General features: G+C 49.6%; 2 protein-coding genes across 3 annotated transcripts; both read left to right on the plus strand.

The window, feature by feature from the left end:
• The first annotated feature begins 18,032 nt into the window (after window positions 1-18,032).
• On the plus strand, window positions 18,033-57,914 carry LOC100620900 (elongation factor 1-alpha, somatic form-like). 2 transcript variants are annotated; one of them, XM_084963310.1, is made up of 9 exons: window positions 18,033-18,723; window positions 20,099-20,301; window positions 48,203-48,354; window positions 50,984-51,163; window positions 51,260-51,556; window positions 53,866-54,016; window positions 54,103-54,359; window positions 55,625-55,859; window positions 57,597-57,914. In XM_084963310.1, the coding sequence occupies exons 3-9, from the start codon at window positions 48,211-48,213 to the stop codon at window positions 57,716-57,718; spliced, it is 1,386 nt and encodes a 461-aa protein (XP_084819436.1). In that variant the 5' UTR covers window positions 18,033-18,723; window positions 20,099-20,301; window positions 48,203-48,210; the 3' UTR covers window positions 57,719-57,914. The 2 variants fall into 2 exon arrangements, with proteins under 2 accessions (XP_084819436.1, XP_084819437.1); XM_084963311.1 differs by lacking the exons at window positions 18,033-18,723; window positions 20,099-20,301 and adding an exon at window positions 47,307-47,488.
• A 4,250-nt stretch (window positions 57,915-62,164) lies between these two features.
• On the plus strand, window positions 62,165-65,575 carry RPL11 (ribosomal protein L11; the record flags this gene model as incomplete). The annotated part of the gene is given in 5 exon segments (NM_001001638.1): window positions 62,165-62,315; window positions 63,166-63,272; window positions 63,571-63,702; window positions 64,965-65,075; window positions 65,501-65,575. Coding segments are annotated over 5 exon segments (531 nt in total), but the record flags the coding sequence as incomplete, so codon positions are not given.
• Between the last annotated feature and the right edge of the window lie 5,151 nt (window positions 65,576-70,726).

A 70,726-nucleotide genomic window follows, 5' to 3' on the forward strand; every position in this document is an offset into this window, starting at 1 on the left:
AAAATAGATACCTATTAACTGGGAAGATTTCTTTTTGTTTGTTTGTTTTTTTAGTTTTTTTTGCTATTTCTTGGGCCACTCCTGTGGCATATGGAGGTTCCCAGGCTAGGGGTCGAATCGGACCTGTAGCCACCGGCCTATGCCAGAGCCACAGCAACGCGGGATCCGAGCTGCGTCTGCAACCTACACCACAGCTCACGGCAACGCCGGATCCTTAACCCACTGAGCAAGTGCAGGGACCGAACCCGCAACCTCATGGTTCCTAGTCGGATTCGTTAACTACACGACGGAAACTCCTAACTGGGAAGATTTCTAATCACAGTAAGTGCCATGAAGGAAATCTTTGAGGGTGCTGGGCCAAAGAGGGCCAGGGAACGGGGACTACCTTGGGAGGTGTCAAAGTTGGTCCCAAAGCTTCATTGAAGGACTTCTTTGAACTGCGACTAGAGGATGCGAAGGCGCTGTCCTTGCGAAAAGCAGAGGGAAGAGCACACTGCGCAGAAGGAACAGTATAGGCAAAAGCTCCAAAGAGAGAAGGGATAATTGTGGATCTTTTTAATTTTCTTAAAAAAGAAAATAAATATAAAACTGTATTTCTTGGGAGTTCCCTGGTGGCTCAGCAGGTTAAGGATCCAGCATGGTCACTGCTGTGGCTCGGGTTCAATCCCTGGCCCCAAAACTTTGTCGGGTGTGGCCCAAAAAAAAAACCTATCAGTCTTTAGTTATTAGTAGTGCCAGATTAATTTCTTCATTCAACAAACGAGCCCCTGCTGTGATAGCTGGCCCTGTGCTAGGCCCCGGGGGACAAAGAGCTATGCTTGAAAGCGACATTCTTGTCACACACATCCTGGACCTGGCACCCCGTGGAGCTGAGCTGGTCTGATGTTTGCGAAGGGCTCCCAGCTTGGATCCTTGGGGAATCCAAATAAACCCCGCAGGTTCTGGCATCCCAGGCCTCCGGCCAGCCAGCCAGCCAGCCGCTCAGGCCTCCATAGGAGGGAGGCTTCTGTTTCCTGCCTCTCCCTCCCCCACCCACCTGGGCACAGAGGGTCTTTCATCCATTGTTACTGCTTCCTGCCCATCCATCTCCAGCTGCTGGTCTGCACCCTGCAGATTTACACTGACAAGCGGATGCTTTTACCAGGACCCTCGAGGGGGATAGGGAGGGGTGTGGCCTGGGGTGGGAGCAGTGGGGGAAGGAGGGCTAGAGCTTTGTGACAAGGAAGAGTTTCCTGCTCTGAGGAGGTGTCAGACCCTGACGGCTGGGAGGCCGGGGAGCAGGCCTCTGTCCCCCAAGCCTCCCCCATGCTAGGGGAGGGAGTGATTAATGACCCCTGACTCACCAGGTACTCCATGCCCCTTGGACTGGGTTTGGGTTCAGTAACATCTTCCCCAGCCCCATTTCCAATGTGCAGAATGAGCACTGGGCTTGGAGTCGGGAGCCTGGGGTTGACGGACCATCTCCACCAACTCTTAGCTGGGCGACTTAGGCAAATTCTGTAACCTCTCGGGGCCTCAGTGTCCTCATTTGACAAGCGATTCTCATAATCCATGCCCAGCAGTGTTGTGAAAATGAACGCAATCAATGCCGTAAAATGAGAAGCATTATCTCCCCTTGGGCTCTCCTATCCAAAGTAGGAAGCTTACAAACTGGCTTCCTTGAAGGAAGGCTTGGCTGAGCACCTACTGTGTGCCAGCATTGACAATAAGGAGCACCAAGACTCAGTTCTAAGTGAGAGGGACAAGCGGACAGACATGCATCACGCAGTTGGTGGAAGCATTTGAACAAACCGGTTGAGGGTGTGGCTCCAGAGCCAGCCTGCCTGGTTCTGCCCTTTACTGGCTGTGTGGCTATATGCAAGTCACTTAACCTCTCTTGGCCTCGTTTCCTAAATTTGAAAACGAGGGGAATAATTACCCCCCTCATAAAATTGTCATAAGGGTTAAATTATGTACTATTTATAAAATACTTAGTACAGTGCCTGGCACATAGTAAATCTCAATGAATAAATGTTGTTTTTATTATAGGGACTGTATTTCACTCAGAACGTCAGGAGCCCTGTCTCTAAGCAGAACTGCTGTAGCCAAAGCAGAAGGGACTACCACGCTGAGTGAGCAGCTGGTCAGGCATCCGTTCTCCACAGTGGCTCTGTCTGTCCATCCAGGACAGCATAGATTCAGTGACCATCAGTCCCACCAAGGCCATTAGCACGAGGTTGGAGCCGACACTGAACCCCAAGGTGTTGGATGGAGCTTGAGGAGAGCAATGGCCATGAGGTCCCCCCGGGCAGTGGAGCTTCTTTTCCACAAGCTGGTGATGGGCTCGCGCTTCCAGGGCCTGAGCTCCCCACAAGAGCACTGGCCGGTCCACAATGTGATGATGTCTGAGGGACTGGCAGGGCACAGACCCCTGTCCAGTGGAGCGAGAGCCCTCCCTTAGACATGAGGGTTCAGTCCCCACCCCTTGCAGCCTGCCTGGGTGGGAGGAAGAAAACTCAAGGAAGCCCCTGAACCCCAAGGGAGAGAGAGGACCAGGATGGGAAAGCACTGGGGTGGGGGGAAATACTGGGGCTCTGGGATTGGTAAGGGTGAGGACCCCGGGACCCCTTTCTGCTGGTACATACATATTCTCCAGACATAGCAACTCATTTCCATCAAAGCCAACCCAGGGGAAGGCTACTGCTACTTGCCCTATCAGGAAAACTGCCCAGCTGTCCCATGTTCAATTGTGACTAAGGAACCACGAGACCAGAGGAGTTGGAAATAATCCTGTACATTCAAAGCAAAATTATCATGTGTTATTCATAATTATTCATAATTAAATTATTATGAAAAAATTTCTTATGGAGTTCCTATTGTGGCTCAACAGAAACAAACCCGACTAGTATCCATGAGGGTGAAGGTTCGATTCCTGGCCCCCCTCAGTGGGTTAAGGATCCGGTGTGGCCGAGAGCTGTGGTGCAGCTCACAGACATGGCTTGGATCCTGCATTGCTGTGGCTATGGCATAGGCCGGCTCCACTTTGATCCCTAGCCTGGGAAATTCCATATGCCACACTTGCAGGCCCCCCCCTCCAAAAAAAAAGAAAGAAAAAAAAAGAAAAAGAAAAAAGTTCTTATGATGTGCAGGTGCTGATGAAGTCACCACGGAGTGGAGAGGAGCTGGTACTGGAGCAGGGGACCGTATGAGGAGCTGAGCCTTCGTGGTGAGTGTGGATGAACAAGGGCACAATGTGAGCAAAAGCATGGAGCTGAGAAACAGCCTTGGATGCTCCAGGGAACAGCAAGTGGAGATTCCGACGAGGCTCAGTAAGAAGAGAGACAGAGCTGGGACTCAGGGTACCATAAGCCTCGTGAAGGGATTGGATCATGGTCTGTAGATGATGAGGTTTTAAGTGGAGGAGGACAGGTTAGATTTTGATTCTTCTCAAACCACCCCGGTTGCAGGATGGAGGATGGATTGGAGGATGGAGCCTGGAGGCAGCGGGATCACATAGGAGGTTAGTGAGTAGTGCTCTGGGAAGTCAAAGGGGGGTAAGTTTCTTGCCCCTTTGTGTTGTTTTGAAGGTTAGATGAGAACAATATACTCATAAAGGGTCTAGCCCAGTGCCCGGCACACAGTAGGTACCCAGTGAAAGGTCATCGTAAATGTAGTGAAGTGCTGAGGGTCTGAACTGGGACTGGTTTGAGAAACACTGACACAGTCAAATCTGCAGGAATCTTTGACTGAATGGATGTGGGGGTGAAAGGAGAGGAGTCAAAGAAGTCCTTAAAGATTTTTTAAGCACGCACCCTGTTGTGAGCCAATTCACCTAGCAGATGGTCCAGCTCTGTTCATACGCCACTTCTCCTTGAGCACCTACTATGGGCAAGGTACTTTCCTAGGTGCTAAAGCTATGACACCAGGCAGAGCAGTCCCTAGTCCCCTGGTGCTCTTTGTTCAGACTTTGTCAATGAGGGAAGGACCTCATGCCTGCTTTCATCAGATGGCCTGAGATTGCTACGGCTTCTGGAGCCGCCTCCTGGCAATCTGCAGACATCTCGAACCCAGCATGCCCCAAACTCAATTCCCACCACTGCCGCTCCTGCCTGCATGTTTCCCCTCCTCAGAAAATGGCACTGCCACCCACCAGGCACTCAGGCCAGATACATGGGTGTCCCCTTCAGTGTCCCCTTCCTCTCTTCCCTCTACCCCACCCCGACCCAATCCATCTGTAGCTTCAGAGTTTGTTTCCAAAATGTATTTTGGACCCATGCTATTACCCACACAACAGGCAAGAACAAGCTTCTTCTGTTTTTGGAGGGGTTTTTGGGCTGTGCCTACATCATGCAGAAGTTCCTGGGACAGAGATTGAACCTACACCATAGCAGTGACAACTCCGGATCCTAACCTACTGTGCCACGAGGGAAATCCAAGAGCAAGCGTCTGAAAAGGCAAACCACACCCTGTGGGTCCACTGATGAAAACCTTGTTTCAGGAGCTTTCCAATGATATGGCGTCTAATCCATAAGCCCAAGTGGGTCCTTAAAGCTGGCACAGGTCTGGCCCTGCCCGCTTCGGAGCTCTTCCTACAAGGCTAGAGTCCTCCCCTCTCCCCACCCCCCGTACTGGCCTTCTGGTTTCTTAAATCACTGAGATCTTTCCCACCTTCGGGCAATTGTGCATGCTGCTGTCTATCCTGAGATGCCCTTCCCTCCATTCTTTGCTGGGCTGGCTTCTTCTCACTGCCCGTGTCCCAGCTTAAGTGCCCCCTCCTTCCAGAGGCCTCCCAGCTCATCTCAGTCTCCCCCATTAGCTCTACCTCAGCACTGCTCAGGTCCCTCATAGCACTTAGCTCAATATGCAATAATTTTATTTGTCCATTTGTATCATCTGTCTCCCCCCACATTTGACTAGATTTCTGGAAAGCAGCATCCATGTCTGCCTCCCTCCCATGGGGTTCCTACAGCCCAGCACAGCATCTGCCCTGCAGCCTGCCCCGTACTGACACTGCCTGTGCGCTAAGTTCCACCGGTCCAGCCAGCGCATCAACACTCTCGCAGCATCTCTGAACTCCCCTTTTGTTTAAAGAGCATCACACTCTCTCCTCTCCCCCGCCTCAGTGGAAGAACTTGTGGGTTATCTTGTCATCTATCAATCTCTAATAAACCGGGTTATTTTTAGAACAGGTGAAAGCAACGATCTAACATCTCTGAGAGGATTTTCCACTCCCATCTGCCTTTCTACTGCATTTTGGTTTCCTGTGGTGGTTGCGGAGGCTGCCAAGCCAGCAGGCTTTGTTTTTCTGGGGTGCAGAGAAGGGCCTAAAAAGCAACCCAAGCCCCCCCTTACACCCTCTCCCACCCACTCCCATCGTGAGAAATTTGAGGTGCCTAGGACAATCCTCTGGCACACAGTGGGAAGCCTGGGAGAAAGCCTGGTGCTCCTTACTTGCTGTGTGACCTTGGGCTTGTCACTTTCCCTTTCTGAGCCTCCGTTACTCATCTGTAGAAGGAGGAGGTTGGAGGGTTAATTACTAAAGACTCTGACAGCTAAGATTTGGATGAAACCATGAGCCAGTGAGTCTTTTCCATCCCTGGCCATCAGATTAGATGATGGTCTCAATTCTTTCTATGAACGAAATGTGGCCGGTGCTTCTTATAGCACTTATGCAAATGTATGCAAATTATTGTAAAAATAAAGGACCCCAGAAGCTCTAGTTCACTGGACCAAGGTCTGGCCAGATCTGGGGTGGAGGGGAAACTTAGCTCAAGCTTTCACCCTGCTTGACTGTCTTTCCCCACATCCCACTCGAACAGAGAAGAAACCGAGGCCCATAGAGGGAAAGTGACTTGCCCAGGGTCACAAAGCAAGAAGCTGGCAAAGGGTATTTGTAGTCAGGTCAACATTCTGGCCCTTTTCTCCCTTGCTCTTCCTGCCATTCAGCTGCAGGCCTGGAGCTCACACCAGCTCTAAGGTAGGGGAGGTGCATCCCCTGGTCGACACAAGGTGGCCTGGAAGAAGCTTTGGAAGGGAGTGCAGTCAAAATGCTTGATATGTGGAGCAGGCAGAGGCCCTTTTGCTTCTGCGATCAGGGTGAAGGTGTTCTTTGAGTCACATGCTGAAAAATGGCGATGCAGAGAGACATTCCGGGCAGAATGAACAGCACGCGCCGAGGAGGAGATGCAGAAAGAGGACGGCACTCCATGCCCACGCCTCCTTATAAAGATGACTTCAGGGAGTTCCCTCTGTGGCTCAGTGGGTTAAGAACCTGGCTAGTATCCATGAGGATGCAGGTTCCATCCCTGGCCTCACTCAATGGGTTAAGGATCCAGCGTTGCCGCAAGCTGCGGCATGGGTCACAGATATGGCTCGGATCCAGTGTTTCTGTGGGCATGGCATAGGCCAGCAGCTTCAGTTCTGATTCGACCCCTATCCTGGGAATTCCATATGCTGCAGGTGCGGCCCTAAAACAAAAACAAAAACTTCAAAACAAGCCCCCCGATGTGTCCCCTTCAAACCAGAAGGCTCCCCTCCCACCCCCCATCCTGGTTCTTTTATATAGAAACTCCCCTGCCTGAGGATAGAGCACATGTAGGGAAAGAGTGAAAAGCAAGTTGGAGAGCAGCATGGGGATCAACTCGTACAAGGCCTGAAATGGTAGGCTAAAGGATCTGAGAGCAATAGGGAGCCATGGAAGGTTTTAGGGCAGTGAGAGAAGTCATCAAAGTTTAGGATGACCCGATGGGCTGCCGGTGGCAGGGAAATCAGTTTGAAGACTGGACGATAGTCCCAATGTTAAAGCAAAGGCCTGAACCAAATTGAGGAGGCAGGGCTAGAACATGGACATTTGTCTGAATGAAGCCGTCTGAGCCTGCTGGGCTGGGGAAGCAAGGGAGAGAACTGAGAAGAGGGGATTCTGCTTAATCCAGGGAGGAAGGAGGCTCAGGCCTCTCTCTCTACCCTTCTTAGGGCTGGCGATTCCCCAAGCTGATGACCGGGCAGGACAGAAAGGAGGTGCCCAGGTCAGTGGAGCAGCTGCCCACCAGGAATCCAGGACAGAGGGCAGCTCGACTTGGTTCTCTGGGGACTTTTACTCTATTTCTCTAACTTGTTAAGGAAAGACCTGAGGGCCTTAGGGGACCACGAGGCAATTATTTCTCAAACATTTATTTAGTACTCACTAGGGCAAAGTATTAGTATAGAGGACAGATATGCTGAGACCCTATTTTCTGAATCTCAAACTAAGACATGCAATCTATAGAGGATTTTTTTTTTCAAATTTGAGATTTATCTATAGTACAAGTGCTTTAATCGCATCTGTTAGGAGTTGTGTCCCCCAAAAAAACAGATATGTTGAAGTACTAACCTCCAGTGCCTTAGAATGTGACCTTTTTCGGAAATAACGTTGTTGTAAATGTAAGATGAGATCCTGCAGGAAAAGGGTTGGCCTTAATTCAATATCTTTACGAGAAGAGGAGAAGGCTGCAGAGGAAGAGGGCCGGGGTGGCAGAGGCTGAGGTTGGAGTGATGCAGCTGAAAACCATGGAAAACCAGGGACTGAAGCCCACCACCAGAAGCCAGGAACAGGAGAGAAAGGATCTAACGAGAGTCTCTGACAGCATGGCCTTGATGACACCTTGATTTCAATCCTTATATCTGCAGAACAGTGAGATAATAAATTTCTCTTCTCTTAAGCCACCTCATTTGTGGTACTGTGTCACACTAGCCCTAGGAAACTCATACACTGCAACAAATCACTTTTCACTTTGTCCATTTTGGCCCTGATCACCACTTTAAAGGAGGCTATCTTCTGGCTTGTCTCTGTGGAGGTGTGGGTTCGAACCTTGGCCTGACTCAGTGGGTTAAGGATCCAACATTGCTGCCGCTGTGGAATGGGTCACAGCTCCAGCTCAGATGCTATTCCTGGCCCCGGAACTTCTATATACCATGGGGGCAACTGCAAGATTAAAAAAAAAAAAAAAGAAAAAAGAAAAGAAAAGAAGGTATCTTTCCAGAACAAACATGCCTAATGTTACTTCTTTGCTCAAAACTTGTCCATAGCTCCCCAGTGCCTAGGGCAATGCTTTAAGGGACTTCTTGCCTAGGTCCTGGCTGCTCCTCAGCCTCACGGCTCAGCACCTTCCCCTCCCCTCTCAGCACCAACACCTCTTTGGGCCTTTCCTCTTGTTACTCCCTCCATACTTCCCCTTCTGGCCCCAACACCTGTTCCCTCTTCCCTTTCTTTGGTGGAGCAGTTAAGAAGAGAACACTTTGTTTTGAATCCTGGCTAGTGTCACCTTGCCCAAGTTCTTACCTCAATGCCTCAGTTTCCTCCCCTGTAAAATGGGACTGCTAGCACTTCCAATCTCATGGGTTTGTTTGAGGATGGAAAGGTATAAAAGCCTCTAAAGGCTTAGTCCTTGAGCCTGGCTTGTAGGAAGCCCCCCAAAGCATGGTTCATATCACCTCCCTTATGCTGGGCGTGCTGTCCCCCAGAAAGCCTCCCTGCCAGGTTCTGTCACCCAGGTCTCATGTCTGTCTCATCACTTTGGTGTCTCCATCAGATTGTGCACTTCTCAGGGTACAGAGTAGGTGCTGGATAAAGGCTTGCTGAATGAGCTATTGAGCCAAGAATTAGCAGTGGCCAAGGAGATCTGGGAATTAGAGCTAGGGGACAGCTTTCATAGAATAGTCTGTCCATCCTTTGGGAAGTATAAATACCCTTAGTTCTGAGAGCATGAGAAAGAGAAAACCGGAGAGAACAAGGCAGCAGGCAGGGTACAAGGGGCAGAACTCGAACCTCCCTCTAGCACCCCTGACCTTGCCCCCCAGCCCCGGCACACCCTGCCCCCTGTGGTGCACCTCCACAGGCTGTCACCCACGCGCACCTACCCCGTCCCCAGCCAGCAGCTTCCTCTGACACACATTTTCCATTGCTGGGTGGGGCAGAGCAGGTTACAGGTGAAAACAATCTCCGAGGTTTCCTCTTTAGTCCTTCCCCCACCTCCCAGCCCCTCACCTGGCTTTGGTTTCTATCTCGGCTGAACCTACCTATCCACAGCCCCTCACTTCCATGGCACAGGGTCAGTCAGGGATGAGAACATTCAAGATGATGAGGTGTCACCTGGTGTCCCAGATCAGGTACAGGCCGAGGAGTCAGGAGGCTGGCTCTGCTGTGTTTGAGCTGCGTGCCTCTGGCAAGCCCCCTGCCCTCTCTGAGCTGTCCTTGCCTACGCCTGTAAAAAGGAGGCATAATTCTAGTCCCCTGGGACTGTTGTGAGACTTAAATGGAAAGACTTTGAATGAGCTCTAGCAATCTGGTTATTTGTGGGGACAGAGCAGGAACCCAGCGCCACAGGGAAGCTCCTTTTCTCTGGGCCCAACACTGTGCCAGGCACAGAGGGGCTGTAAATGTTTGGACTCTAGTGCTTGTTGGGTGTGGGGGGTTGGGGCCTAGATTCTGTGGAAAGAACCCCAGAATGCACAGGAGTTAGAGACCTGGGCTCGGCACCCCCGCACTTGCTACTTGACTTCAGCAGGTCAGTTTCCCCCATACAATCAGGGGGGTCACTTGGAGGTTCTCTAGGTCTTCCAGGTCTGGCCTCTCAGACCCTGTGCCAAGAGAAGACCAGTCCAGGTCAGGCTGTGCGGACCTCTGAATTGTCACCATTTTTTAAGCCACTCGTGAGAACCTGAGGTGAAACCTTGGCTCGAGGCCAGTCCTCCTTCATTTCCTCCCACCGGCTTCTGTGGCAGGTTCTCTTGTGTCACTGGCCAGCCCGCATCACTGCCCATCTCATCAGCCAGGCTTCCTTCTTCTGGCTTCACAAGCCCCTGTTCCTCTTTCAAGACCAGCTTGGGTGTTCCTTCCTCGGGCAGCCTCCTGGCTCTTGGTCACAGGTGGTATTTCTTCCTCGGAGCTCCTAGAAGCCTCCGACACCACACTCGGTCCCTTGCTAAATGACGTCTACTCCCCAGGCCTGACAGAAGACCTGAGTCTTACTCACTGTTGCATGTCGAGCATTCAGCCGGGGATTGGGTGCAGACGGTATCTGATAAATGGGTAGATGACAGGATGGGGGCAGAATGAATGAATGGTGGATGAAGGAATGAAGGAATTGAGAGATAGATGCATGGACAGGGGTACTGGATGGTGAATGGATGGTTGGATGGATGATTCTGTGGATGGATGGATATTCGATGAATAATAAATAGGTCTGGAATACTCAGCTACTGATCATTATTCTTTTTTTTCGTTATGGCTGCACCCACCACATATGGAAGTTCCTTGGCAAGGGATTGAATCCAAGCCACAGCTGGGACCTACGCTGCAGGTGCAGCCACAGTGGATCATTTAACCCACTGCACTGGGCCAGGGATCAAACCCGCACCTCTGCAGTTGGATTCTTAACCCGTGGCACCACAGTGGGAGCTCCTACTGATCATTATTCTCAGCATCACACAGCGTCTCTGGAGTCACCAAACACACACCCTGGATGTGCTAGGAACTCCCTTTGCTTCCACCCATTCTTCCATGGCTCTGGTTTCTCCTTCAAAGCATGAATGTAAGTTTAAGAATTTTCCCACGAGACCCTGGGGTAAACTGCCCATCAGAATGTCTTACCGGAGTTCCCGTCGTGGCGCAGTGGTTAACGAATCCGACTAGGAACCATGAGGTTGCGGGTTCGGTCCCTGCCCTTGCTCAGTGGGTTAACGATCCGGCGTTGCCGTGAGCTGTGGTGTAGGTTGCAGACGAGGCTCGGATCCCGCGTTGCTGTGGCTCTGGCATAGGCCGGTGGCTACAGGTCCGATTCGACCCCTAGCCTGGGAAACTCCATATGCCGTGGAAGCGGCCCAAGAGATAGCAACAAAAAAAAAGAATGTCTTACCTTTATCATTCCATTAGAATTCCCCAAGGGTCAGTGTGAAAATGATGGTGATGCATTCACTGAGAACTCTGCCGACACCTCTAGGCTCAGGAAGAGGGTGTTTCTGGATGATCCAGTGTTTGGGCTCAGAAGGAATTGCTGCCCATGGTGTTGGCAAAGAGGCAAAGATGAGCTGCAGCCACTTTCCAGCCTGGTCTGACTGGCACTGTCGCCCTCCCTGTCCCTATGCAGCCCTTGCCTTCCACCCATTAACAGCCTCCTCCCCGCAAAAAGGGAATTTAACAACTTCCTGGAAGTCCTCAGTCCTCTTCTGCCACCCTAGGACCTGGAAGAAGCGGGGTCAGAACCCATTTTGGAGGCTTATTCCCTTTCACCAACCTGTCCCAGAGAATCAACTGATGTAGAAACATGGCAGAGGACTTTAGTTAAATTTTGGCTTCAGCCCTTGTCAGCTACTTCACTCTGGGAAGAAGGGATTAGTCCAGAGACAGAACAAGGCAGCAGGAAGAGACAGGCTTTGGAGCTACACAGATGTAGGTTCAAATCCTGCCCTACCCGGGAGTCACTGTGACCACAGGCAAAATACTCCTCTGTGTCCCTGCTTCCTCATCTGCAAAGGGGGAGAAACAGCACCACTTAGCCCCCAGGGCTATTGTGAGGACCTAATGATTTGCTGTTCCAAACTAGCCACTCAGTGTTCCAGCCACTGAGCCCTGAAGCATGGCCAAGAGTAACAGACGAGCCGGGAGTGTGTCAAGTACACACTGGATTTTGAAGACTTAGAAAAAGATGTAAAATTCTCAAGAATTTTTTGGAGTTCCTGTCATGGCTCTGTGGAAACGAATCTGACCGGGAACCATGAGGTTGTGGGTTCGATCCCTGGCCTCGCTCGGTGGGTTAAGGATCCGGCATTGCCGTGAGCTGTGGTGTAGGTCACAGACACAGCTCGGATCTAGTGTTGCTGTGGTTGTGTCATAGGCCAGCAGCTACAGCTCCAATTCGACCCCTAGCCTGGGAACTTCCATATGCCGCAAGTGCAGCCCTAAAAGACAAAAAAAAAAAAAAAGGAATTTTTCTATCAATTTTAATTGATAATATGATATGTGGATGCTATTTTGTAATATTGGATTAAATAAAATACGTTCTGAAATTTTTTACAAAGACACTGCTTGAAAATCCTTCCGCTGTGCAGCCTTCCCAGCCTCTCCCGGAATGTGATGGTTTCTCTTCTCCTTGCCACAGGGTTTGCACATGCCTCTATTATGGCTTTTAGCAAATACTGCAGTCATCTCTTTAGGTGTCTGTCTCCCCAACTAGCCCTTGCGCTCCTTGAGGTCAGGGGCTCTGTCTCCATCAGAGCCTGGGACACAGCAGATGCTCAGCAAAAAGTAACTGAATGGATAAACACCTGTATCTGGAAGCTGTGTGAGCTTTGATGATTCCACCATACCTGGAGTCCTAGATGAACACGTCAGGGTGCACGTCACACTAAAACCATGATCGAGGCCCTGGCAGGAAACAGATGGTGTGCTCAAACTGAGCAATTTGAAGAGAGTTGAATCAAAGGTCTGTTAACAAAGACCAGGGGCAGAATTTGGGAAAACCAGGAGAGATGGTGCAGCATTCCAGGGCTGGTAACAACGGGGAGCTGTTACCACCCATGGCCTTCAGGGAGATGGGTGGGAGAGGGAGGGGTCCCCTGAACCCAGGGCCAGAGCCCTAGGCACAGGGCTGCCAGACAGGAGCTGTAGTTTTTGGGTCAGGGACTCAGGCAGCCTGTGGCAACCCTTCAAGATGGGGCCAGGGGAATAAACTGACTGTGCCCACTCTCCATCTTCCTCTGCCCTCCTGCCCTACCCAACCGGAGGCCAGAGGGCAAAGGAGGCCATTGATGTCACCCACAAAGGTCACCTACCAGGTCAAGAACAGATGGAGATGGGCAAAGGACAGTTTCTGGAGGGACCAACAGAGAAATCTGGCCCTAGAGAGAACATTATACCCCCTTCGAGGGCCTCTGGACATCCTTAGAAAGTACAAGAAATAGAGCCAACCACTGTGTGGCTGTGTGTTGGGGGCTGTGCTAATCCATTTTCCAGGCTCAGAGAGTCCAAGTAACTTCCCTAAGATTACGCAGCAGGAAATGGCACAGCCAGAACTAGAACATAGGTCAGCTTCAAGATTCTGGCTCCCATGCCTCTTCGGGATTTCATGTCAGGCACTATGCTATGCATTTTGTTTGCATTATTTCTAATGGACAAAAGTTTGCGAGGTTGTGTCCTTTTCCTGTCTCAGAGAGGTCGAGTGAGTTCTCTGGAGCCACAGAGCTCATGGGAATTACGGGTAGGGAAGGGAAGGAGGGTGAGAGAGTTTGCCATTAACCGGGGCAGGTGACTGGCAGATTGCACGGTGGCAGACTCAGGGATTTTTTTAGCCCCATGCGCCCCAACGGGTGGAGCCACCTCTCACCAGGTGCCTCCTGGAGTCACTCCCCAGCTGCAACCACAGGATTTAGATGTTCAGAGCTGGGCAGGGCCCTCAGCATCCTCTAGGCTGGCTCATGACTGTGACTCTAAAACAAATAATAATTATGGCTGTGACAGCCACAGCTTCCTGAGCCCTTGGTATATTCATTCATTATCTTTCTCTCCATGGTCACTGTATCTGGCCACAACTCTCCCTTAGGATTGTCTGATACCTGCAGGCAGGTATCATGGGCTGCTCACTTTGCAGATCAAGAACTGAAGCTGAGAAGGCAAACGACTTGTCCACAGTCAGGCAGCAAATCAGACCAGACAGAGCCAGACCTGCTCCCAGGGCACTGACTCTGAATCCAGACAGGCTGAGTTCATCCTGGCTCTGTCCCTAACAGATGTGCTGATCTTGAGCAAGTCATTTTTCTGTAGCGAAGTTCCCTCATCTGTAAAATAGGGATGACATAGGATCTGCTGCACTTGTGGTAAGGATGCAATGACTTATTCTACATAAAGCACTTAAAACTTTGGCTGCAACATATGGAGGGCTTTAGGATTATTTTACCTCTGCGTCCACTGAGTTTCCAGCCACATCTGCAGAGGCTCTTAAATTGTGTTCCTGGCGATCCTGGCTTTCATAGCAACCGACTGAGTAGCTGCCAGCCACTGGGGCGGACACTGTGCCTTCCCTGCTCAGGGCAACCTCGCGTAGCCCCCACCCCCACTTTGCAGACCGGGAGATGGAGACCCCAGAGAGTAAGAATGACCTGGCCAGGCCTTTGCACCTCACAAATCGCAGAGCTAGGAGGGCCACTCCCAAATCCAAGCTGGTAATACCCCGCCCCCCAACTGCAGGAAACCCAGCCAGTTAGGATTATTGGTATTGTCGTCGGAGACAATACTGAAGACAACAACAATACCACAATCACGGAGGGTGCTTATTTCCATTGGCTCCACAATCCTCCCTCCCGCCACCCGTGGGGAGGGGGCCTGGGGCTTTAAGAAGAGGCTCCTCGAGGCAGGATGAACAAACAAGCAGTGAAAACCCTGCAGCTGGGCCCCAGGTGCTGGGAGAGAGAGTGGGGCAGGAAGCGGGCAGGCCATTTCTTTCTTTCCTCTTCTTTCTTATTTGTTTGAGAGGCAACTTTACTTTCTAAATCGGTCATTGTCACCCGTTGGCCCCCGCCCCACCTGGGCCAGGGCCTCTGGTGACAGGGGCTTAAGAGGAAGCTCTAGGGGGCAGGCAGGACGAGGGTGCTAGGTGTGGCAGGGCCCAGGCCCAGCTGGACTTGGGGGGCCTCTTCCCCCCACCTTCGGGTGACCTGAGCCTGGCAGACAATGCTTGCCTGCGGTGTGGCCTGGGTCACCCAGGTTCAGCTGCCAGGGGGCAGGGGCAGAGGCCGGGGCCCATCCTGAACAGGGGGGTAGTGGGGCAGTGGCCAGGATCATGGCTCTCGAGTCAGATCCGTTTGGCTTCCAAACTCTGTGACCTCATTTCTCTGAGTTAAATGGGAAGAGTTGTTGTGAAGATTAAACATAATTAAATCACACGATCAGGGTAAAGCATCAAGCACATTTATTAGCACTTGGAATGTTCACTAGCCGAGAGTCACTTGAGACCAGTAGTTACTGGGTAGTCACTATGCGCCAGGTGCTTTTATAGCATTCTACACATATTAATTCATTTAATCAGCATTCGAAGACACTCTCCATCTAAGAGATGGAGCTGCATGGAGAAGCCAAATGCATGGCACGCACAGGGCAGATCCATGTTTTACAGGCTGTCTGCAGAGTTTACACAATATTGAGGGATCCCTTTAAGAAAAAGAATATAGGAGTTCCCCTGTAGTGCAGTGGGTTAAGGATCCAGTGTTGTCACTGCATGGGCTGCTGTGAGGCGGCTTCAAACCCTAGCACGAGAACGTCCACATGCCAGGGTCGTGGCCAAAAAAATAGAATATAAATTATGACTATAAAATGAAGTACAAGGCCATGCAAGGGAGACACCGGAAGCCCAGGCTGTTATAAAAGCAGTACTACTGGCGGATGAGGCAGTCCCTGCTAAATGCCATAGACGATGCCAACAAATAAAAAAGGCAACTCTGGGAGTTCCCGTCATGGCACAGCGCAAAGGAATCTGACTAGGAACCATGAGGTTGCGTGTTCGATCTCTGGCCTCGCTCAAGTAGGTTAAGGATCTGGCATTGCCCTGAGCTGCGGTGTAGGTCACAGGAGCAGCTCGGATCCCACATTGCCGTGGCTGTGGTGTAGGCTGGCAGCTGGAGCTCCGATTGGACCCCCAGCCTGGGAACCTCCATACGCCACAGGTGTGGCCCTAAAAAGCAAAAAAAAAAAGCAACCCTTCCATTGTGCTTGTCATGTGCCACACACTCTTCTCATCTAACCCTCCCAATAACCCAATGAGACGAGCACATTATTACCACCCCCATTATACAGATGTGGAAATTGAGGCTCAAGGAGGCCCAGTGACTTGCTTGAAGGCCCAGAGCTAAGAAATAGCAGAGCAGGATTCAAAGCCAGGCAGCCTGACTTTAGCCACTGCCATAACTGTCATCTCCCTCATCCCTGAGGCTCAGAGGCTGTCATCACTCCTCAACTCCCTTTACCAGTCCTACATCTCTAACCCAGCAGCAGCTCGGGGAGGGGGCAAGACCACCGGGTTTTGGAGTCAGAGATGCTTGGATCCTAATCCTTATGCTGTCACTTCCTAGCTGTGAATCCCTGAAGCAGACTTTGCACATCTCTGAACCTCAGTTTTCTCATCTGTAAAACAGGATTGCATAATTTATAGGGTGGCTATAAAGTCTAGATGCCTTGATGATGATGATTATTTTGTAATATACTATCAACAAACCATAAATTATGTATATATATTTGCCTCGGTTTCTAGGACCAGAGATAAAGAAAGAAGTGAGTGCCTGGTCCATACTGATTGTTCAGGACCTGTAGAGACTGCTCTTGTGGAGGTGAGGTGAGAGGTCATCTGCGAGAAGTGGGTTTTGGAAAGAAGAAAGAACAAACAACCTGGCATCAGGGGACCTGACCTCTGGATGGAGCTCCACCAGGGCTCATTGTGACCTTGAACAAGATGTTCCCCTCTTCCTGGGCTCAGTTTCTGCATTTGCAAGTTGCATGTGTTGTCCCTCCCAGTGCATGAATGAAACTGTCTCTAAGGTCCTTGAGAGAGTAAATACGAGCACAGACTGATTCTTGGGACACCCCTCTCCCCATCCCAGGGGCTGCACCCATGGAGGCTCTGGATTCTTCTGGGGTGCTCTTTGTGGCCACCACCCTTGAAACAGAGAGGAGGGTTTGCAGAGAGCTCTTGCATCTCATAGCGACATGACACAGCCCTGTGAGCTCTGCAACCAGAAGCCTTTGATCTAATCTCTGTTTCCTCATCTGTAAAATGGGGATGGAGATAACAGACTTCCTCAGCCCCATTGTACAGATAAGGAGACTGAGTTTCCAGGAGGCACAGGACTCGATGGAGGTCGTGGCTCCCATCTTGTCTTTCTCCCACCCCCCACAGGTGTGGGTCTTCTTGGTGTGGGAGTCCTGATTCCCTCTCCCCATCCTGGGAGGCTGTGTTACATGGTCCTTATCTCTCAGTCTGGCATCCTGTCTCTCCTCTCTTCTCCACCTGGCAAACCTGTTTGGTGGAGTCAGGCTCCTAGGCCAGCCCTGGTGCCCCACTTACAAACATGGACTCCAAGCAAGCCACCTACCCCTCTGGGCCCTTATTCCCTCATCCATGAAATGGGGACAGCAGTCCCTAACTCTATATAGAAATACTCGACATATCCAGCACCTGACCCACTGAGAGACACACAAAATGTCAGGTTTCTTGGTCTTTACCAGTTGTCTTTAAGACCAACCTCAAATGCTTCCTTTCTATGGGGCCGCCCTAGTGCCTCCATATGGACCAAGGTTCTCTGGGTGCCCACAGTCCAGGCCCTGGACTGTAGTAGTTACCCTCCACGTGGTAACTGCTCACCGCCATGTCACCTCCCACACTGCCTCAAACTCCTCTGCTCTAGTCTTCTTGACGTCTGCTGTGTCGGTATAGAGGCTGGGATACAGCAAGTGCTATTGGATGGATAAATAAATGATGCCTCAGTGGTGCTGAATGTATTAGCTAAACTTTCTGTCCAATCAGGGCAGCAGGATTCTGGGTACTATGACCACTGCCACTATGACATCCTCCACCAGCACAAGAAGTAGCTCCCCATTATTGAGCGTTTACCAGTGCCAGGCATCGGGGTGAGCATTTTTCAGCGCCATCTTGCTCATACCTCTCAGTCATCCTATGGGGTGGCTGTTCTATTAGTGTCCTCATTTCAAGGATAAGGAAATGGGCTCTGCTGGGTGTTCTAGCCCATCAGGGCCCACAGCCTTTTTCCACTGCCGGTGAGGGTGGATGGTAGAAGCCCAGAACAGCAGCCTGTCACCCTCCAGAATTTGCCTTTGACCATTCCCTCCTGTAGAACTTCTTCCTTGAAGACCTGACTTCTCCCAGACCCTCTCTCATCCTCCTCAGTCTCCTCCCCAAGTTCTGTCCCACCTTGAAATGTTGGTGTTTCCCCAAGGTTCTGCCCTCAAGCCTGTGGTCTGATGGGATGTCCAAACAGGTTTCTACCCATTGGAAAAGGCAAGTAGGCCAAGCACAGGGCACCATTCTCTTTGATGCAACGACTAGGTTGGGCTTGGGCACATGATTCAGGCTGGTCAATTAAGGCCTGGGACTGTTGATACAGCTAGGGTGGACCATTGGCTTTCTCCTTCTGAAATGTGGGAGCTGATAGGATGTGAACATGGGACCATCTTTCTGGGGACTAGACAGGGCCTGTCATAGGAGAGAGAAGAAGGCCCATTTTTTATTTTGGCTGCACTGTGGCATGTGAAAGTTCCCGGACCAGGGATCAAACCCACACCACAGCAGTTATCTAAGCCACGGCATGATAACACCAGATCCTTAACCCACTGAACAAGAGAATTCCAGAAGGACCATTCTTTGAGAAAGACACAAACAGAATTGACTATGGGGACGGTGGGGAGATAATCCAATGGCGGCATCAGGGACCCTGGATCCAGCAATACCTGAAGTTGACACTCCCTGGAAACTCCAAGATAATAGAAACGTCAGATTCCTAACCTTTCTCTTTTTCCTTAAAAAAAAAAAATTTTTTTTTTTTTTTACTTTGTTTGAATTGAGTTTTGTCACTTATAGCCAAAAGATTGCTGACCAATATCTCTCTCTGGTCTCTTCCTGGAAGATGTTGGGTCTTATCTACTCCCACATCAGTGCATCTAGCACAGACAGCTCTTGAAGGAATGGATGTCTGACAGGTACCTCAAAGGTGAGTTCACCCTGCTCCTTTCCTGGGTTCCCCATCACAACTAATGCCATCACCATCCACCTCAAGCTCCAGAGTCAGGCAATACGGTCATCCTTACCTTCTCTCCCTCAAATCATTCTACTGTACGTACACTGTTCTGTACCAGAAAATTCTTGTCCATTTGTCCCTTCTCCTGTCCTCTTGCCATTGCCCTGCTTCAGGCCACACTCGACTCAAGGCAACAGCTTCAGTCTGTCCTCTCTTCCCTCCTCTTGCCTTTATCCATCCTGTGTACCTACCACAGCGGTCTTTCTAGAACCCACACCTGCCCATGCCACTCCCCTGCTTCAAACCCTGCATGTGTCCCCATCAACCTCAGAACAGAGTGTGAGCTCCCTGGGGGAGGCTCTGGAAGCCCTGCCCAGGTCACCTTCATCCCGCCCTGCACTCCAGCGGCGTTGCATGCCCTTCCCCAGAACACTACACACTTTCTCCCTGCTGGGTTTTTCTGCTGGAATTTGCCGCTGCCTGGAATAGGCCTCCCCTCCTCCTCACGTGAACTACAATCATCCCTCAAAGAGCCCCCTCAAGGCTGACTCCTCCAGGAAGTCCTCCTTCTTGTCACCCTTGCCCTGCCTCCCCTCAAGGAGCCTGCTTCCTCCCTCTTTTGTGCTCCCACAACACCTTTGCCTCTTGGCTGACTGGACCCTGAGCCCCACGGGGAGGCTCTGTCTCTCCATCTCTGTGGCAGTACGGCATGACGGGCTGGGCTCTGCCGGCTAAGGCGAAGGCCAGGGGCTTTCTCAGTGGGACCCTAGGGAACTCACTGGCTAAATCTAGTTTGGTTCTTGACTGATCCTTGACTCTGTAGGACAAAAACCTTTTTTTTTTTTTTCCTATGTGGACAGCACTTCACAATTTGCAAGTGTTCCCAGGTTTATTTTCTCATTTAGTCTTTACGTCTCTGTGGCCTGTCGGCCCCCTTTTACAGGTGGAAAATTTGGTTCAGAGCATTAGGGCTGGAACCAATCCCCAGTCCTGAGCAAGCCCTTGACTCTCAGCCCCTCAGACTTTTCCCATCGGAGCCTTCCCCAGCTTCGCCATTTCCCCGATGGGAGCTGAGGACCAAGGAAACGCAGAGCAGCCGAGTGAGAGGGGGGAATGCGCCTCTGGACTGGGCTAGCAGATGGTAATCACAGTGACAGCAGCTGCCCTCGCTGTGTACGCTGTTCTAGGCAGGAAGGGTTTGTCATTCCTATTTCACAAATGAGGACACTGAGGCACAGAAGAGTTGAGAGATTTGTCTCTCCTGGGTTCCTTCTGACGCCTCTGCAGTGGTACAGCGCTTTAGGGTCTATAACGTTCATCTCCCTGCATCTCACGGGGACGTGGACAGTCTCCCACTTTACAGAGGTGGCGACTGAGGCTCAGAAGACAGCGGCAGAGCTGGGAGAAGGCACCAGGCCTTCCGATGCACGAGCGGAGCGCGCCAGCCGTCAGGAAGCGCAGCTGGGGCGGGGGCAACAGGGCCACGAGTGGGCGTCCGCGTCATCCTCCTGCAGCAGCGCAGAGCCCTGGTCCCTGCAGCGAGTGCACCAGGTGCGTGGCCCGTGGGCACGGCGGCGCGGCGGGTGTGCCTGCGTGGGCGCGGGCGAGGGACCCAGGCAGGCGGAGCCCCACGCCCAACCTCCCTCCCACTCGCCTTTTCTCCCGTGGCTGGTGGCAGGTGAGTGGGTGTCGAGGAACCGCCAGGCAGCGGAGAAAACAGGACGCCGCAGAAATCAGATTACTCACCTGCAGCTGCGACTACCCAGGGCTAATAAAAGCTGAGCTTCCTGTTGTTTCTTTATTACCACCCTCTGCCTCCCCCAGCCCCAGCCCGCTCCCAGCTGCAGCCAGAGCCCTAATCGATTGCCAGAAACCAGTAGCTTCAGGGTCCTGGACCACTCTGCTGCCTGAAATTGGACCATGTGTGTAGCATGGGATGGGGTTAATGTTGCCCCATGTGTGGCCCCTCCATCACCTGCATGGGAATCACCTGGGGTGCTGGTTAATAAAATAAGTCCCCCGACACTGCTTCACATCTGCTGAATCAGAATCGCTGCAGTTTAGGGCCTAAGAACCTGCAAATTCATACCAATCTCTGGTGTTTTGTATGCAGGTTCAAGTTGGACAACCACCAAGTACAGATGCTGTAGGTTCAGAAAACAAGTTTATTTTTTCTGTCACCCACAAGTTAGGGATGGAACCTATCCCCAATATTGTCCAAATAGGTCTCTCCCCTTTCAGGGCCTTCAGATGAGCCTGAGTTTGCTCAGTGGGGGATGAAAATAATACAGATTTCTAGAAACTGAAACGAGGTGCAAATGAAACAGTATGATTAGCATGATTCCTGGTAGTTGTTCCTGAGTTCGAAGACCAACCAGAAATAGACATTGAACCAATATGGTGGCAAAGACCTTAGGAGTGAACAGGATGGATGGGAGCTGTGGTTGTGGGGGGTGAGCGGGCCCAGAAGGGGCCATAATTCACTCTGAGACCATTGAGAAAAGCTTCAGATCCTGCCCCACAAGGAAACGTTCCTGCCCAGGACATTGACAATCCCTTAAGGCCAGATCTGGTGGCCTCTTCTCAGCCTCTCTGTGACATCTGACTCAGGGGCAGGCCGCCCCCTCCTCCTTCAAGCTCTCAACTCCCTCAGCTTCAGGGAGGCCTCACCTTCCTGTGTTCCTCTCACCTCCCTAGCAGCTCCTTTGTGGTCTCCCAGCTCCTTCTGCTCCTGCCCCTGGGAACACGGGCCTGGCGGCCTGCAGCACAGCTCCTAGACAGACAGCCTCATGCACTCCCACTTATCTGCCCCAAGCTGAGCTCTGCCCTGAGCTCCCAGAATGTAATCAGGGCACCTCCTAAACATCACGTAGTGACCCCAAGCACCCCAACCAACTCCACCAACTCTGAACTCCTCCTCTTGCTCTCCCCGCCAACCTGCTATCCCGCTCGGCTCCCTGTCTCAAGGCGTGACACCCGCATGCTGTCCTGGGTGATTTCTGCTCCTTTGCCCCCATGCAGCATCTTCAGTCCAATCAGTTTTATCTCCCGGCAGCTCAAGAACCCATCTCCTTTCCAGCCCTTCCTGGGCACTCTACACCCCCGAGCTCAGACTCCTAGATTATTTTAATGACTTCTTATTTATTTATTTCTTTGGGCCGCAGGTGCAGCATATGGAAGTTCCCAGGCTAGGGATAGAATTGGAGCTGTAGCCCCTGGCCTACACCGGAGCCACCGCAATGGGGTATCCGAGCCACATCTGCGACCTATACCACAGCTCACAGCAAGACTGGGTCCTTAACCCACTGAACGATCACGGATACTAGTGGGGTTTATTTCCACTGAGCCGCAACGGGAACTCCTAACAGCCTCGTAAACAGCCTTTCTATCTCAGGCAGGGGGATCTTTCTGAGAAACAAACCTTGTCCCTGCCTTGCCTCAAAGGGTCAGTGATCCCTTGGAGCTGTAAGTGTATAATCCAAATTCCTTCTCCTCCCGTTCAGTGCTCATCTGGGCAGAGTGACACCCTCCTCTCCACCCCACCCCCTCAGCCCTTTGCACAAACAGAAACTTTTACTGAATTCTTACTAAATGCTCCTATCATGGCATGCCAGTTACCTTTAAAGCTTTATCTAAGGCTCATAACATTCCATGATTGTTTTCCCTGACATTGTTGTGAAAACTGAGGAAGAGTTGCCCCAGGTCTTAAGCTTGTAAATAGCAGAGGTGGGATTTGCGCCCAGGTCTCTCCAGCTCTGAAGCTGGTGCCCTTCACTGCTCTGATCTTGATCCATCACCTCCCGACTGGATCATGTTCTCATGTTTTTGTATCTTCCTCGGTCTAAAAGGATGACTGGAATAGGGTAGATGCTTGTTGAATGAATGAACCCACTCTGTCCACACTCTCATTTGACTCTTACAACAACCCTGCAAAGTACAGAAGTTAAAAAACACTTATTATGTAATATATGGTGAAAACCAAAAGTGTATGATAAGGCGTTCCCGTCGTGGTGAAGCGGAAACAAATCCAACTAGGAACCATAAGGTTGCAGGGTCAATCCCTGGCCTCGCTCAGTGGGTTAAGGATCCAGTGTTGCCATGAGCTGTGGTGTAGGCTGGCAGCGTAGTTACTATTAGACCCCTAGCCTGGGAACCTCCATATGCTGTGGGTATGGTCCTAAAAAGACAAAAAGACAAAAAAAAAAGTGTGATAAACGTCTAGTTTATGAAGATAAACAACTGTGAACCCACTGTCCCAATTTAGGGACTAGGACTTCACCAGCACCATTGAAGCCAAATGTATGCCTCCCCAGTTCTGTTCCTTGCCTCTCTGTGGAGTTCAACACAATCCAGAATTGTGTGATCACCATTTACTTGCTTTGAAAAAAAAAATATGGGGATGGAACCTATAGGACATTATTGTTTTGTTTGCCTTTTGACTTTTATGTAAACAATATGATGCATAGGTATTCCTCTTTAGCTTGATTTTCTTTCATGCATCACTAGGTTTCTAAAATATATACATGATTTTGCATTTTAGCTGACATTCATTCCTTTTCTCAGCTGTCTAGTACTCCACGGTCTAAATTAGACCTCAGCTTCTTTATCCATTCTTCAGTTCATAAACATGTAGGTTGTTCCTAGTTTTTTGCTTTATCACTAGGGCTGCCGTGATCATTCTTATACATGTCTCTTGGTGCACACACATGGGAGTTTCTCCAGCTATCCATCTGAGATTGAAATTTCAGGTCATCAAGTATGCACATGGTTAGCTTTACAAGTGCTGCCAATTTTTTTCCAAAGTTCTTGTTCACAGAACATTCTCCCTTCTGTTGCCATGGTGGGTGAGCATTCCAGTTGCTTCACGTTCTGGCCAACACTTGGTATCACTACCTCTTCATGGTGCTTAAGATGTTGGTCTCCACTTACATTTCCCTGAGATGAAGCGTCTTTTCATTGGTTTATTTCGCATCCTCATTTCTTTCTCAGTGAGTTCCTTGTTCCAGCCTTCTGCCCACTTTTTTATTAGGTTGGGTATTTTTTTCTTATTGCTTTGAGGCATTCTCAGGGAAGATTTTTGATTTAGTTCCTTAATAGAATTAGAATCTGAGACCCAAGTTCCCATGGAACAGAACTGGGTTCCAATCCCACATCTATCTGATTCCAGGGCCCTTTGTACCAATCCCTTTGCCTCTCATTCATTTATTCATTCATCCCCCCACCCCATCTACTGATGACCTTCTCAATAAATATTGGAGAGGGAAGAGAAAGTTGTGGTTAAGAGCATAGACCCTGGAGTCCCTCTGCCTGAATTATAATCTGTTCTCTTCTACTCACTAGCTGTAACCTTGGGTAAATTTCTACCCAATCTGTACTTTAGTTTTCTAATCTTTAAAATAAGGGTGATACTGACAGTACCTCTTTTGCAGAGTTGATGTGCGGGGCGAATATATAAATTCATATAAAAGGGTTTGGGACTGTATCCAGCAGTCAGTACTGAATAAATTACTAGCACATGCCAGACACTAAGCCAGAAGGGTACTTGTTCCAGGGACATGGGGATGAAAAGACAAACAAAGACACTGCCGCATGGAGCTCATTATCCAATGGAAGGAGACAGAACAAACCAAGAAAATTAACTGATTAATCAATGTGGTGTATAATAAGGGCAAGGAAGAAAAATGCAGGTGACAAGACAGAGTGACCAGGCACTGACTTGGCTGGGTGATCATGCAGGGAAAGCTTCCTGGAAGAGGTGACATTTAGGCTGAGGTGTGGAGGATGAGAAAGAGCCAGCCAGCCAAAGAGCAGAGGGAAGGGCACATGCAAAGGCCCTGAGGCAGGAAGAGTAAAGCAGGTCCCAGAGACTGCCGGGAGAGCAGCATGGCTGGAGAAGTGAGCAAGGAGGTGAGGGGCAGGAGGGGAGGCTGAGGAAGCCACTGGGGTGAGGAGTCCAGATTTTATTCTGGTGCAGTGGGAGGTTTTCGACAATAAATTGTTGTTTATGTTTTTAAAAGATCACTTGGACTACTGTGTAAAGATCAACTATCTATGAATTCATCTAAATACCTCTTGTAGCCACTAGTATTTTTAGCCAGCAACCCCTCTGTGCAAAGCAAAACTTCCTTTATTGGTCTTAAATGTACTGCTTTCGGGTTTCAAGGGGAGCCCCCTTCTGCCTTGCATCTGAGGGTTACTAGGCCCCAAGCGAGCTCTCTGGTCAAGATTTTTAAAGTGGTTGGGAGGAAGATCTCCCAGCTTGCACCTTACCTGCTCTGCAATGCTGCCCCAACTGTAAATGAAAATAACAACAGTGGCCACTTCAGAGAGGCTGTGAGGACGAAGCGAGATGCCGCTTGGCAGCAGAAAGTGACCAATACAGGCCAGCTGTCACGAAGAGGATAACGAAGGGTGGTAGCGCGATGACAAGGATGATGATGGGGGTGATGGGGATGCTGGCGGTTCTGCTGCATGATCCCGGGTGAGTCACTGAACCTCTCCAGCCTGAGCTGAGAAATAGAATAAAATCAGCATGTTGTCACATAAACCCGTAAAGTGAGGGCGTTGGACCAGATGGTCTGTGGGGACCCATCCAGCCCTGATGTCCTAGAATCCCCTGATTTAGACTCTCTCTTCCTCCTTTTGGCCGGGGTTATGCTCCTCCCTGCAATTTTGCTGTTCCCTACTGACATGTGATGCGAGGTGCAGTCGCTTGGCAGGGAGAAAACTGGCCTGGAGTCAGGAGGCCTGAGGTTCCAGCTGTGCCATTTACGCTGGAGTCCTCACCACAGAGCTTTTACCTTAGATTTAAACACACACAGAGGAGAGAAGAGGGAGAGCCATGTGCAGGGGTCACTGCTACGGACTCACGATCCCAGACAACTGAAGGGGACGTGACCTCATGCAACCTGCCCTAGTCCCCCAGTCTGTCCCAATTCCCTCACATCCAGCAAAGTGTGAGCTCTCACATGCCCAGGGTGAGCCTCACATTCGAAGGTTTTTTTTTTTTTTTTGTCTTTTTGCCATTTCTTGGGCCGCTTCCATGGCATATGGAGGTTCCCAGACAGCAACGCGGGATCCGAGCCACGTTGCAACCTATACCACAGCTCACGGCAACGCCGGATCCTTAATCCACTGAGCAAGGCAAGGGATTGAACCCGCAACCTCATGGTTCCTAGTTGGATTCGTTAACCACTGAGCCACGACGGGAACTCCTCAAAGGCTTTTTATACCTAAATAAAAGCCAACCTTCCTAAATAAAAGCCAACCTTCTCATCTGGGGGTCAGCGGAAGTCACAGCTCTCTGTAACAACACCGGAGAATGGACCTGCCACATTCGCTGTCAGCTGATGGATGACCCTGCTTCCTGTTTCACTGGAAAAACAGAAGCAATCAGGAGGAAACTTCCCCAGACCCCCACTCACCTGCCATCCTCTGAGTCCATTTCTCTGCCTCTTCCAGCTACACAGATGCCTAAGACCACGCCCCCTACCTGGGCCCGGCACTCGGTTGCTCTTGCTGACTCTGGGACACATCCAGCAATTCCTCCTGTCTCTCCTGCAGCATTCCGCCCATTCTCCTGGTTATTCCCATCAACACACAACCATGCTGCCATCCTCCAAGTCTGACGCGCGCGCACGCACACACACACACACACACACACACACATTTCTTGGCTTCCCTTTCCAATGAAATTTCTCCAAGATCTTTCCAGATTGATACTTTCAATTGCTCTTTTCCCTTTCTCTCTTCAATTCCCTCTAGTTGCCCCCCCCCCCCCCCCCACTGCTCCACTCCTCTGAAACCGCTTGTGTCAAGGTCATTGGTGACTTCATGCTGCCCAGTGCAATAATCTGTTCCCGCTGCCTACGTGATCCGAATCTGATCGGGGGCGGGGGACGGGGGGCTGAGCCTGCCTCCTTGTACACGTCCTTCCGGGACAACCCCCCGGCCCCCACCTCTCGGCTCCTTCTCCCTCCTCACCCTGACGTCCCCATGCCCATGCTGCAGTTCCCTGGAAGTCAGCCCTGGACTGCTCCTCTCTTCTGGCTCATTCTCCAGGTGCTCCCACCTTCCTGAGACTCTAAACACATCCTATACACAGCCAACTATAGATATGTTTCTTCAGCCCAGACTTTCTCCCCTCAACTCCACAATCATACACTCCTCCGCAGATATTCAACAGGAGACCCAAACTGAGTATGTTGACAACTGAATGCTCCATTTTTTCCCCCAAAGCTCATCCACTTTTGGTCTTCCCATCTCAGCAAATAGCAACTCCACCCTTCCCGTTGCTCAGGCCACAACTCGGGTTGTCCTTGACTCCTCTCTTTCACACCCGCATCTCATCCAGCATGAGGACGGCCAGCCCTGCCTTTGAAAGATGTCCAGGAGTTCCCGCCGTGGTGCTGTGGGTTAAGAATATGACCGAAGTGGTTCAGGTTGCTGTGGAGGTGCGGTCAATCCCTGACCGGCTGCAGTGGGTTCAAGAACACAGCCTTGCCGAAGCTGCAGCTCAGATTTGATCCCTGGCCCCAGGAATTTACATATTTTGCAGGAACTTTCATATTTTGGCCATAAAATTAAAAACAAAACCCAATAAAACCTGTCTAGGAGTTCCCTTTGTGGCTCAGTGGTAACGAACCCAACTAGTGTCCAACTAGAGGATGCAGGTTAGATCCCTGGCCTTGCTCAGGGGGTTAAGGATCTGGCATTGGCATGAGCTGTGGTGTAAGATGCAGATGCAGCTCAGGTCCTGCGTTGCTGTGGCTGTCATGTAGGCCGGCAGCTGCATCTCTAATTCAACTCCTAGACTGGGAAGGTCCATATGCCATGAGTGCAGCCCTAAAAAGCAAAAAAAAAAAAAAAAAAAGTCCAGAATCTGACCCTCACCACCTCCACAGCTACTACCTGTGTCCAAGGCACCATTTTGTCTTGCCTGATTTGTGTAAAATCCTCTCAGTGGGGCTCTGTTTCCTCCCTTGCTCCTTCCCCCATGTTCATTCTCCCATTGTAGCCAGCAGGATCTTTTAAAACATGAGTCAGTCACTTCATTCCAGTGGCTCCTGTCTCACCTGAAGAAAATCTTGGAGTTCCCATTGTGGCGCAGTGGAAACGAATTCGACTAGGAACCATGAGGACACGGGTTCAATCCCCGGTCTTACCGAGTGTGTTAGGGAGCCGGCCTTGCCGTGAGCGGTGGTGTAGGTCACAGACACAGCTAGGATCCTGTGTTGCAGTGGCTGTGGCATAAGCTGGTGGCTGAAGCTCTGATTCGACCCCTAGACTGGGAACCTCCATATGCCATGGGTGTGGCCCTAAAAAGAAAAAAAAAAATCTTAACCCCATGCTGAGGCCCAGAAGGTCCCCCTGGGGCTGTACACAGCTCTTCATCTTGTCATCTTGTTTTCCCTCCCCTCACTCCAGCTACCCTGGCATCCGTGTTGTTCTTTGAGCAGCCAAGCACAATTGCCCTCAGGGCCTTTGCACCTGCTGTTCCTTTCCCTCTGGCCCATTTATCTATCCACAGGGTTCACTTCTGCTCATCAATAAAGAGGCCTTCCCAGGACTCCTGTTGTGGCTCAGTGGGTTGAGAACCCAACTAGCATCCAAGAGGAGGAGGGTTTGATCCCTGGCCTCGCTCAGTGGATGAAGGCTCTGGCAGTGCCATGAGCTGTGGTGTAGGTCACAGATGCAGCTCAGATCTGGCTTTGCTGTGGCTCTGGTGTAGGCCAGCAGCTGCAGCTCCAATTACACCCCTAGTCTGGGAACCTCCACATGCCACAGGGGCAGCCCTTAAAAAAAAAAAAAAGAATAAAGAGGACTTCCCAGCCACCTGTCATAAAATAGCATCCCATTCTCCCTCCCTCACCTCTGCCACCTTCCAGCCCCCTCTCCTGCTTCACTTTTCTTCATAGCACTTATCATCATCAAACAGACATACTAAGCATTTTCTTGTTTGTTTATCGTACATCTTCCCCCCTACCCCCGAATGTCAGCTCCACAAAGGCAAAGACTTTGTTTCCCATCCTCTGTTGTATTATCTGCAACAGTGCCTGGCTTGCACTGGCTGCTGAATAAATATGCATTAAATGATTACCAGTGTGTGCATAGCTGAGAAGCTATTTGTTGGTATCCACTGTGGCACCTCCCTAAAGGATTTTCAAACTTTTGCTCCTTCAACCAGCCTTCTCTGGGGTAGTTCATTTATGTGCCAACTCAAAAACCCAATCCCCAGTAAGACGAATTTCCACCATGTCCTCTGAGCCATGGCCCTCCCTGGGCTCTGTCATTGAGAGGCACAAATCTCACAGTCGACATCAGTCACATCCCAACTATTATGCCAGGAACTGAAATTCAGAAAGGAATGGTTGAAATAAGATCATCTCTAGAGAGAGAGGCAGAGATGAAAAGATGTAGTATCAATACACAATTGCCCTAAGAGTAAAAATTATTGGTGAGGACATGGGTAGAGTGTCAATAGTTCTTAACCTTGTGGAAGGCGGGTTCTTTGGCTCCTGAACCTCCTGCAGTCGAGGAATTTACCCTCAGGAGTTTATCACTCAAAGGTAAAAAAACCCACAAGGATGTTCATGGAACTTGTTTCCCTCCATTTTAGTGAAAAACTGGAAACACCAATGTCCAACCACCCTTGGTTGGATACATACAGTGAATACTACAGGGCCGTCAATATGATGCTGTGAAAGATTAGGGAAACTCGAGAAGATGTTTGCAATATATTATTTAAAAAAAATCAGATTGGAGTTTCCTGGTACCTCAGTAGGTTAAGAATCCAGCATTGTCACTGCTTATCGTCCATCTTCCCCCCCCAGTGGCCCACGTCACTGCTGTGGCTTGGGTTCAATCCCTCGCCCCAGAAATGCCACGTGCCATGGGTGCTGCCACAACAAAAGAATTTAAAAACCTACAAAAACAGATTGAAGAATACACCTCTCATTCTTGTTACACATAATTGTATGTGTTTAGATACAGGAGGATGTTTAGAAAGCTCTAACATCTTTATTATTCATTTATTTATTTATTTATTTATTCAGTCTTTTTAGGGACACACCGGTGGCATATGGAGGTTCCCAGGCTAGGAGTCCAATCGGTGCTGTAGCCACCAGCCTATGCAATGTGGGATCCGAGCTGTGTCTGCAACCTACAGGCCAAATACTTAACCCACTGAGTGAGGCCAGGGATTGAACCTGCATCCTCATGGATACTAGTTGGGTTCTTAACCTCCTGAAACCACAATTGAAACGCCCAAGATAAAAGATAACTCTTGTCATAGAAAACATTTTCAAATAAAAAAATAATTGTTGCCCTGACAGTTAAAAAGAAAAAAAAAAAAAAAGGAAGACAATACAAATACTTGAAAATAGAAAACTGGGTAAATAAATTACAGTAGTCATACAAATACTTCGCTACTGTTTAAAAAGGCATTATAGAAAAGATATTTAGATGGATGCAACTAGAGATTCTCATACTAAGAGAAGTAAGTCAGAAAGAGAAGACAGGGAGTTCCCACTGTGGCTCAGCAGAAACAAATCTGACTAGCATCCATGAGGACGCAGATTTGATCCCTGGCCTTGCTCAGTGGGTTAAGGATCTGGTGTTGCCATGAGCTGTGGTGTAGGTCCCTGACACAGCCTGATCTGGTCCCTGATCTGGCGTTGCTGTGGCTGCGGTGTAGGCCAGCTGCTATAGCCCCGATTTGACCCCTCGCCTGGGAGCTTCCATATGCCAAGGGTGCAGCCCCAAAAAAGCAGGAGAAAAAGAAAAAAAGAGGAAAGAGAGAGAGAAAGAAAGAGAGAAAGAAAGAAAGAAAGAAAGAAAGAAAGAAAGAAAGAAAGGAAGAAAGAACCATATGATATCACTTATATGTGGAATCTAAAATATGGAACAAATGAACCTATCTGTAGAACAGAAACAGACTCACAGACTTGGAGAGCAGACCTGTGGTTGCCAAGGGGGAGGAGGAGGGAGTGGGATGGACGGGGAGTTTGGGGTTAGTAGATGCAAACTATTACATTTAGAGTGGATAAGCAGGAGTTCCCATTGTGGCTCAGGAGAAACAAATCTGACTAGCATCCATGAGGACACACATTTGATCCCTGGCCTTGCTCAGTGGGCTAAGGACCCAGTGCTGTCATGAGCTGTGGTGTAGGCTGCAAACGCGGCTCGGATCCCACATAGCTGTGGCTGTGGTGTAGGCCGGCAGCTAGACCTTGGATTCGACCGCTAGCCTGGGGTACTCCATGTGCCACAGGTTTGGGCCTAAAAAGACAATAAAATAAAATAAAATAAAAGGAATGGTTAAGCAAAGAAGTTCTGCTGTATAGCACAGTTCTGCTGTATATCACTTATGATAGAACATGATAGACGATAATACGAGAAAACAATGTATATATATATGCATGACTGGGTTAACAGAACATTGTAAATTGACTATAATAAAAAAGAAAAGATATTTATAGTACTTAGATAAGTGAAAAAACAGGTCATAAAACAGTTTGTGTAGTATTAACTCATTTTTGAAAAAAAACAACATATAATGCCCACCCATAGAAAAAACTGGAAATATCCACTCCAAAATGTGAGCAGCAGTTTTCTTTGGGAAATGGAATTACAGGCTGGTTTTTTTCCCCTTCCTCTTGTTTATTTGTATATCATAAGTCAGTTTTGTCCAACAGAACTTTCTGTTCTGTGGTGATGGAATGTTCTGGACTGTCTAATATGGTAGACACTAGTCAACTGTGGCTACTGAACACTTGAAATATAGCTAGTGGGACTGAAGAATTGAATTTTAAATTTAGGAGTTCCTGTCGTGGCACAGGTAAAATGAACCTGACTAGGAACCATGAGGTTGCGGTTCGATCCCTGGCCTCACTCAGGGGGTTAAGGATCTGGTGTTGCCATGAGCTGTGGTGTAGGTCACAGACGCAGCTCTAATCCAGCATTGCTGTGGCTGTGGCGTAGGCTGGCGGCTACAGCTCCAATTAGACCCCTAGCCTGGGAACCTCCATATGCCAAGGTTGCGGCCCACAAAAGACAAAAAACAGAGAGGGAAAAAAAAAATTTTAATTAAAAAAAATTTTCAATTTAAATCAAACTGGGTTTGATCCTTGGTCTGAGATCTGAGATCCCATATCAAGCCACTGTGCACTGCAGCCAAAACAAACAAACAAAGAAACTTGGCCACAGTGCTAAAAGCACCAAGTCCTAACCACTAGACCACCAGGGAACTCCCAAATTCTATTTAATTTTAATTAATTTTAATCTACACGACCATGTGTAGTAAGTGGCAATTGCATGGGGCAGCTCAGCTCCCAAAGTGTTTACAAAGAACACACGTTGGCTTTGCAAAGAAGAAAAAGAGCGTTTCTTCCTTGTCTCGTTCATTCATTTGTTCTGCCCTGCTGCTTGCAGAGCTCCTTTGAAATCTCAGCGAGAAGCAATGAGTAGGAGGGCTTTGCAAACTGTAAAGTGCTGTGCTTGGGAGGTGCTGCTGTATACGACTCTTTTTTTTCTTGCCCGAGCCCTTTTTCCTCCCTGCTTCTGGGCTCTGACACGGAGACTTGAGGAGAGGAAGCATCTCTTGAGTGGCTCCTGGAAGTGGGGGAGGCTGTTCCCGGGCCTGACCTCTGCAGGAGGCATCCATTCACTCATGCATTCATTCAACAGTCATTGCACACCCTCTCCCTCCTGACCAAGTCCTGGGTACAGAGGGGCCATGACATGTGGAATCTGCCTCAGTGGAGATTAAAGTCCAGGCCTGGGATGTGTGGCATGGCGAGTCACAGGGCGTGAACACAGAAGGCCTGGGTTTGAGCCCTAGCTCAGCCTCCTCTGGGCAGGTCACTTAATTTCTCTAAACTGCTTTTCTTGTGTGAAAGTGGGAAAATTGTGACACGGCACTGCTGATCCCAGGGGATGGATCAGGGCTAGGAAAGCAAATTGCAAAAGTGTGCAGAGATGCTCATGGTCAAAGAGCACGCGCTCCTGGGGAGTAAGTGGGCAATGACAGCCAGTGCCAATGCCCACTGTAAACGTTAGTATTGTTCATATTTTATCAGACCACAACAACGCTTAAGCAGAGTTAAAATATCAACCTTTAAGAAGGCCAGCATTAACTGATTCCCTGTGCTGTTCCCGGTCAAGGTAGGGAAGGGGTTCTGTCTGGATGTACAGACCCGGATTAGGGCCCTTCCCTTGGAAACCTGACAACGGGGCGGAGGGAACACAGGGAAGCAGCCGGCCTTCATTCGGCCATTCCTCTGGTTTATGCCAGGCCACTAGGGAGGCAATGGAACAAGACAGCCTCTGCTCGCAGGAAGCTTTCAAAGGAAGAGGGAGGCAGACAGCCATCAAACAGCCACCCAAATATATCACTAGGAACTGTGATAAGGGTTAAGAGGAGGAAGCAGAGGCTTTGAAGAAAGCATATCATGGGGGATCTTGATTGCATGGTGGAGGGAGGGTCAGAGATGTCACTGAGGAGGTCAGGACCTGAAGGAGTTGGCTTTTATTTATTTATTTATTTATTTATTTATTTATTTATTTATTTATTTATTTATTTTTAGGGCAGCATATGGAAGTTCCTGGGCTAAGAGTCCAATCACCGGCCTACACCACAGCTCACAGCAACGCTGGGATCCTTAACCCACTGAGCAGGGCCAGGGATGGAACCCACATCCTCATGGATACTAATCGGGTTCGTTACCGCTGAGCCACAACAGGAACTCCCAGAAGGAGTTTAATAAGAGGCGAAGGGGTGGGAAGGAGGGTCCAGGTGGAAGAAACAGTCTGTGCAGGGGCCCCCGGTGGGAGGGGAAGGGTGCTCCTGAGCCACTGTGGCCGGAAGGTTCAGGCTACGTTCCGGGGCTGGAAGGGGACTGAGTCTGCAGAGCCTGGTGAACCATGCTTGGGAGACAAGGAAGGGTTTGAGGGGAGGGACAGGGAGGGTTGCTGTTCATTCTGGGAAGAGCACTGAGGGGGCAAGGAGGACACGCGTGTGTCAGAGAGGTGGGACTGGGGATGCAGACAAGGGGAGCGAGTGCAGAGGTGTATGGGACGTCAACACTGAGGTGTCAGGTTCGCCCTGGGAGAGGTGGCAAGAGGGACCCTGGTGGGAGAAGCCCTGTGATGGAGGAAGTTCTGATTAAATGGAGGACCCTGGGGCAGGCCGCCCAGGTGGAGCAGATCCCCCGGGGCTTTGGAATGGGTTGTGAGTCTCTGGAGGAGAGACAAGGGAACAATAGTCTCTGCAGGCAAATCCACGGGGCCAAAGATGCGTGTACTTGGGAAGCTGTGAAGTTGTTGCAGAAAGGGGGACCCCTTCCAAGGCCCGGACATGGGCTCTTGTCCTGGAAATGAATTTTCCGAGGAGACGCATGTGCTGACACAGCAAAGGTCTTTATTGGGAAGGGGCACCCAGGCCGAGAGCAGCAGGGCGAGGAAACCAGGAGAACTGCTCTGCCATGTGGCTTGCGGTCCCAGGTTTTATGGGACTGGGGTTCGTTTCCTACTTGGTCTGGCCCAGGGTTCTTCTTGGAGGCGTGTGCACCTCTCAGCCAAGATGGATTCCAGTGCCAAGGATCCTGGGAGGTTTGTCGTCTCCTCCTTCTTATGGGCCCCTCCCAAATCCTCCTTCTTAGTCTTCAGGGCAGCACGATGTTCCTTATTAGGGCCTCCTGTTGGGAGACGGCTCATGCAAGTGGCTATTATCACACCTGGCCAAGGTGGGCATTTCAGTCAACAGTCCCCTGACAAAATGGAGCTAATATTGGCTGAGTATGGGCCGTGGGCCAGGCCATATTTTAAGCGCCTTATCTTCAGCACCTCATTTAATCCCCACAACAGCCTCACTCCCATTTCACAGATGAGGACACTAAAGCTCAAAGAGGCTCTGCCACTGGGGTGTGCACGCCAGCTGGGCTGACTCCAGATCTGCCTCTGGGCCACATTGTCAAACTGCTCTTGTAGTGACTAGAGCCTGGAAGGGTTGGAGAGGTGAGACGGACAAGGCCAAGGCTGGACAGATGGGCTGGGGCCAAACCCTGCAGGGCTGCATGCATCCCACTGGAGGATCTGGACTTCATGGTAGCAGGATGGGTAGCATGTTCTTAGGGTGAGGATGATGGGATCAGATGTGCTTTTTTGAGAAGTCACCCTAGGACCAGAAAGAGGGAGAAAGGTCCGAGGTGGGGAGACAGGGAGTGGAGGAGCATAAGGGAGAGGCCACTGTAATGGTGGGGGTGGGAGGTCAAGGCTGGAGCTGCAGACACAGGACAGGGGTGGACACCAGCCAGACAGTTCCAGGTTCCATTCAACAGGGTGGCTGGCAGATGGGCTGTGAGGGGAGAGCAATCAAACTTGAGTAACTGGATGGTGCTGATTATTTCATTCATGCAGAGAGCAGCCTTTTATTGAGCACTTACTAAGTGTCAGGTCCTAAGCGAAGTGCTAAGAACATAGAGAAAAAAGATGGAATTACTGGCCGGAAGAAGCCAAGAAGGGAGATGGGAAACGCTGGAAGAGGAGGGAGGGGAGGCAATGATGAGTTTGGTTGGGGTGCACTGACTTAGAGGGGCTGGGGATAGCCATATGGCACTGTCAAGGGACTCCAGAGAGAGGGTCCGGGACTCAGGAGAGAGGTCAAATTTGTGATACACAATTTTGAAAATCAAATCTTGAGTGCTGCTCTGCATCCCTCCCTCTAGAGGGGAGACTTCATGTTGTTTATTGCCGGTTTCTTGGTTACTTTTCAGGTTTGTAGTGCAAGGTTTAATGATAAAATTAAAAAATTCCTAAAAACTATTGGGTCATACACTTAAAATGAGGGAATTTTTATGATATATAAATTATATCTCAGTAAGATTTAAACAAGCAGTTAGGAAAAAAACAAGTCTCAAATTCTATGAAGTCACAACATATGGATGAGGAGAACATTCCACCCAGGGGGCAGCAGTGAAAGCCTGGTGACGTGACTGGAAGCGGGTAACACAGTGTGGCTGAATTTGGGTAGCTTGGGAGGGAACAGGAGTTGCTGCCTCCCTCTGAAGGCAGCTGTGCTAGTCCCAGCACTAAGCACTGACTTGCTGCAGGTTCTGCAGGAGCCTTCCATCCTACCTGGAACCAGTCCTCCAGACAATGCAAGATCCTCATTTTACAGATGGGGAGACTGAGGTTCAGAGAGGTTAAGTGAGTTACCTAAAGTCACACTGCCTTTATTAAAGGAATAGAAGCAGTCCAGTCTGGACCTATCGGCTCCGAAGTTTGGCCCTTAATGAACACTCTAGACCAAGTTTTGCCCCATCCAAGTAGACGCAGTCGAGCAGATTGGACCTGGAAGCTCATTGCAGGGAGACGGGAGGCCACTGGCGCTACGATGGCGCCATCTACTGGTCGAGAGGTGCAGCGTGGCCAGAGAGAGGAAGGCTCTCTTTTCCAGCACAATTCTCTTTTTCTGCCCTTCTTCTCAACGCTGTTTCCTTCCAAGAGCCCTGGGAGGGTAGTAAGCAGAGATTGTTGTCCGACCTCAATTTGCCAATGAGGAGACCATGGCTCAGAGAGAACTGTCTTCTTCAAGACGACTCAGAGAAATGGAGGAGGATCCAGGATGCCAATCCACGCCCTGAGATGCTCCCCGCATCCCACCTGACGCCAGTGCGGACTTAGCCCCCAGAGTGCCCCCTAAGGGCATCTAGGAGTATCTAAGCCAATCCCCTCTCTTTTCTGGTTTACAGATGGGAAATAGGCAGGTAGTCAGGGTTATGCATTGCAGGATCTGCATAGGGTTTTCTGGCGTCTCCGGCTGAGCAAAAGCCCCTCCCCCTCCCTACTTGGGAATCTAAGCCAGGCAGCATCTCCCTTTGGGAGGTGACTGCCCTTTCTCCTTCCCCAGCCTCTCAGGTATCCTGGGTCTCAGGTTCAGGAAGGAGGGAAGAGAAAAAAGAAAGGAGGCCCAGTAGACACATGGGGAGGCAGTGAGCTAGGAGGCGAAGGAGAAGCAGGAGCCCTGCACCAGGCCACAGAGTGGGGCCAGAGCAAGGCCAAGGTGAAGGGCAATGAGCAAGGACCCAGCTACCACAGTTGTGGGACAGGCGTGAGTAGGTGCTTTACGGGGCTATCACCCTCAACCCTCTCCATGACTCCAAGAGCTGGGAAGGGTTACTATCCTCATTTACAGCTGAGGAGCAGCTTCAGGGAATTTGAATATCAGGCCCAAGTTTACATGCAAGCAAGTGTGAAGCTGGAATTTGAACACAAGAAGCATAACTCCAGGAGAAAGAGATCAATGGAAAGCAGAGCGAAAGGTGTAAAGGGCTATCCAGGCATCAGGCTGGGAGGGGGGGTCCTGCTACTGGGGTCTTGTGCATATGAATGTATATGTGGCAGGAAGGGAGAGTGTCTGAGAATCTGTTGTCACACCTTGGTGACAGCCCTGGGGCATGAATTGTCTGAAAATGGCTGAGCAAGCTGGGATCAATAAGGGACCTGGCAGGCTTCTTATCCCCCTCATCTCTTGGCCAGCTCCTAGTCATCCTTCCCAACTCAGCTGAAAAGTCACCTCCTCTGGGAAGCCCTCCCACATTGCTAAAATGGGGTCAGGTCCCCACGGTACATATTTGCAATACTTTTCCTGCCAAGTGCTTGTCACGTGTTTAGTGGTTAACTATGTATTTACTAAGCAAATACAAATTTGTCTCTGACCCACCCAGTTGGGATTGGTAGTAGACAGGTACCAAAACTCTAGATAAAAATAGATGTGCGGGGAGTTCCTGACATGGCTCAGTGGTAACGAACCCGACTAGTATACATGAGGACTCAGGTTCGATTCCTGCCATAGCACAGTGGGTTAAGGATCTGATGTTGCCATGAGCTGTGATGTAGGTCACAGACGTGGCTCTGATCCTGTGTTGCTGTGGCTGTGGGATAGGCTAGTGGCTACAGCTCCAATTTGACCCCAGCCTGGGAACCTCCTTGTGCCACGGGTGTGGCCCTAACAACAACAACAAAACCTGGAACCTCAAGAGGAGGGATGAATGTGTGGATGTTTCCAGGGATGGGGGTTTTTCACTCTGCAGCTAATGGTGGCATTATAGGGCCATGTCGTAAAGCCAGCTATGTGGACTTGGGCAAGTTCCTTAACTTCTTTCTCTGAGCCTCTACATCCTTTTCTGTAAATCGGGATACAGTAAAACCTTCCTCACAGTGTTACTGAAAGCAGGGTCTGGCTGCTCACTGCTCTAAAGCCAACAAAGAGGCAAGGTTGGTGTAAAGGACAGTTTGCTTTATCTTGGATGCCAGCAACCAGGTTGGAGGGGGAGGGGCGGACTTCTGTCCAAAGGGCTGACTCCCGCACTGACAATCAGCCAGCAAGAGCTTTTACAGAGAGACGGAGGGGGCCCCACAGTCAGCTGACAGGCGTCTTGAAGCCGATCCTGTGGTGGTCTGACCAACATCATCTTGATTGTGTTAAGTACAGTTAATCTTCAGGTCCAGGGTCAGTTTCCTTGAGGCCAGTTCCGGGAATCATGGCAGCTTGTGTCATGGCTACAGTCAGGTCATCACGTAGTTAACCTCTCCCACCTGGTGGGGTTTCTGTCTCTACAAGACGGCTCACAGGATACAGCTCAGAATGTTGCCAGGAGGGCAAGGGGTGTCCCTGACTTGCATCCCCAGAATCCAGCCCAGGGCCTGGGATACATGAGCCGCTTACAGAAAGCTGGCTGAGTAGATGGGTGAGCAGGACATCTTCACATCAGGGGCACCAGCACTGCTTCCTGTAACCGATCGATCGACAAGAGAATGAGCCTTGAATGTGGGTTGGGGATGAACACAGAGGGTAGAAATGATAATAGGTGCTGCTCATTCGGCCCTTTGTGCGCCCTGATTTCTGTGCCTGGTTCCACTTAATCCCATTGTACAAATAAGTAGGGGGACCACACGTCCCTGTTTACACAGGACAGTTGCAATGGGATGTATCATCCCAGCATATTGAGTATTTCATTCTCACTCTCCCCTTTCATTCTAAGAAGTGTCAGTTAAGTATGTGGAAGGCGACTGAAGCTTTCAAGAATCCTGAAGGGAATAAATTCAACACCTGATTTGCACATTCAGCGTCTCTGAAGCCCTTGCCCTCAGCTGTTAGAAGTAGTGGGTATGGATTAGGAGAGGTAGCCTGGCAGAGCCCACCTTTCCCAACAATGGGCTTTATACTTTTTTTTTGTCTTTTTAGGGCCGCACCCACGGCATGTGGAAGTTCCCCGGCTAGGGGTCAAATCGGAGCTGCAGCTGCGGGCCTACACCACAGCCACAGCAACGCGGGATCCGAGCTATGTCTGTGATCTATACCACAGTGTATAAACACATCTGCACAGTGTGTCTGCAACACTGGATCCTTAACCCACTGAGTGAGGCCAGGGATCGAACCTGTGTCTGCATGGATACTAGTTGGGTTCTTTACCTGCTGAGCCACAACAGGAACTCTCCAAGAAACCTTTGTATATTGAGACAATGCAACTGCAAAGTCACCTCCAGATTCCAGATCCAATTTGCCTATTGCCTCTTCCTCTCCTACTCCTGCTAACCTCCTCCAGGGAGCTAGGAGAGGAATCACTTTCACTCAGTCCAAGGAGGCTTTTTATAAGGAAAAACCTTGAGAAAATGGAAAATGAGAGATACTTAGAGATTCCGAGTACTTTTTATTTCTTCTCCCACTTTCCCCTCTGTGCTTCAAGCTGTGGAAAGATTACTGTGTTCTTCTAGAGCCAGAATAACTGAGTCATGGCAGGGTGTGACCTTTCTGGATGGCTACATTATCTGGGCCAAGCGTTCCCCCACCCAGGAAATGTCCTCACTCCTGAGCTGTGCTGACACAGGTAAGACCCAGCTTATTATCATCTCACCAAGCCCTGACTCACAGCATCTCTGCTGCTCACCAGCTGTGTGTCCTTGCAGGCGTCCCTTAACCTCTCTGTGCCTCAATGAATCAGTCCTCCGATGGGGGAAAACTACAGCTCAAGGGTTGTTGTGAAGATTAGAGGAGATAATGTATATATAAAAGGCATCGGACGTGGAGTTCCCGCTGTGGTGCAACAGGATCTGCAGTGTCCGCAGTGTCTTGGGAGCGCTGGGATGTATGTTTGACCCCAGGCCCGGCACAGTGGGTTAAGGATCTGTTGTTGCTGCAGCTGTGGCTTAGGTCGCAACTGTGGCTCAGACCTGATCCCTGACCTGGGAACTCCATATGCCAAAGGCTGTCCAAAAAAAAAAGTCTCTGGACATAATGCTTGACATATTATGGGTGCTCAAGAAACATCTCAAATTAGTAACTAATGGTTGTTTTCCTTTCGGTTTGTTCTTATTGTGGTGTGTGGGTGCCTCTGCTCTTGTTTAGCTTTCTCTTTTTTTCTATTGAAAACATACTCAGCTTTTCAGAAAAATAACAACACCTCTCTGCACTCTAACCCATGTGACTTAAAAAGCTTCGGTGACAAAGAACAGACATTAACTGAAGTCTAATAGAAGAAAGTGGGGAGAATCCGTTACAAAGACTCAGGGGTGTCTCACAGATTCCAAGAGCTTGAAATGGGGGTTCTTCTCTCTGCTTCTCCCCATAGGTCTGCTCTGTCCCTTTCTCTCTGTTTCTCTCCCTCCTTCTCTCCAGTCTGGCTTTCTCTGCCACTGTGGCCTCCCAACATCTTCCTCTCCCCTTCTCCCTCCCAGGTCCCCTCTTCCTCGGGGGTTCGTGGAAAGAACTGGACCCAGGCTCAGACCCCAACTCTGGCACCGTCCACAGTTCTCCCAGTTACAGTCTCAACCACATTCGCTAATTAACCCCAACTCCCCACCCTAGGTTCCAATCCTATGTTGCCCCTTGGACAACACAGTAAGTCACCGCTGGAGGGCAAATGAGTTCATCAAAGCTGCATTTTACAGGCAGGGAAAGCCTGGGCCAGCTGAGAAGCTTGAGGTCTCTGAGAGATTGGGTGAAGGTGATTAGAAACTGAATTTAGAGCCACGGAATGGACCCCAGAAGGTGAGAGTTTGAAAGAGAGTCCCATAGTACCTCCAATCTCTGCCCACCTTTGAAAAAGAATTTTTTTTATAAAGAAGGAATGAGGACCAAAGATATGTGATTTGTCCGAGGCCACTGAGCCAGTCAGTGACAGAGATGCCGGTGGCATGCAGAAGTTCCTGGGCCAGGGATAGAACCCACAGCACAGCAGTGACCAGAGCCACAGCTGTAACAACCCCGGGTCCTTAACATGCTGACCACCAGGAAACTCCATCTGCGTGTTTATCTTTTTCTTTGTAGGGCTGCACCTGTGGCACATGGAAGTTCCCAGGCTAGGGGTCAAATTGGAACTGCACCTGCTGGCCTATGCCACAGCCACAACATGGGATCCGAGGCACATCTGTGACCTATGCACAGCTTGCAGCAGCTCGGGAGTCTTAACCCACTGAGTGAGGCCAAGGGGAGAACCTGCACCCTCATGGATAATAGTTGGCTTCTTTTTTTTTTTTTTTTACTAGTTGGCTTCTTAACCCACTGAGACACAAAACAAAACTCCTGATCTTCCCTCTTAATCATAGACCCTCATCCGCAAATGCCTATGTACTAGCCTCCCTATCCCAGCTAGCGACTGTTCTAATCTTTAGATCAGAGCTATCTCTACTACGATAGTTTACTAGGTGGGTGTGCTCCTCTGCTGATTTCCCTGGTAAATGATGAGCCAACCTGATGTCAATTCCCTCTATAACTAGTAATCTTCCCCAGCCCCCCACCGAGTGGTGAAGATTCTTGCCTTGTCCTGCCCACCATCTGCCATCCACCGCACACAATGGGGTGCTGCTCCAGGACTTTGCTTCAGACGTGTGAGCTTCCCCATGCATTAAACCACTGAAGTCTCTCTCTCCAACTCCAGCCTCTTTCTTCGATCTTGAGGCTGGGCAAGTATAGGGCTTGCAGGCCTGCGGGGTGCAGCCCAACAGTACCACACCATAGCTGCCTCTCAGACATGAGGGAAGCTAGAATGCCAGCACCTGAGGGCAGGGCTTTGTTGCTTTCATCCTCCAGGGTGTAGAACACTGCCTGACACATAGTAGATGCTTAATGATATATATCCATTTTTTATATGGACCGCATCTTCTTTATCCACTAGGATTTTTTGGGGGGTGTGCCCATGGCATGTGGAAGTTCTGGGCCCAGGGACTGAACCTGTGCCACATTTCTGACCCAAGCCACAGCGATGTCAACGCCCAATCCTTAATCCTCTGAGCTACCAGGGAATTTCCGGGTTCTTTTTTTTTTTTTTTTTTTTGCTTTTTAGGGCCGCACCCATGGCATATGGAAGTTCCCAGGCTAGGGGTCAAATTGGAGCTACAGCTGCCGGCCTATGTCAAAGCCACAGCAACGCCAGATCAGAGCCTTGTCTGTGACCTACACCGCAGCTCACAGCAACTCTGGATCCTTAACCCACTGAGCAAAGTCAGGGATCGAACTCGCAACCTCATGGTTCTCAGTCGGATTCATCTCCACTGTGCCACGATGGGAACTCCTCCTGGGTTCTTTTTTTTTTTTTTTTTTTTAAAGGAAAAACATGAGGAGTCCCTGTTGTGGATCAGCAGGTTAGGAACCCAACTAGTAACCATGAGGATGTAGGTTTGATCCCTGGCCTTGTTCAGTGGGTTAAGGATCTGGTGTTGCCCTGAGCTGTGGTGTAGGTTGCAGATGCTGCTTGGATGTGGTATTGCTATGGCTGTGGCGTAGACCTGCAGCTGCAGCTCTGATTCCACCTCTGGTCTGGGAACTTCCATATGCTACAGGTGTGGCCCTTTAAAAGAAAAAAAAAAGAGCAGAAATTGACAGAACAATGTAAATCAACTTTAATACAAAAAATAAAAACCTAAAAAAAAGGAAAAACATGAGGGAAATATGACAACTTAATTATGATAGTGCCTGGGTGGTTGCATGATTATGAATAGCTTGGTTTTCTTTCTATTTTTCTGTAAACTCCATATTAATTATGTATCGTAATTTTAAATTAAAGTATAACTGATTTAGAATATTGCTTTTTATTTATTTATTTATTTTCAGAGCTGTACCCATGGCACATGGAAGTTCCCAGGCTAGGGGTCAAATCAGAGCTGCAGCTGCCAGCCTGCACCACAGCCACAGCAATGCCGGATCTGAGCCGAGTCTGTGACCTACACCACATCTCACAGCAATGCCCGAGCCTTATGCCACAGAGTGAGGCCAGGGATTGAACCTGCATCCTCATAGACAAAGTCAGGTTCGTAACCCGCTCAACCACAACAGGAACTCCCTAGCTGATTTATAATTTTGTGTTAGTTTCGGATGTACAGAAAAGTGATTCCATTAGATATTTAGATTATTTTCCATTATAGGTTATTAAAAGATATTGAGTATTGTTCCCTATGTTATACAGTAAACCCTTGTTGCTTACCTATTTTATGTATAGTAGTTTGTATCTGTTCATTCTATACTCCTGATTAATCCCTCCCTTCCCTGTTTCCCCTTTGGTAACCAGAAGTTTGATTTTTATGTCCATGAATCTGTTTCTGTTTTGTATATAGATACATTCGTATTATTTTTTAGATTCCACATGCAAGTGTGATCCTATAGTGTTTTTCTTTGTCTGATTTACGTGTATTGCTTTAATAATGATTAATTTATTAATTAATTTTTTTCAAACTCAAACTTTAGTGTTGCAGGGGGAAGCCTGTAAAAAATCTGTGAAATACCGAGTTTGGCCTGCTTGTTTTGTACTTTCATTCCTAGCTGCAGGGATGACGGAAAGACACTTTCATTTGATTCTGGAGACTATGTGCCAATACCACAGGCCTTTGCTGAAGACCTACTGTGTGCCAGGCCCTTTGCTGGGGTCTGGGGGATACGGAGATGACTGAACCATGGTCCTTGTCCTGGAAGACAGAGTAATGGAGTCTCCAATGTTGGCTTTTCTCAGAGCGAGAAGCAGTTTTTGTTTCCTTGTTTGTTTTGCTTTTTAGGGCCGCATGCTGAGCATATGGAAGTTCCCAAGCTAGGGGTCTAATCAGAGCTACAGCTGCTGACCCAGCACAGCCACAGCCACATCAATGCCAGATCCAAGCTGCATCTGCAACCTATACCTCAGCTATGGCAATGCTCAGTGGGGCCAGGGATTGAACCCAAGTCCTCATGGATCCTAGTAGGATTTGTTACCACTGAGCCACAGTGGGAACTCCCTGGAAAGCAGTTTTATTTGGAGGTTGAAGCCTTGGGGCAAACCAAAGCGTTCAAAGGCAGCATTTAAAGAATGAGCAAGCCAGGGGAAAAGCCCTAACAGAAAAGGAAAAGAAAAGAAGCGGGTTGGAGGGGAGCAGGGGGAGTTGTTGGTGATGTTTTAAGAGAAGAACCAAAGCAGCACATGGCTTGCTCTGGTCTGAACGTTTCCTATTTGTTTTTTTTGTTTTTTTTTGTCTTTTTGCTATTTCTTGGGCCACTCCCGCAGCATATGGAGGTTGCCAGGCTAGGGGTCGAATCGGAGCTGTAGCCACCGGCCTATGCCAGAGCCACAGCAACGCCGCGTCTGCAACCTACACCACAGCTCACGGCAACGCGGGATTGTTAACCCACTGAGCAAGGACAGGGACCGAACCCGCAACCTCATGGTTCCTAGTCGGATTCGTTAACCACTGCGCCACGACGGGAACTCCTGAATGTTTCCTATTTGAGTCTGAACACCCGATGTGATGGTACAAGGAGATCTGGCCTTTGGGGACTAAATCCTTATGCAAGAGGCCTGAGAGATCTCGCTTGCCCCTTCTGCCACATGGGGACACAAGAAGTCAGCCACGCAGAAGAAGGTCCTCCCCCAACCATGCCAGCATCCTGTGTTTAGACTTCCAGCCTCCAGGACTGCAAGAAATAAATTTCTATTGTTCTTAATTCACACAGCCTGTAGTATTTTGTTATAGCAGCCTAAACTAAGACTCTGCTGATGGCAGAGTTTCTGGGATGATGGTTGGCTGGTGCAGAGAAGGGCTCTCGGGGACAAGTGAGTCACTACCTACTTTACCTAGGCAAAAAGCCCAGTCCAGTGTTTTTAAAAACCCAGATCCCGGGGTTCCCACTGTGGCTCAGGGGGTTATGAACCCGACTAGTATCCATGAGGGATCCAGGTTCGATTCTGGCCTTGCTCAGTGGGTTAAGGATCCAGAGTTGCCACGAGCCATGGCATAGGTCACAGGTGCAGCTTGGATCTGGTGTTGCCATGGCTGTGACATAGGCCGGCAGCTGTATCTCAGATTCAACCCCTAGCCCAGGAACTTTCATATGCTGCAGGTGCAGCCATAAAAATTAAAATAAAATAAATAACCCAGATACCAGAAAACCTCTTGAGAGGTAAAATGAAATTTCTGACCCACCTGGGGAGGTGGGTCAGCAAATAGTCAGCATCTTAAAACGATTGATTAGGCACTTATTGACATATTCCCACAGGCTAATGCCATCTGACAATAGACATTCCTGCAGCAAAATAATTTTACATATCACATGATTTTCACAATAAGCCCATGAGGTCAGCTATCACCACCCTTCTCTTACTGATGAGATATGAGGCTCAGAGAGGCCAAGTGACCTGCCCAAGTTCACACAGCCATGAGGTGGTAGAGCTGGGACTTGGGGCCTGGGCTTTGGATCCTAAAGCCAGTTTCCTTCTCAGTGCTCCACAGATATTCCAGAAACATGAGCTGCAAGGTCAAGGGTGGGTGGGAAATACAACTGCCCATAGTGGAAATAGATAGGGTGGGGGGGTCCTCGGGAGAAAAGATCCAGACAATAGTTTTTAGACATAAGAGAAGCCACTTTTAGGCCTAAGCCATTTTGTGATGGAAGCCTGGCCACAATGCCTTCCCTTGAAAGAGTCTCAGTAATAATAATCTCAAGGGAACAGGCAAGAGAGGTACAAGAACAAAGACTATAAATCAGTTGTAAAGACTCCCCGGTCCATTTCAATGGTAAAGATTAGCCTGAAACACTCTCTTGAGCTGTTCTGCAGAAGTTAAACCCTCCTTGAGCACTTAACCACCAGATCAACTGGAACCACAAGGATGATGAGGTTGCTCTTTTTTGACTCTCCTGACTTCAATCAACTTAAGCTTGGACTCTGTCAACCTTTGCCCCAATTCTATACTGAATTGGTCTCTGCTCAAACCCCTCCATGAATATGCACACACCACCCAAGCCCCTTCATGAATATGCATGGACCCTTCGCTTAAAACTTTCCCCAGTTTTGGAGTTACTGTTGTGGCGCAGTGGTTAACGAATCTGACTAGGAACCATGAGGCTGCAGGTTCAATCCCTGCCCTTGCTCAGTGGGTTAAGGATCCAGCGTTGCCGTGAGCTGTGGTGTAGGTCGCAGACGCGGCTTGGATCCTGCGTTGCTGTGGCTCTGGCATAGGCCGGTGGCTACAGCTCCGATTGGACCCCTAGCCTGGGAACCTCCATATGCCACGGGAGCGGCCCAAGAAATGGCAAAAAAACAAACAAAAAAAAAGCTTTCCCCAGTTTTGCTGATGGAAGCTTTGGGAAAGATCCTTGGTGTTCTCCTTACTTGCTGCAAGTAACAACTCCTTCCTCCTCCCATTCTTTGGCTTGGTTTTGTCTTTTGGCTCAACACCCTCCAAGAGGCAAATCAAGTTTTTGGGTAACCCTAGGGCCTCACCTTACCTTCTATGAACTTGTGGGGATTATAGCTAAAGAGTTCTGTTACCATAACAAAATGCAAAATAATCAGTAAAAAAACAAACAAACAAAAAAAACCACAAAGCTTAGATGATGTTGAAATTAACTACATGACCCAATCATCCCCGCACAAGCCATTTCTCCACCACCACCTGAATCCAAGAGCAAGGACCAGAATTGGTCAGGTCGTCAGCAAAGTGTTTAATAACAGCCCCCCAGCTGTCCCCAGCACCCAATCGCTCTGGTTATAAGAACATTTTTCTCTGTGGTTTGTGTTTAGCGCGCCCCCACGTGTTCCTACTTTGTCTCTTAAAGGACCTATTAGCAGCATCATGGGGATTTATAAGGGGGTGTTGCCCAATCTCCTAGAATTACTGCAACACCGGGTAGGTGTGAGCCCCGACCTGGAGGGGCTGGGGGACCGCAGAGAGAGAGAGTGGTAAAGCAAGAATCGTAATCCAGTTAGGTTAGCCTCTCTTGGAAGTCTGTTCTTTCTGCCACCTTTCCCTGCATCGTGCTGGTCTCAGGCACAGACCCTGGTCCTCAAAAACTGATGTGTGTGTGTCTCCTTCCAGAACCTCTGGAGAATGCTGGCTTTGTGCTGCCCTCACACTCCAGTCCAGTAGACAGACACCCCTCCAGCTCATCATCCCCCCCAAAACCCCACCCCCAGATCCCACTCTCAAAATTCACTCAGCAACCCCGTGCGGGAGGCGGGGACCACAGAGATAAACAAGGCTGTGACTGGAGTCACGTTCTCCCTCCCTTCCTTTCTTCAGACATTAATTCCCTGAGAGGCAGGGCTGTGTTCTGGCTAAGATGCTGGGGTCAGACAACTTGCGCTCCAGCCCTAGTTCTGCTGCTTTCTCCCTGGTGGTCCTGCTTCTGGGCCTCCGTGGCCGCACTTTTCAGACGAGTCAGGAGTGGCATAAAGGGGATGGTGCACGCTCTGGGGGCTCCGGGGGCAGGGCCTGGAAGGTGAGAGGTGATCATTCCCCATTCACTCTGTAGGCTCACGGTTTGCCAGGGTCAGGCTCTGGCTGGCTGCTGGAGGCAGGGATGACCCAGGAGGCAGATAAGTAAACAGCAAGAGCTCCCACCCCTCCCTCCTTCTCCCCCCACCCTTTCCTACCCAAGCATCTGAACGCCCAGGCTCAGCAAGTGCAGGACCGCCTACCTGCTTTTACCCCACCCCTGTCCTAAGGCCTGCCTTGACCCTTGGGCCAACTCTGAGTGCCCAGCCCGGCACTGGGGGTGGTGGGGAGAGGGCATCAGTATCATTCATCATCTCAAAGCCCAGAGGCACCAACCTCTGGTCCCTCTCCCCACCTCAAACCTGACAGCCCACCCCCTGAGAGCTGGGCCCTGGGTTTTTCCCACCTGGTGGGCAGAGGGCCAGCAGGAGCCAATGGAGACGTGGGGATGCAAGGGGCGGGCCTGGGATGTGGACTGTAAAAGGGGGTGGGGCCAGACACCCAGTTGCCTGGTTCTAGGTGTCAAGAGGTGCAGTGCAGGGGCTCCTCCCAACTCAAGAGGTAGGCACGACCCCCCTGAGCTGTGGGAAGAGGCCAGAGCAGCCTCCCCAGGTGCCCTCCTGGTCAGCCTATTTTCCTCTCCTGTCTCACTCTCTGCCCGGGGAGGTGAGCTGGGGGCAGGGGCCCTGAGCACACCTGCCCTTCTCTCTCCCAGCAGCTCCAGGCATGGGCAAAGAGAAGACCCACATCAATATTGTGGTCATCGGCCATGTGGACTCGGGCAAGTCCACCACCACGGGGCATCTCATCTACAGGTGCGGGGGCATCGACAAGAGGACCATTGAAAGGTTCGAGAAGGAGGCCTCGGAGGTGAGGCTGCTCTGCCTGAGTGCCCCCCCCCCACTTCCCAGCCTTAGTTTCCCTGGGAGGCTGGTCTTGCAGTGGGGGAGGGGCGGCCCACTCCCCCCAAGCACCTGCTGAGCTGGTAGGTGCTTGTCTTCTCAATCATTCCAGGCAGGTGGTATGGCTGCCATTTTCCAGATGAGGCAAATGAGGCTCAGACAGGTTAAATACCTCGTCGGAGGGCAGGGCCAAAGTTTAAATTCGAGTGTGCCACACTGTATCTCAGGAGGTAAAGTCACAGCCCCATTTAAATGGGGAAAGGATTTATCTGCCATGCAGCTACCATCGAGCCCCTGGGGATACAGTGGTGATCAGAACAAGCCTTCTCCTGCCCATAACTCCTGGTCACACACCCTCATGCCTCATGCCAAGCTCAGTAAGAATGTGGGTGCTGTAGGAGCCCAGGGCAGGGGTAATGAACCTGGCTTGGGAGGCCCTGAAGGCTTCCCAGAGGGAGGGACCTCCTCTGAGTCTTGAGGGAGTGAGGAGAGTGTCTGTGGACCCCAAGGAGACCAGAAGAACAGGTCAGAGCACCTGAGGTAGAGAAGGGCTATTTGATGAAACAGGAGACCTAGGCCTTGACAGCCCTGCTAAGGAGGCTGGTCACTGTCCCTGCAGGAAGTGACAGGGTCAGGGTATTAGGAAGAGCTCGCTGGGGGCAGCAAAGGGAGAACAGACCAAAGGGCCCACCCCTGGGGGCTGCTGCAGCCAACCAGGTAAGGAGGGGTGTGGCCTGGGCTCAGGCAGCAGCAGTGGGCCTGGCAAGCAATGGCTGGAGTCCAGGGGCACAGAGGTGTGGGGATCCACAGAGATTAGGGGTGAGCTCTGGGGAAGGGAGGAAGAGGAACTTGGGGCCTGGGCAAGTGGATGGTCAGTGAATCCCAGAGGCAGAGCTGGTCTGGATCTGAATGAGTCTGTTCTTTGTGGGGGACACTTGACGTGTCCATGGGACTTCTGTGTTGGTGTCCAGGGTGCAGCAGAATACTGAAGTCTGGAGCTCGGGGTGGAAGCCCAGGCTGGAGACTAGGCCACAGGAGAGAGCAGAGCATGTGCTGTGGGAAAGGGTGAGGGGCAGAGACCTGGAGTTGTCAGAGAAAGGGGGGAGCCTACACAGGGAATGAGAAAAGAGGGCCGGGAAGGTGGGTGGAAAACCTTGGGGTGAGGTGAAGAAGCATCTCAACAAGATGGGCAGGTCGGAGGACCAGCTGTGGTGGACCTAAAAATAGGGAGGATTGAAAAGCCAGTACTGGGAGTTTCCCCTTGTGGCTCAGAGGGTCAAAGACCCAATGTTGTCTCTCTAAGGAGGCGGGTTCGATTCCTGGCCTCACCCAGTGGGCTAAGGATCTGGCGTTGCCACAAGCTGTGGTGTAGTTTACAGATGTGGCTCAGATCCGGTGTTGCCATGAGCTGTGGTGTAGGCTGGCAGCTGCAGCTCTGATTCAACCCCTAGCCCGGGAACTTCCATACTCCACAGGTGTGGCCGTAAAAAGAAAATAAATAAATAAGACAGTACTTAACAGGGCACAGATTTGTGTCGTCTGCTGCTAGATTGCATTTTCCTAATCTTGGCTTCCTGAGGTACAGTCCAAATTGTTGTGGGGGCACTTGTGTGGCAGGGACTGGTGAGGAAAGTTGTAAAACCCTGAGGAAACACTGGTTGGTCGATAGCCAATATGGTGAAAGCATAACAGAGAAGTTTATGGAACATAAAAAACAAATGCTCTGACATGGGGGGTCTCATGGTCTTGGGAATCCTTTATGCTCTTAAAGAGACCCCAAAGAATTTTTGTTTAGGTAAATTATATATATCTCTATTTACCATACTCAGAATTTGCACTGAGTTCATCAAAAAATAACAGTGAAAATCTCCTTCCATAATGACATCATACTTTTTGGGTTTGAAAAATAACTATTTTCCAAAACAAAAAACTTTAGAGGGGTGGCATTAGTTAACCTTTCTGCAAATATTTTTAATGCCTGGCTTAATAGAGGACAGCATCCATGAGGATGTGGGTTTTATGCCCTGGCCTTGCTCAGTGGGTTAAAGATCTGGCATTGCCGTGAGTGGTGGTGTAGGTCGCAGACATGGCTCAGATCTGGCGTTGCTGTGGTGTAGGCCAGTGGCTACAGCTCTGATTTGAGCCCTAGCCTGGAAACCTCCATATGCTGTGGGTACATCCCCAAAAAGACAAAGAAAAAACAAAAACAAAACAAAACAAAAAACAAGGAGTTCTCGTCTTGGCTCATTAGAAACAAATCTGACTGGGATCCATGAGGATGCAGGTTCGATCCCTGGCCTCGCTCAGTGGGTTAAGGATCCGGCATCGCTGTGAGTTGTGGTGTAGGTCATAGACACGGCTTGGATCTGGCGTGCCTGTGGCTGTGGTGTAGACCAGTGGCTACAGCTCCAATTTGAGCCCTAGCCTGGGAACCTCCATATGCCAAGGGTGTGACCCTAAACCCCCACCCCCCAAAATGCAAAAGCCTCTCCATACACTGCCCTCTGACTCCCAAGTTACTTGAGAATTTTCTTGGTCAATGGGCAGCTTTGGAAGTTGAGGTAACCCTGGGGTTTTCCTTCTCACTCCTGGCCCAGATGGGCAAAGGCTCCTTCAAGTACGCCTGGGTGCTGGACAAGCTGAAGGCTGAGCGGGAACGCGGCATCACCATTGACATCTCGCTCTGGAAGTTTGAGACCAAGAAATACTACATCACCATCATCGATGCCCCAGGTCACCGCGACTTCATCAAGAACATGATCACAGGCACCTCGCAGGTACCACCAGAGTGGCCTCAGCCCGGTGATGGGGGTGGGCAGCGAGTGTCCCAGGCCAGGTCTGATCTGGGCCTTCCTCTTTGTCCCTGGGGCCAGGCGGACTGCGCTGTGCTGATTGTGGCAAGTGGTGTAGGTGAGTTTGAGTCTGGCATCTCCAAGAACGGGCAGACCCGTGAGCATGCACTGCTGGCCTACACGCTGGGCGTGAAGCAGCTCATCGTGGCGGTCAACAAGATGGACATCACGGAGCCTCCTTACTGTAGCACACGCTTTGAGGAGATCAGCAGGGAGGTGAAGACCTATATCAAGAAGATCGGTTACGACGCTGACACTGTCCCCTTCGTGCCCATCTCAGGCTGGCTTGGGGACAACATGATAGAGCCCAGCGCCAAGGTGAGGCTGAATGGGGGCAGGGCCAATTAAAGGAGACTTTCCAGCTCAAATCTTGGGGCTTTTCCTAGAATATAATACCCAGGATTTAGAGTGTGCTTCTAGGCCAGTCACTGTGCGTGATCTCCATCTCCACGAGTACATGATTTGATTCCTAACTCAAGACCACATGACTAGCGAGTTCCCTGGTGGCTCAGTGGGTTAAGGATCCTGTGTTGTCACTGCTGTGGCATTGCTTTGGACTCTTCTGACATATTCTGCGCAATTGTCCTTGAGAAAGATTAGAACTGCCAGGGGCAGTGTGTTCCTTTGGATGGTATTTGCACACCAGGCACTGTCCTTGGTGCTGAGAGTATCTGTAACTAGGAAGCAACTCTGCTCACAGCACTTACACTCTGTGGGTGTGTGTGTGTTGGGGAGCAGTGGGAGAGTAAAATACTACATGATGACAAGTAATGAGAAAAACATAAAAGGTGAAGGGACCAGGTATGAATGAGCTGGTGGTCAAGGGGGCTCATCTAAAGTGACAAATCTGAAGCTTTTAACACCTGTTTATCACACATTTCAGTGACTGAGATAAGAGAGTTTCATGCTCATGTCCTTCTGAGAATTTATTAGGCACCTACCATGTTCTAGATGCTAAAAGAATAAAGCAGGCAGCCAGTGGACTAGATAGTAGACTTGGAGGTTGGACCCAGCTCTCAAGAAATACTTGCCACATCAGAGACCTCAGTTTCCCCAGCTTCAAGATGGGGATGATGCCGACCTCACAGGCTTGTTGTGAGGGTCTATGAGTTGGCATAGAGCCAAGTGAGTTGCCAAGTTCATCAAGCCAGTTGAAGAGCTCATCCTCACTGAGGCGGCTGGTGTTTGAGGAGGAGTTGGCAGAGGCTGGTTTGGCCATCTGCCAGTCATTGGTCCTCTGGCCCTCCTTCTGACTCTCAATTATCCCCTCCAGGAAAGAGAACGAATACTTTTTTTCATGAGCTTGAATTATTTCTATAAAATTGCTTATTACATTTTTTCAAGTCTCCTTCCTTTCCCCTCTCCCCGACCATCTCTAAGCATTGCGTATTAATAGAAAGGGTAGCCTTCTTTCTCATGCTACTAATTTTTGAGTCCACAAGGCAAGACGTGTTGTGTGGGACTTCTGTACTGCACAGCCCTGCTTCTCTCCCATGGAAGAAGGCTTCCTGGACAGGAGTCTTCTTCCCCATCCAACAAAACCATTCCCGATCCCCTTCCCAACCCTTTCACCCATGGCAACTGTTGCCCCGTCTCCCTTCTGAGAGTCTCACCAAGGACTGAAAGTGACCATTCACTGAGACCTTGGCTGTGTATGACTTCGGGGCTAGGGCACCTACCTCTCTATAGTGCCCTGTGCTAAGGGCTGGTGTTTCCTGGGATACAGATGTGACACTGAGGTTTCAAAGCCTAGAGATCTGCTCAACATTTGCTATGGCTGAAAAGGAGGAGATTCATCAGGATTCCAGTCACCTGCCTGACCTGTAAAGCCCAAGTGCTGACCAGTTTTTGGTCAGCCCACTTGACCCTTACATGACCACCTTGATTCTTTCTCGGTCATCTGTCCTGGATTTCCAATTGACTGACACATCTTTGAGGGCAAAGATGATGTCTCTGATGAGTTCTGGGTAGGGTTGTTAGAGGAGTAAATACAATGCGTAAATGGCATGCATATAAGGCACTGGCAATACTGAACGTCACCTTCCCAGAAGGTCTGTTACTCAATAATGTGCCCTCGCTTAGAGTCTGCTTCTTCGGTCTTCAGATGCAATAGCGCATTCTTTGGGTACCTCTGTTAAAGAACATCTTAGTCTTTAGAAGGTATGAGTGTTGGAATATTTGAGTAGTCTTGTTTTCATTCTTACTCCTGATGTTTACCTAACTTCGTTGAATGTTAGCAAATCCTTTCTCTTCTCTGGACCTCAGTCTCTCCATCTGTGGAATGAACAGATGGAATGAGACCTGAGGGATATTCAGACTCTAGGAATCTCTGCTTCCTGAAATATGTAGGCTCAACTCAGGGGCAATGCCTGTGAGGTTTGGAGCAATTGCCACTATTTAGTGGGCACATGGTGTGCACCAGGTATTGTGCTCGGTGGACTGGGTGTGGTCTTTTGTGACTTTACACTGTTATGCATATAGGCAATGATGCTGCCATTTCACAGATGAGGAAGCCTGGGCTCAGAATGCATAGGGAAAGTGCTCTAGGTCCCAAGTTAAATGCAGGCTGGTGCCTGAGACAGATGTTCTCAGGGCTGAGTGGGCTGCACATTTGGTGGCTTTTCCAGATGCCCTGGTTCAGAAGCTGGAAGATTACCAGGAAGGAGGGGAACGTGGTAGGCACAACGCTACTGGAAGCCCTGGACTCCATCGTGCCCCCCACCCGCCCTACAGACAAGCCCCTGCGGCTGCCCCTGCAGGATGTGTACAAGATTGGGGGTGAGTACGGGCTGGGTGGGGGTTCTTGGGGTTGAGGACCCACTAGGGTCTGGCTGCTGACAGCCCTGGTTGTTCTGTTCCTCCAGGTATTGGCACCGTGCCTGTGGGCCGGGTGGAAACTGGCATCCTCAAGCCGGGCATGGTGGTGACCTTTGCCCCCTGCAACATCACCACTGAGGTCAAGTCTGTGGAGATGCACCACGAGGCCCTGGCCGAGGCCCTGCCTGGTGACAATGTGGGCTTCAATGTGAAGAACGTGTCCATAAAGGACATCAGGCGGGGCAACGTGACAGGGGACAGCAAGAATGACCCTCCCTTAGAGGTGGGGAGCTTCCTTGCCCAGGTGAGAAAGGCCACTTAGAGGTGCCCTCCTGAGGTGGCCATTCCATCTGTGAGGATGGGTCACTGGGTCATTCAGGAAGCGGTCACTGAGCACAGGCTCTGTGCTGGGCTTTTGACAGCAGTGTAAGTGGAGCCTGACAGTCTGGATTAGTATCCTGACTCTGCAGTATATTTGTTCTTTGCCCTTGAACAAGGTAATGCATTTTGCCGATCTGGTTAGCTTCTAAAATATGACCTTGATGTCTTAAAGTGGTAGTTCTTAAACCAAGGGCATCAGAAATCACCAGGGAAGTGTTTCAAAAATGCAGATTCCTAGAATTCTCCCCAGGGCTTCTGACTCAGTGGGTTTGTGTGCAACCTGGGAATCTGTATGTTTGGAGCTTTCAGGTATTTTCTTTTTTTTTTTTTTTTGTCTTTTTGCCATTTCTTGGGCCGCTCCCGTGGCATATGGAGGTTCCCAGGTTAGGGGTCGAATGGGAGCTGTAGCCGCCGGCCTAAGCCAGAGCCACAGCAACACGGGATCCGAGCCGCGTCTGCGACCTACACCAGAACTCATGGCCGGAGCTCTCGTATTTTCTTGGCCCAGACTTGGAATATGAAGCCTCCCCCAACCACCCCCCCTTTTTTTTGGCCATACCCTCAGCATGAGGAAGTTCCCGGGCCAGGGATTGAACCAGCGCTGCAGTTGCAACCTGTGCCCCAGCTATGGCAACGTTGGACCCTTAACCAGCTTCAGCACACAGGAACTTCAAGATGCCCTTACTTAATGCAATGGTCTAGTACATTCTTTCTTGTGCATGTCAAGGCTGGTATTGCCTTGCAGCAATCTTGGGAGTATTAAACGAGGTGATATATAAATAGCAGACCTGGGGCCACCTAACAACTTAGGTGGCTGCTAGTCTTACAGTCCATTTTCCTAAAAGGTGGGGAGAAGTGGTACACACAGTCATATCTATGTGTGAAGATTTTAGTATCATCATCCCCCGCTCTGCCACTTCCTTGCTGCAAGATTTTGTACGACTCCGGCCCCTTGCTGTGAAAATTAAATTAAAATGAATGAGATTTGCTCTGCATGGAACTTGGTATACCTTATAAACATTCAAACATTCACTATAATTTAAAACGTGTCCAAGGCGCCTGACCCTGTAGCCAGTTAGAGCCACCTCCTTTGAAGGATGCTTGGCTAATGCCCTCCCCATCCCCCATTTCCCCATCCTCCATCCCACCCCCACCCCCCACCCCCCACCCCCCACCCCCGCCTTCCAGGTGATCATCCTCAACCATCCTGGCAGCATTGCAGCTGGCTACTCACCAGTTCTGGACTGCCACACTGCCCACATTGCCTGCAAGTTTGCAGAGCTGAGGGAGAAGCTTGACAAGCGCTCAGGCAAGAAGCTGGAAGACAATCCCAGAGCCCTGAGGTCTGGGGATGCTGGCCTCGTCCAGATGATTCCGAGCAAGCCCATGTGTGTGGAAAGCTTCTCTGAGTATCCTCCTCTTGGTAAGGCCCAACAGCGGCTGACTGTCAGAGCTGCCCCCTCCCAGGGAGCAGAACCCGGTCAGGGGATCTGAGTGCCAGGCTCCAAGGGCCCAGAAAGTGAAAGCAGCTTGCCTAGTGTCAGGCAGGAAGGCAGGGGGCCACTTTAGAGCCTTGCTAATTTAAAGTGTGCTCCTCCTGTGCACCAGCAACATGCAGATCCCTTGGAAATTTGTTAGAAATGCAGAATCTGGAGTTCCCATTGTGGCTCAGCGGTAAGGAACCCGACTAGTATCCATGAGGATGCAAGTTCAATCCCTGGCCTCACTCAGTGGGTTAAGGATCCAGCTTTGCTGTGAGCTGTGGTGTAGGTCACAGACACTGTTTGGATCCTGAATTGCTGTGGCTAGGGAGTAGGCTGGCAGCTACAGCTCTGATTCGACCCCTAGCCTGGGAACCTCCATATGTCTTGATGTGACTCTAAAAAGACATGGGGAAAAAAAAAAAAAAAAGAAATGCAGAATCTGAAGTTCTCACTGTGGCTCAGTGGTAATGAACCCAACTACCATCCAAGAGGACTTGGGTTCCATCCCTGGCCTCACTCAGTGGATTAAGGATCTTGCGTTGCTGTGAGCTGTGGTGTAGGTCGTGGCTCGAATCCCGCATGGCTGTGGCTGTGGCTGTGGCCAGCTGCTGCAGCTCCAATTCAACCCCTAGCTTGGGAACGTCTATATGTCACAGGTGCAGCCCTAAAAAAAGCAAAAAAAGAAATAAAAGCAAAAAGACATGCAGAATCTCAGGCTCCATCTAGGCTTGCTGAATTCAAATTCTCACATTAACAAGGTCTCCAGGTAACTGGACTGCCCCTGAAGGTTTCAGAAGCAACAACCTAGAGGAGGGGAGTCACTCAGAGATTAGTAGGGACTTTTTCTTTCCGCTACTCTCTGGTGCAGTAGTTTTCAGACCTGGCGGATGACGAAAACCACTGATGGAGCCTAAGAAACCCAGTCTCTTAGATTCCTTAATTCTGTTATGCATGACTCGGCCTGAACCACTAATCTCTGGAACTTTCTGAACTCAATACGTAGGAAGTAGGCACTTCCTCCTCTGTACTAGGCTCTGTACTAAATATAGATATTTACAAATAAACAAGTCCTTGCCCTCAGGGTCTCCTAGTTAATGGAGATGGGAGTGAATTTCAAATGGCTAATATTAGAGGTGAGCTACAGAGGCTGCTGCCTGAACCCTGCAATGCTGACTTAGTTCCTTCATCTGCCCAAAATACTATGAGACTTGAAGCCAAGTGCCAAAGCCCTTCCTTCCACAGCTTGAAGTCAGGGGAGCACTCAAGAACCCCCAAGAGAAGCAACTGCCAGATTCATAATTAAATGCAAATAAGATCCCCACCCCCATCCCCAGATGAGCAGAGTGTGCTAGTTGCCTGAAGGCTGGGGGCATTAGGATGCTAGCATACTTTCCCCATGACCTTGACTTAGGGAAGCAGGCGAGTTGAGCAACTAAGACTGTAAGTGCTGAGACTTCTGGGTTTCCAACCATTACAGCCAAGTGATTTTCAGCTTCTTGGCCACGTATGAAATAGAGCTGATGAGCTCTACTGTGAGTTGTTGGGAGAATTCAGGGAGCTCGTAGGCACACTCAAAGTGTGCTCACTTATTTGAGACACTTGACTTCCTGTGCCATTGTTGCAGAGCTTGTGCACTGGCAGCGTTCCCCACTGTTTCTCCACATCCTTTGTCCTAGGTCGCTTTGCCGCACGGGACATGAGGCAGACTGTGGCTGTCGGGGTCATCAAAGCCGTGGAGAAAAAAGCAGCTACTGGAGGCAGAGTCACCAAGGCCGCCATGAAAGCTGCCAAGAAGTGAGTGGTGACGGCTCCTCCGGCCCCTCTGGGCCAGGGCCACACCAGGCAGAGCTATACCCAGGACAGAGTGGCTCAAGGTGAAGCCTTAAACTTGGGCTTCTCTTGACTGCACTGTCTTAAACCTGCCCCTGCTAACTTGGTTTTCTTTTTGCTGATGAGTTTAAGGCATGGGAATAAAGCTCAGCACCTCTTTTTGGCCTCTGCATCTGCTGACCTGGATGTCTCAAGCGAGGAGGAAGCAGCGGGGGGGGGGGGGGGGCTGGGTTGAATCCTGCCCCTCTGCCTTCCCTCTGGGGCCCTGAGGGGTGCAAGAACCAGAGGGCCTTGGAGTTCCTGTTGTGGCTCGGCAGGTTCAAAATCTGGTATCCAGGGAGTTCCCATTGTAGCTTAGCAGTAATGAACCTGACTAGTATCCATGAGGACTCAGGTTTGTTCCCTGGCCTCGCTCAGTGGGTTAAGGATCTGGCATTGCCATGAGCTATGGTGTAGGTTGAAGACACCGCTTGGATCCCACGTTGCTGTGGCTGGGGTGTAGGCCAGCAGCTACAGCTCCAATTCCACCCCTAGTCTGAGAACTTCCATATGCCATGGGTGTGGCTCTAAAATAAGAGAGAGAGAAAAGAAATCTATCATCCATGAGGATGTGTGTTTGATCCCTGGCCTTGCTCAGTGGGTTAAGGATCCAGCGTTGTCACAAGCTGCAGCACAGGTCACAGGTGCAGCTCCACATTGCTGTGGCTGTGGTGTAGGCCAGCAGCTGCAGCTCTGATTCCACCCCTAGCCTGGGAACTTCACATGCAAAGGTTGGGCCCTAACAAAGAACCAGAGAGCTTGGGGGGCGGGGGCTGCGGAGGTGGTCTCGGGGAGGAAAAGGTGTAAAGGGGAAAGCCCGGGGCAGCTTATTCATCAGCTCCTGGAACAGGTCTGGACTTTGGTGTTAGACCCCCTGATTTAAATAATATCTATAAATGTTACTAAACCTCTTGTGTCTTGTGTGCCCATCTGTAAAATGGGAAAACGATAATGTTTGCCTCCACAGGGATGTTGAAGGTTAAGTGAGTTGGTACCTACTGGCATCATCTATGAGCCATAATTAGCTATTCCTCACTACCCTGTGTGGGTACCACTGTCCAGGGACTCGGACGGAGGAGAATTGTGGAGGGAGGGAATGAGAGGAGAGTTCTCAAGGAGAAGCTGTTTAGTATCTTCCTAGGTACGTGTTTCCCTCACGTTATTTTCTCAACTTTGACAATTTCAGAGTTCCAGAGAAGTGGCAAGAAGTCCCATGTATCCTTCATCTTGATTCCCCAAATCTTAAATTTACCATATTTGCTTTATCCTTTTCCCTCTAAATATATATTTTTTTCTGAACCATTTGATAGTAAACTGCAGATATGCTGCCCATTTCCTCCAAATACTGAATGCCTTTCTTTCTCTCTTCCCTCCCTCCCTTCCTTCCTTCTTCTTTTTCTAATGGCTGCCCCTTTGGCATATGGAAGTTCCCAAGGTAGGGGTCAAGTCAGAGCTATAGCTGCAGGCTTGTGCCACAGCCATGGCAACACCAGCTCCAAGCTGCATCTGTGAACTTCTCCACAGCATGTGGAAATACATATCCTTAACCCACTGAGTGAGGCCAGGGATTGAACCCACATCTCCATAAACTCTATGTCACAAACTCCTGCTGAGCCACAACAGGAACTCCAAGGTGTATTTCTTAAACCCAAGGACATTCTCTTATGTAACCAAGCTCACAAAATCAGATCAAGCATTAAATAACTGTACATACATTTCTGAAGTCTACGAATTTTGCCAATGGTCCTAATAATATGGCAAAAGACAATCCGGGATCATGTGCTGCATTCAGCTGTCTTTTTTGGGGGGGGGGCACACCCACAGCATATGGAGGTTCCCAGGCTAGGGGTTGAATTGGAGCTGTAGCTGCCAGCCTACACCACAGCCTCAGCAACATGGGATCCGAGTTGAATCTGTGACATACACCACAGCTTACAGCAATGCCAGATCCCCGACCCATTGAGTGAGGCCAGGGATCGAACCCACATCCTCATGGATACTGGCTGGGTTTGTTACTGCTGCACCCCAATGGGAACTCCCCATCCATTCAGCTATCCTATCCCTGGAGTTCTGGAGCAGTCCTGCCCTTGGCTTCCCCATCCGAGGGGTCCACCTGAGGCCCCCTACTCTGGACTAGCACTGGGTGCTTGATGGAAGAGGCTCAAAGGATGGGCCTCTTCTCTTTGCCTTCCTCCAATAGCCCAGCTTCCCAGAAGTGCCCTTTTTTTCCCCTAAAGATGAAACAGGAAGAACCTCTCTTGCCCTGTGGGGACGAGGAAGGAATTATGGCAGCAGGAGAAAGCCCCTTGGCTCCTTTTCTACCAAAGCCCTGTATGTTCTCCTGTCTCCATTTGTCCTTGTCAGAGGAATTGGCCAACCCAAGCCAGCTTCTGCCTGGGGTGTGGATCCTGGCACCTGCTGGATCCTGCTGTTGAGGATTTAGTGCAACCCAGGGAGGCCTCTTATTGCCTGAGACTGGAGTCCTTGTCTGCTAGAGACCAATCTGCAAGCCATCTGTGTGCCCGCAGGATGACACTCTCTTGATAATATACCATGCCTAATACTTTTTCTGGGGGGAGAGGGGTTGCTTGAATATAGTGGGTTTATGCTAATAAGAGTAACCACTTGTTGTGGGCTTAACTATGTGCTCTACACAATTCATTTTTCACAGCAATCCCCATGTGACATAAGTTCTCAGTTTAAAGCTGAGCTGTTTTGGAAGCTCCCATTGTGGCTCAGTGGGTTAAAAACTGAACATGGTCTCCGTGAGGATGTGGGTTTGATCCCTGGCCTTGCCCAGTGGGTTGAGGATCCTGGGTCACGGAAAGCTGGGGCATAGGTCAGATCTGGTGTTGCTGTGACATGCTGCAGGCGCAACCATAAAAAAGAAAAAAAAAGAGCCAAAATGCAAAGAGGTTATAGCTGTCCTTCAATAAAACAGTAGCCAGAATAAATGTTAAAAAAAAAAAATTTTAAAAGCCGAGGTGTTTTGTGTTTGGCCACACCCAAGCATGCGAAATTTTTTCAGCCAGAAATCGAACCTGCGCCACAACAGTGACAGCACTGGATCCTTAACCACTAGGCCATCAGGGAACTCCCATAAACTGAGGGAAACTAAAGATGAGAGAGGTCTAATTAGTAACCCGTCCAAAGTCACATAACTATTAAGCTAGCCCAGACAGGACCATATTTACCCCTCTTGGCCAACACTCTGCTCTAATTACTATTTAAATATTTAAATGCCATTTGTTTACATTGTTACAGAATAAAACTTTTACTTTATAATTTGCACAGTTGACTTAGTGTCTTTCTGGCCGTCTCAACACGCAAGAACCACCCGTTTCTGAGGCTATGGGCGGGAACAATCTCAAGAGGGACGGGAAGCTCAAGGAAATATACCTATTCAGGGAACTTTAAAAACCGCTTTTGGAGAGCCCCGATCCCAGTAGCCAGCGTCACCTGCAGTTGCCATCTGTGTCCACGAAGGGGAAGCCGACTCTAGGCCGTTCCAGACGCGCCTCTCTTCCTCTTCATCGTCTCGCTGGTTAGCTTGGGATAAGAGCCCGCCTCCTGGCCCATAAGGCCCCGGGTCGGAAGTCTCACACTCTCTTCCTGTTTCCCATCATGGCGGTGAGTGTGGGATCCCCGGCTTTGCTTTCCTTCATCCGCCTCCATCCAGGGCCAGCGGAGCCTGTAAGGGTTATCTCGCCCGCGGCGCGAGGAGAGCGGATCCCGCAATGCTGGCCGTGCCGAAATTGGCGGACCCACGCGAGGCGAGGGCACGGAGCTGGATCCTGTCACTTTCCTCCCACCCTCCCAGGGGCGGGCTCGGGGCAGCCGCCAGAGGCCCAAAAGCACGGCCTGCGGGGTGCAGCGAGGGCCGGTGAAATGATCGGAGGGGCCTGGGACGCGGGGTCCGGACCTGTTGATGTTCCCGGGACCTTGAAACTTGCTTTTTGCTGGAGAGCCTTACCGGTTTCTCCCTTAGGGCGGACGCCAGGCTTCGGCCGCAGCTACTAGACAGCTTCCGAATCGGGTGCGGGACGCTGCACAGCCATGTGCTCGCTGCTTTCTCCCCCCTCGTCGGTCGTGTAATGGGGGCGCCCTTCACCTTAGTTTGACCTTGGGGTGCATCCTTAGTGTAACTTTTACACCATACCTGTCCTGTTGCTTTCACCTGTTCCGTGCCCGGGGGAAGGAGAAACAAAACCCCAAGATGTCTTTCTCCAGTGCCTCCCAGACAAACGTAGTGTTAGTTCTTTAACTTCCAGGGCTTCCTTTGGGGTTTGGGATGCGCAGAAACAACGCTGTGTAACTATTGGGCTGCCAGCTGTGGCGGGTTCCGTGTGTTGACCGCGGCGCTTCCCTGTTGCAGCAGGATCAAGGTGAAAAAGAAAACCCCATGCGGGAACTTCGCATCCGCAAGCTCTGCCTCAACATCTGCGTTGGGGAGAGTGGAGACAGACTGACCCGGGCAGCCAAGGTGCTGGAGCAGCTCACAGGCCAGACTCCTGTGTTTTCCAAAGGTGAGTAGTGGCGTCTGGGTATGTCCCGACGTTCCTTACTTAACCTGTTGTCCAGTCTGTTTTGTATTCATTTTGAAGGTGACAGTTGACATCTCTTAAGCGTTGCCTTCTTGAGTTTCCTAAGGAGTATCTTCCTTTCACGATAGGGATGGGCTGAAATACAAAGTCTGATTAGCAGTTAGGGTTATGTAGGCTACGTTAAGAATAGGCTGTGTATTTAGATTAACCTGGTTCAAATCCTGGTTCCATGACTTGCTAGTCTGTGATTTACTTTCCTTATTTGTATACCAGGGATGATCATATTTCGTTATAAGGTTGTGGGAGATAGAATGGGTTATATGAAATGCCTGCTACATGCCAAGCACCATGTCGGCATTGTTATTGTTAGACATATATTTGGGTGAGTGTGTGTTTAGAATTTTGTTGCTTTAGGGTAAGGGAATGTAGCAAGTCTTTGAATTCACAGCCTACCTCTTGTTATCAACTGATCTTGTGCAAGTTAACCTCTCACAGCCTCCTGTAAAATGGGGTACAAGTACAGTAAAGTGTTACCGAATGTAAGCTATTCAGTGGCCTAGTCTGATGGTGAACTTGCCTTTCTTGAGACTTTGACATTATGACTTTAACATCTTAATTGCTGAAGTGTGTCTGTGACTTGGAAGTTGGAAGATCTGTTTTCTGTGTTATAAATGAATGATGAACAGATATAGGTGACACTGGTAAGAATACCACGGCTATAGAGTGGGTGGATACCTGATGTCCCTCTGAAGTTGTGGAGGTGGTGTTTTGGGGAAGGGGGGAGTTCAGTGAGAGTGTGCCAAGAGCTGACTCCTTGTTACCCCATCTGCAGCTAGATACACCGTCAGATCCTTTGGCATCAGGAGAAATGAAAAGATTGCCGTCCACTGCACAGTCCGTGGGGCCAAGGCAGAAGAAATACTTGAGAAAGGTCTAAAGGTGAGGCTGACCCCTCATGGGGTAATAGTAGTAAGGAGCGCCAGTAACATACTGACAGTGGCGATAGTTACTGTTTTCAGATCTTTTGAACTTCTAATGGGTCATTCGCTTCCCTAGGAAAGTTAGTGAAGTTATGTGGAATCCATAGTAGAGTGTGACTTGGAGTGGGGGAAAAATCTGATTTCGTTCCTGTCCAAATTACATTGGATTGTGTTTCTGGGGTCCTGAGTGTTGCAGGCTAGCTAGTGGTGGAGGGGTGTGAGTTGACAGGGAATGATTGCTCTGTTTTTCTCCACAGGTGCGAGAGTACGAGTTAAGAAAAAATAACTTCTCGGATACTGGAAACTTTGGTTTTGGGATCCAAGAACACATCGATCTGGGGATCAAATATGACCCAAGCATTGGTATCTACGGCCTGGACTTCTACGTGGTATGAATACTTGTTTCCACTCCTGGTCTGTGAGAGTGGGATCTGCTTCTCCTTTATTTCATCTGTGCTCTCTCGATATTCACACGTTGCACTGGGGCTTTGAGTGTTGTCTGTCTTCTCTCTGCTGGGAAGATAGGCCTCAGTGGTGACAGGTGTGGGGTTATTAGCACCGACTGAACGAGATGGGCAAGATCTCTACCATTGTGAGGCTTATGGTCTAGCACTGACCATGGCTTAAAGATGGACAAAGGAAACCATTTCATCCAGCCACTGAACTGAAAATTTAGGAGAGAGTATTGGGGTTGTATTTGGCTTGGGGGTTGGCTGCACTGAGGCTGCTCTTTCTCCAGACCCAGGGAATGGGGTGGCTCCCATCTAGAGAAGCAAGTTTGGTAATGAGGCTCTTTGCTCAGGATGGGGGGGGTGTGAATGCATAAGTGGCCATTTGTGTTACTGTAATGCTTTGGTCCAGGCATCAGAGTAAATCGCAAAACTCGGGAGTCCTGACTAGAGGGAACCCAAGCAACAGCAGCCCCCTCATTAGTAGATTTGAACATCCACACAAACGATAGCGATGTGTAGGTGCTCACGGGGGACAGCAAACCTATAAGAAAAGCACTTTGGGGAGTTCCATTGCGGCTCAGTGGTAATGAACCAGACTAGTATCCATGAGGGTGCTGGTTTGATCCCTGTCCCCACTTGGTTGAGGAGCTGGCATTTCCATGAGCTGTGGTATAGGTTGCAGATGTGGCTCGGATCTGGTGTGGCTGTGGTGTAGGCCAGCAGCTGTAGCTCCGATTCGACCCTAGCCTGGGAACTTCCACATGCTGTAGGTGTGGCCCTTAAAAAAAAGAAAAAGAAGGAACATTGGAGCTGAAGCAGAAGGGGAAAATTAACTATTTCTTTGTGCTTCTGGACATTTTGAAATTTCTACAATGCACATAAGAAAATAAGACTTATTCAAGTGTTACTCTATAAAATGGCATATGGAGGCAGTGGTGAATCCTTAGCTACCATTGGAAGTTAGGTGGGGGTGGCGGGGAGGTGCTGCAAGTCTGGCCTCCAGAGCAAACCTATAGAAAGGTGGTGTGTCCTCCAGGCTGCTGGTCACAGTTCCATCAGACACTGAGGAATGGGTCTCTTGCTCCAGAGTTCATTGGGCCACCGGGTGACTCGGAGAGGAATCTCTTCAATGTGTGAGTCTTGTCTGTCTGCTCTTGACTTTGAGCTGGCTAGGTGACTGTTGGTTATTCCTGGGACAGGTGCTGGGTAGGCCAGGTTTCAGCATCGCAGACAAGAAGCGCAGGACAGGCTGCATTGGGGCCAAACACAGAATCAGCAAAGAGGAGGCCATGCGCTGGTTCCAGCAGAAGGTAAACTTGATCTGTCTCAGGAAGTGGTGGAGTGTGGTGTTGGTGAATGGAGTTGGGATATGGGGGTGAAAAATCTAGCACCCTTTGGTGGGTAGCTTCTTTAAGATAGAACTTTTGGGCACCTGGCAAATGGGCTTCCAGGGTTGGTGGTTTAAACCTTCCAGAACCAAGCTTTCTCTGCAGCCCCATGAATGCAGGTAGCTGGAAGGGGAGGGATATGGTTTTAATAGGAGCCCCCTCTTCTCAGGGTACAGTGCAGGTGAGCACAGTGTAGCAGTTGTTAAAACTGGCCAGCTTCCTGTTTAAGCATATGGGATTGACAGTTGAAGTCCATGTGTGTGATTTGAATTCTCAAACGTTAGCCATTGCTGCGATCTTTACTGTTACCTCCTGTTCTGAAAAAATAAAAATCTGTTCTCTTTCAGTATGATGGGATCATCCTTCCTGGCAAATAAATTCCCGTTTCTATTCAAAAGGCTAATAAAAAGTTTTCATTGAAATGTACAATTACTGTGTGTGTTCTGTGAAAGGAGCCTGGCCATATTCAAGTCCTTGGACCTCAAGCCACTAAAGCTTCGATGGGAATAGCTGGTAACAACCCTGTCATGCCCTGTGTGGATGCCAGCATTTCCTGGCAGACCCAAACCTGAGAGCCTGGCCGCACTGCCTGCGCTCACCACACCCTTGTTGACAGGCTATGGGGCAGTAGTCCCATGGAAACTGACCCTAGAGGGATCGGGGTGGTCTGGGCTGGGGTTTGAATTTAGAGCCTTGATTAAAGTGGGTGCAGGGCCCCCCTCTGTGCAGTGATTCTGTTCTTCACTAGAGGTTTTACCAGCACTGGTGTCTGAAAGGATTAGAGGCTTTGGCGTGATGTGGTGTTTGGGGTTCGATTTTGGACTCAGTTTTCCTTTAAAAGGAGAATCTAGGGTTGTTGGAACGGAGGGAGATACGATTGCCTGGACTTGATTCTCTGCCCTGCCTTTTATTCGTGTTACGTTAAATCTGCCTCAGCTTCCTCATCTGTATCATGGAGGCAGTAATAGTGTATCTGTCCCCCAGGGTTGACATGTTTAATATTCGTAGAATGCTTATGCTTGTACCAGGCGCATAGGGCTCAAAAAGGGTTAATTTTGTATTTCCAAATGTGGGAAGTGTTGGCTCTTAGCAGTTTGCTCCCCCTTTGATGGGAAAATGGGACTTTCTTAACTGTATTTTTCCAGGCAGCTTAACTGAAGCAGTGATGTTCAAAAGCCACTGTTTCTCTGTTGGATACGATACTTGGCCAGTTCATAGTTTTTGGTCAAGTTTATATTTTGACCACAAGTTAATTCAGTAATGCACTCACTTGTGACTTGAGTTCACTTGTCCCTGGGCCATCTTTTCATTGCTGTTAAATGGTTCTCTAATTTGTTGGCTGCCTTCATTGGTATTTTTTAACCTGAAGCTTATTTGGGATGCCCAACTCTTTATGAAAATAAGACTATTTTGTCTTTCTGATAATACAGTCTTATCTCTTAGAGATCCAGTTGGTTAAAAGGGAAAATCATGAAATGAGTTAGCATAAACTTCTGTTTCACTTAAAACGTCAACGTGCATTCACTTCTCAATCTTTTACTATAGGGCCAGCACTTTGTAAATGGAGTAAAAAACTTGGGAAGGAGACTGATTCTTGTGATTCAGCTTCGTTTTTATTGGGGGACCTAATTGTTGAACATCTGTAATTCCACGAACAACTACACCTGGAATAACACCTTTGAGAACAAACTAACTCTTGGTGAATACGTAGCTAACTAGTCCTGGGTGCTAACTGTTGTGGGAAGTTGTTCTTTTCCAGGGGACATGGAAGTGTATGCTAGCTTCATCTTCAGGAAAATGAAATGTAGAAGGTAAAAGTCCCTCTAATGGTATTGCCATCTTCATGCCCTGGTTTTGTAGCTGTGTGTGTTTTGTTTTTTAGGGCTGCACCTGAGGCACATGAAAGTTCCCAGGCTAGGGAACTATCCTGTGGTGTAGCTGCCGGCCTGTACCACAGCTCACCGCAACACTGGATCCTAGACCCACTAAGCGAGGCCAGGGATCGAACCTGCATCCTCATGGACACTAGTCAGATTGGTTTCTGCCGAGCCACAACTGGAACTCCTGTGGCTATGGTTTTATGTTTGTAGTATTATTAGGTACAATGTAAACCTGCTCACCCTTCGCTGTGACCAACCTGCTGTACTGTGTACTCAGTTGAGTTCACTTCCCATTTAAAAATTAAACTGGGCACCTGACCAGTGGGGAAAAGTCCCTAGGGAGTTTGGAGACCAGCTGGATTATACTTGTAGTTGTGGCAGTGATATTTTAGGTGAGTGATGACACATTTGGCAACTGGAACAGGTGAGGACACTTCCCTAACCAGGTTAGAGCAGTCGTGCCAGGACCGCTTATCCCTTGTCTGGTTAGAAGCTTGGCTTCCCAACGAGTGTCATAAGTGGTCCACCTGCAGAGCTGTTAAATCTTTTAGGACCCACCTCAGACCTGAATTCCTTTTAATAAGGCCTGTAGGTGATGATGTATGCACACCAAAGAGCAGAAGCACTGACCACATCCTAATGCCAAACAGGAAAGGCATAACATTCAAGGAGATTTCTTTAATAAATTTAGTTTTATGAAGTTCCTGCTGTGTGTTTTTTCTCACTGCCTCAGCTGCTACCCATTAAAATTTGGGTTGCTGTTGGGTGACTCTGCCTTCACGCTGCCTATGGTTGCCTTCAGAACAAGGTAGTGTCTCTGGTGGGCATCTGTCTATATCCGAGTTCCGGGCCCCCAAACACAAAATGCGCCTTGGCTGAAGAGTGTTGTAGTCCTGCAGCTACTTTAGGGCAGAGTTATCTGGCTGGGGTGATGCTGCCTGTCCCCGTCCTGGGGCATTGCTAATGAGGGCTGCTGTTGGTATCAGTACCTGAAGCTCAAGGATGTCAAACATTCCGCCACAGGAGTTGCCGTCTTGGCACAGCAGAAACGAATCCGACTAGGAACCATCAGGTTGCGGGTTTGATTCCTGGCCTTGCTCAGTGGGTTAAGGATCTGCCGTTCAGCCATGAGCTGTGGTGTAGGTCGCAGACATGGCTAGGTTCTGGTGTTGCTGTAGCTGTGGTTAGGCTGGCAGCAGCAGCTCCGGTTAGAGCCCTAGCCTGGGAACCTTCATATGCCGAGGGTGTGGCCCTAAAAGGACAAAAGAAAAGAAAAAAACAACATTCAGCCACACAAATTTGTCATCGCACAAATGTGTGAGGTGCTACGGGAATAGGTACAGGGTGGTTAGGAGAGCTTCAGCAGACAGTGGGGCCAGCCAGGGGTGCGGATGTTAGGAGGTCACAGTCAACCTTTGTTGAGAAACAACAGGGAGAACCCAACCACAGAGCAAGGGTCAGGGAAGAGTAGCAGATGATATCAGGCGGTGAGGAGCCAGATAACAGGCTCCAGGGCTGTGACAATACAGATTTTAGGAAGGGGAATTAGGCAGAAAAGGGGAGACCACTTCCGTTTTGTTCCAGGGTGCTGGCATTTTTCATCTGCACCAGATGGCCACATGGGAGAGATCAAATTCCAGGAAAGAGTAGTCTCAGAATATTGTGTGCTTGCATGTATTACTCTTTTGAGCTGTCAGGAAACAGCCAAATAACCTCAATCAGAAATCATACTTAAATTAACTGTTATGGTTTAGCAGGTGACAAACCCAACTAGTATCCATGAGGACGAGTTCGATCCCTGGTTGCTGTAGTTCACAGACTCAGCTCAGATCTTTTGTTGCTGTGGCTGTGGCACAGGCCAGCAGTTGCAGCTCCAATTGTACCGCTAGCCTGGCCATATGCCATGGTGGGTGTGGCCGCAGGAAGACAAAAAAAAAACATTGAGGAGTTATGTGGCACAGTGGGTTAAGGATCTGGTGTTGTCAATGCAGTGACTTGGTTTGCTGCTGTGGCTCAGGTTTGACCCCTGGCCTGGAAATTTTACATGTGGGCACAGTCAAAAAAAAAAAAAAAAAAAATTATACATGAGAAGCTCTGAGACAGTAGATTCTCCATTGGAAAAGCTAGTTGATAAACATGGCCAATGGTAACTTCTGGCTTTTTTTTTTTTTTTTTTTTTTTGATAGAAACTATAGCAATAACATTAATTTGTGCTTTTTTTCACCTCAACATAAGTCATTATAGTGGCTTCAATAATATGCCATCCTTTGGATGTGTAGGATAAACACATCTATGCAGCCAGCACCCGATGTCATGAATGTCATTTCCATAGAACTGCCTCAGGAGAAGCTCTTTTGTCCTGTTTTTTTGGCCCTCTGTCCTGTGAGTACGTGTAAGGTCCTGTGTAGCAGGGTAAATTGCTCCCTCTGGCCCTCCATCCATAGCAGAGCTATTGGATTTTGTGCTTTTGCCTTTTCCTGCAGCTTAACCACCAGCTGGTCCTGACCTGTTAAACTCCACATATATGCTGAGCCAACTGATGGGTAAAGACCATAATGAGTAGGCTGCCAGAGAGACCTGAGTCTTAAAGGGTTAAGGCCCAGGCCTTCTAGAGGAGTGGTGAGGTCAGGGCCCAGAAACCACCCACAAATGGTTTAAGCTGCCTGCCACTGGGGATCTAACTGGTGCCTGGGGGTACAGAACCGCTTTCAGAGCAGCTTGTTATGGAAACCATGGTTGTGGTTGTCAGAGGGGAATCCAGCCTAAGGCACGGAGTGGGGGCACCAAGAGAACTGAACTGACTGTTCAAGGTGCAAGTGCCAGAAAGCTTAGAAAACAAACGCAGATGGTTTGCGTTTTCACAAATCTGAACAAAAACGATTTGATTGTAGAAATTTAAGAACCTTGTATAGTATGGCTTTAGAATATTTTATAATTATGTATAATTATATTTGATGATTTGTTATGTGATAGATGTGTCAGTAGTTACCTGGATTCTGAAAGTGACTTGAAAGTCAAAGGCATTTGACAGCTTAAGCAGAAATGATGTTCTTGACTCCCTGAGTTACCCTGCGGTGTGCATGCATTGCTTTGATAGCTACTTTTAACCCTTTTCATGCTGTGGTGACTGCCTCTGGAAGTGTCTTCCTGTGCATATTTCTATTTTTTGTTATTAAAGATTGGTTCTGGGAGTTCCTGTCATGGTGCAGTGGTTAATGAATCCAACTAGGAACCACGAGGTTGCGGGTTCAGTCCCTGACCTTGCTCAGTGGGTTAAGGATCCGGCATTGCCGTGAGCTGTGGTGTAGCTCGCAGACGTGGCTTGGATCCCGCGTTGCTGTGGCCCTGGCGTAGGCAGGCGGCTACAGCTCTGATTCGACCCCTAGCTTGGGAACCTCCATATGCCACGGGTGTGGCCCTAAAAAGAAAAAAAAAAAAAGATTGGTTCTTATTAATCATTAATTACATAGTATATCACAGTGGATCAGAGCACATAACTTGGAATTTAAGCATCTCAAATTCCTTGCAGGTCCATAGCAGATAATTGTTTTCTATGAAAAGCCCCATCAACCACTTCACTCCTTTTCCAACTCTAATTTTAGGAGAAAACTATGTGATAGTTGTTACTCTCTGGGTAATGGTCCGGGCACACTATAGGGGAGGGGAAGGCTTTACCAGATATTGGTTGGGATT

This window comes from Sus scrofa, chromosome 6 (genome assembly GCF_054392235.1).
Source record: "Sus scrofa isolate SSC_HxYL_T2T_F1_AM1 chromosome 6, Sscrofa_HxYL_maternal_Yorkshire_Landrace_v2.0, whole genome shotgun sequence".
Lineage (NCBI taxonomy): Eukaryota > Metazoa > Chordata > Mammalia > Artiodactyla > Suidae > Sus > Sus scrofa.

Bases quoted from the DNA above. Each gene is read 5' to 3' on its own strand.
- LOC100620900 (XM_084963310.1), top strand. From the start codon at position 48,211: ATGGGCAAAGAGAAGACCCACATCAATATTGTGGTCATCGGCCATGTG. The intron at 48,355-50,983 runs GTGAGGCTGCTC...CTCCTGGCCCAG, and splicing joins TCGAGAAGGAGGCCTCGGAG to ATGGGCAAAGGCTCCTTCAA. The intron at 51,164-51,259 runs GTACCACCAGAG...CCCTGGGGCCAG, and splicing joins TGATCACAGGCACCTCGCAG to GCGGACTGCGCTGTGCTGAT.